Source organism: Pinus tabuliformis, chromosome X, assembly GCF_031772625.1.
Source record: "Pinus tabuliformis cultivar Carrire ecotype Pingquan chromosome X, CPIR1, whole genome shotgun sequence".
Classification (NCBI taxonomy): Eukaryota; Viridiplantae; Streptophyta; class Pinopsida; order Pinales; family Pinaceae; genus Pinus; species Pinus tabuliformis.
The window spans coordinates 578,305,329-578,377,417 of NC_142308.1; the positions used below are offsets into that span (position 1 = coordinate 578,305,329).

General features: G+C 37.8%; 2 pseudogenes; both read right to left on the reverse strand.

The window, feature by feature from the left end:
* Nucleotides 1–7,230: 7,230 nt before the first annotated feature.
* LOC149141331 (uncharacterized) lies at nucleotides 7,231–9,249 on the reverse strand (annotated as a pseudogene).
* Nucleotides 9,250–13,808: 4,559 nt separating this feature from the next.
* On the reverse strand, nucleotides 13,809–39,638 carry LOC149141332 (uncharacterized; annotated as a pseudogene).
* Nucleotides 39,639–72,089: the final 32,451 nt, after the last annotated feature.

The following is a 72,089-nucleotide window of genomic DNA, read 5'->3' on the forward strand; positions in this document are numbered from 1 at the left end:
GCCTAGCTTTCCCTTATCTGTTCTACCATTTCTATGTGAACTTGAGAAAGATTGCATTTATCAAATCTCAAAATAACAAAAAATTGAGAAATAAATATGTGGCACAAAAGACCATTGATATAAGATTTGACAGATATTGATGATATAGAGATTTATAAGTGTTGGAACTTTTTTTTATTTAAAAAATAAATAAAAAAGAAAAAAAATTATATCCATATCCATATCATATCATATCATCGATATTTTCACTGTATATTTTTAATAAAATCTATGAAAAATATATTTTAAAATTGAAATAATAAATTTAGTTGATCCTTCTTTTTTTTGCTAAAGCAAGTGTCGGTCCTTCTATTCAATTAAGCCAAAATTAGTTTACAATATATACAAACGTCCACCCAACGCCAAGGAATCAGGAAAAATAAAAGTCTAGCCACCTAAGGCAAAATTTCTGGCCTTATAAAGAAGACCTCCAAACCCAAGGAATACAAACCCTATTTGTATCTTGAGTTTAGAGGAAAAAGAAAACCTGCAGAATCTTTCACACCCCAGCCCCTCAAAAAGCCCCTAGAATCTGAGCCGTCCATCTCTGCACACAAACCAATGACTGAGGAGTAGATCGTCCAGCAAGATGAACAGTGTTTAACGTTCCCACCCCATCCAACAGCATGAATAGTCTTAACCGTTGATTCGCGCTGCTAAATCCAATAGATGAGATTGATTTCTCATCAAACCAGCTAACCGGACGATAATATGTGATGGAGGGCGGTATACGAAACCATCTCACTGCGACGTGTTGGAAGCTGAACGGAATTGTTGCAAAATAGAAAAAACCATTTTCCGCTTGAGAGCGGTGCGATCAGCCGAAAACCGCCAAGGAAGCGGTATTCCTTCCCGGTACCCAAAATCTGTATAATTCAGTGGCCGGAAAGTCTAGAATCATCTCTCGCATTCGTTTTTTCTTTGCCTAAACCTGGAACCAAGTAAAGATGAGAGTCTCCCCACTGATTGACCATCTGATGAACTATGATATCCGTTTCACTAACCCCAGGGTTTTCAACAGCCAACAGTGGTCTTCCCCCCACCCAAAAACAGTTTGCCAGATACTTTAGACGCATACAGAGGATAATCATTTTGAGCTTGCCTCCATTGCTTTGTTCTAAACACGACCCTGTCTTTTCCCACTTGCTTGAAACAAAGAGCTCTCAATATGCTCTAGCGCAGCTCCTGCCATTCAATCGAAACCCTGTCTTCTATACAACTGACACCTTGGTTGGCAAGAAGATCTGCCAGTTTATTGGCCTTTCTACGAACATGGTTGAAACTGACGGTGCATAGACCTTGGAGATGACCCTAAATTCTTTGGAAAACTCAGATTAGTTTCCAGTGTTTGGAGACTTTCTCCGATGCTGTTCCACTACTAATTCTTTTCACCGAGTTGATGATTAACTCAGAGTCCACTTCTATTATTACATTCGAGCAGTTGTCTTGACTCATCAATTCTAAGCATTGCTCCAAAGCCATTAGTTCAGCCATGTTATTGGTGGCTCTTCCTAAGTGACAGTGGAAGATGAAGATAATGCATCCCTCTTCATCCCTTAAGACTCCTCCATACCCAGCAGTTCCCGGGTTTCCTTTTGAAGCCCCATCAATGTTGTATTTCAAATATCCTTCTGGGGGAGGATGCCAGAAATCCTTCTCCATGTCCTTAGAGATAACCTTCCTGTCTAGGTCTTGAAGAGTGAGTCCCTGCATACCCCGCTGCCTGAGAATTTTTAAATCTGTTTCTGAGGGAGGATTTTTAGGGTAGTTACGAACAGTGGTTCCCACTATATCCTTCAGTTCTTTCAGGATTAGCTAAAACAGTTGTTGTGGAGGATTCTTTTCATCCTTAAATATTCTTTTGTTCCTCTCTTTCCAAACGTTACATATGATGAAGCTTGGTGTTAGGGCCCAGGCTGAGCTAAGAATATCATGATCCGAAAAATTTCTTCTCCAATTATTGAGGGTATTAATGATACTCCCTCTGTCACTATCGGTTTGTTGAAAGATAGTGGCAAATATGTCCCATAACTAGGAGGTGAAAATGCAGCTATTGAGTAAATGCTCCATTGTTTCCTCTTGAGCTTCACAGAACTGGCACCTTGAAAGCCCCAGAACACCCCTCTTCCTGATATTATCCCAAGTCAAGATTTTCTTTTAATGCACCAACCACATGAAGAGTTTGATTTTCATCCACCCTTGGTGCCTCCATAGATTCTGCCATATTTTGTCCGGAACCTAGGGGTCCAGTGCTAGGAGAATACCTTTTGCTTCCTTAAGATTGAAAGTGCCCTCTTTATTATTGCCCCATCTTAGTTGGTCTTTCCCCCCTGATACTAAGATGTTCCTTTGTTCCACCATTTTCATGAGTTCCTCTGCTTTTGTTTTCAGGGGATTGTTATTTCTACAATCAATGTTTCTCTAGATTCTCCATTTTTCTTTATGATGAGTATGATCCCAGAAGTCCTTTACCTTAATTAATTCTTGGGTATCTATCTCCTGCTTAAGGTCAAAGAAGTCCTCTTTTAATAGAATTGGTTCTTGTTGCCACTTGTCTTCCCAGAAAAGAGCTAGATCTCCTTCTCTGATTTCCCAGAAACTATTTTCTTGAACTAGACTTCTATTCTCCCAAGCTTTGTTCCAGATGTATGAACCCTTTATATTTCCTGACATTCTTATGAGATCACTAGTTTGCCAAGAGCTAGCATATTTTTATTTCCATATATTTGCCCATTGGGCCTTTGGATTTTGAACCCATTGCCACCAAAGTTTGGCCCCTACAACATTGTTGAGAATTTCCTGATCATCTAAGCCTAGCCCTCCGTGGTTCTTGGGTTTACAAATTTTTCCCGAAGACACTAAGGCCCATTTTTTCCTTGTCTCCTCCTTACCCCAAAGAAAGTTTCTTTGAATATTTCTGAATTGCTGTAAGACTCCTTTTGGAGCTGGGAGGGCTGATAGCATAAATATAGGGATTACTTGCAGAACTGCTTTTGTAAGCACTAACCTGCCAGCAAGATTTAAAGATTTGTTGGTCCATTTTCTGACCTTATCTTGCAACTTATTGATCAATGGTTCCCAAATTCTCTTGAGCATTGGTTTAGCAATTAGAGGGACTCCCAAATATTTTGAGGGAAGAAAATCCCTTTGAAAGCCTAGAATTCTGGAGATATTTTTCTGAATAGCAATATTGGTATTGAAGAAAAAGATTTTTGATTTGGGCAGATTAACTTCCATACCTAAAGCCAAGGCAAAGAGATTCAGGATTTTCTTGTAGGATGAAGCTTCTTTGACTGTAGGGATTCCCTATAACATGGTGTCATCTACAAATTGTTGGTGAGTTAGGGCCTGACCATTATCAGTTAGTTGTAGGCCCTTGATTTTCCCTGTTACTTTAGCATGCTTGATAGACTGTCCCAGTCATTCCATCATGAGGATGAAAAGAAAGGGAGAGAGCAGGTCTCCCTGTCTGAGGCCTCTTGAAGGATTAAAAATCGCAGAGGGAGAGCCATTTACTAGTATTGAAAAGCTGGGAGAAGTCACCAGTGCCATTACCCATCTATCCCAGTTGTGATCAAATCCAAAAGCTATAAGAATTCTTTTGATATAGAACCAGTTCACCTTATCATAAGCTTTGGCTATATCCAATTGCATAATCATGCCTGCTTGCTTCTTGCTAGATAAAGAGTGAACCACCTCTTGAGCTTGAATGATGTTGTCTAGAATTTGTCTGCTTTCCACATACTCGGATTGTTCCCCTAAAACCAGAACAGGGAGTAGAGGTTTGAATCTATTGGCCACTACCTTGGATATTATCTTGTAGACCACATTGCATAAAGCTATGGGTCTATACTTCTCCGGTGTTTGAGCAGTATCCTGTTTAGGTATCAGGGTGATGAAGGAGGTATTGAGCGCTCTCAGGATGGTTCTGTTTAGCCTGGAATCCTCCACAACATGCAAAATATCTTGTTTAACAATATTCTAGCAAGCTTTAACAAAATCTACGTTGAAACCATGCGGGCCTCGCACTTTTCCATTCTGCATATCTTTGAGGACTTCACTGATCTCCTCTTCCAATACTGGCCTGTTAAGTTTGAAATTATACTCTCTGCATACCAGCTTCAATATATTACTAGTTACCTCCCTGATGAAATGCTCTCTATCTGAATTGTTCTCCTAAGTTATACCTTGGAAGTGTTGAACTAACACCGCTTCTATGGCTTCATGGGAGTTCTGAAGCTCCCCCTCCTCATTCTTTATCGAAGAGATTCTGTTGTGAGTTCTATTAGTAATGATGGATTTGTGAAAAAAAATTGTGTTACGCTCTCCTTCTTTTAGCCATTGTACTCTAGACTTTTGTCTCTAAAAAATTTCCTCTTGTTTACATATCCCATTCTTGATGATGCTTATCAACTTGATCACTTTTGACTTTATCAAAGCCTTTCGTGCTTAGAGCTTGGTTGAGAACCTGCATTTTGTTTTCAACGGATTTTTTTTCCTCAAAAATATTGCCAAAATCCTTCTTGTTCCAATCTTTGAGCCGAAGCTTGATGTGCTTTAGTATTTTATGAAGTAGGAACATGCTTGTCCCCTGAATCTGCAAATATTCTGACCACCATTTTTCAATATTGCTTATGAAATCTAGGTGGGACAACCAGATGTTTTCAAATCTGAAAGTTCTGTTCCTGGGAATACCAATGCCCTTAATCTCCAATTGAATTGGCCAGTGATTTGAGCCTCCAAATGGAAGAACATTCGCTACTACTTCCTTATCTATTAGCATAAGATCCTCAGAGCTAATAAATAGATCTAAATTGGAGGCTACGTGAGACTCTCCTCCTCTTTTAGTATTCCAGGTGAAGAGGCCCTTATTCATATCTATATCAACTAGTTTCATATTATCTATAAAGGTTTGAAACTCTAAAGAGTCTTTATTAGGAGCTTTGGTTCCCCCTTTTTTCTCCGAAAGTGATTTGATCATGTTGAAGTCCCCTCCCATGATCCAGGGAATTCCTGTGTGTTTATCCCTGAGGTCCACAAGAGAATCTAGAAACCTGAGTTTATAATCTATTCTTTGAGGGCCATACACATTCGTGACTAGATTGGTATCCCTTTCTCCTACAGGTTGAATAACTACTGATAAATAATTTCTTGATGCCTTCGCATTTGTTATGGAAATTTTCCGGGGATTCCAAAGGGTGAGGATGCCCCCCGCTGTGTTCTTTGCTTTGACTTCTAAAAACTCAAATCTACTGAGCCATTTGCTATGAATTTGTCTTAATTTCTGAATGGAACATTTTGCTTCTTGGATGAAGATAATAGCCCTCATCGCTTGTCTCATTCGATTTGTTATCTCAAAATCAGGCCCTGGAAGGCTGCAGACCAGGAAGACTTCAAGTAACTGTTTCAGACCTACTTTAGGCTGAGGCTTAGCCTCCTCAACCTGAGAGGGCTCTCTCTAAATGGGTTAATGATTTTGTTTAAGATAAGATGGCTAACTCTTTGTGAAATAACTGTGACAAATATGGATGCTGGAAATACATTAAACAGGTATCCATTGGGCCTATGGAGTCAACAGTACCTCAATAAACTAGGATCTTGACTTTACATAGAAGTCAAGGCATTCTGCATTTGAATATTCAGAACATAACTCATATGAAACCACAGCTTATAAATGCATACAGGAAATCAGAGCACAATCAGTGAATTCTGAGTGATTATACATTTATACAACTGTAAAAAGAAATTAGGAAAGGAAAAGATTACACATTCTGAACATAGAAATCCTTCATGAATCCTGAGAAGTAAAGCCCGAATTCTATTACTGAAACTCTGTCTTTACATAAGTCAAATACAATGCTCTGTCATAAAGTTTTCCAACCCTGATTACATTGCTCTTTCAGCTATATATAGAGCTCTTATTTTAACTGACTGAGATTCCTCCTCAAACCTGAGGGGAACTCGAAGCCTATTTCTAATGACACCTATCAACCATTTAACTAACTAATAAATACAACAAAGTGCTAACTAGAGTTTTCTTAGAGATCTAAATCAACTATGACTCTAACTCCATTTTACATGCATGATGGCTTTAATTACAATGATCCTCGTTCTTTGACATCTGGTTCTCTTTCAGTTTGGCTGAGATGGATGTTTAATGCCCCATGTTGACCTTGGATGCTTGGATGCTGAATCTACTTAACTGTCCATAAATATTAGGAAACTATCCTTGCTTCTCGGCTTCAGTTTTCCCCAAAATATCCGAATGCACAGAAACATGTCCTTCAGCCTTTTGATTATACAAAACATATCAGAATGCCACGTCCTTGATCTGCTGTCCACCTTTGCCATGTGTGAAGATAAAAACCTCCTCCAAGCTGTCATTTTTGTGACAGTGGCAACAATTTTCTCCAATTCAGAAGGAAACAATACAGACCACAGTTCTCTAGTTTTGAAGCAATAATCCTTAAACACCATATCTGGCATGTCCTGATTGTTGATACCATAACCTTGGATTGATCCTTTTTCTATATCAACAAAATATAAGTAGATATTTGACATCTGTTTAAGAAACATAATCAGTGCTTCATTGGTTCTAGGAAACAAGTGTGCCCTTGCATTGTTATCAACAAAAAGATGTAGCCGTTGCTCAGTTGAATCTGTCATCAGAGGAATCACTTGAGATATGGGATAGGAAAGCCTATAAGATTCAAGTTCTTTGCCACTGTGAGAATCTACAAATGAAAGAATCCCTGTCTCATCATGTCCTAGACCACATTTCCCTATTATCAGAACAGCTGGACTCTCATCTAAAGCATGCTGGTGAGGGATCCGCCAAGGAAGGACCTTCAACACAGAAGGAGCTTGGCATTCTTCTGTTTTCCGGAAAACAGGGAGCAACTGTGACCATACAATGCGACCATCTCCAGAGTGAAGAGCCAAAAGTTTTCCTGCCTTTGTTAATACTATAAACAATTTTCGAAATCCATTATGATCCCTGGTCATTTTTGTTTTCCCTGCAACTGTAATTGAGCAAGTTGAATTTACTACATAACCTCCTGATTTTGAGCCTGCATCCGCTATGTCAATTGCTGCAAGAAGTAATTGCTTTTGCGGAAAAGCACATTTTGGCACCAGATCCAAAGCATACACCAGTTCCATAGAAACTTCAGCGGAGCCATTAGATTGAAATCACACCACTCCTGAAGGAAGCCTCAGCACAAGTTGCCCTCCTACAACACTTTGAACATAGTAGTAGCATAAGTCTGCCAAAATAAAAGTCTGAACAATCTCTGACAAAAGTACCATGGACGGCCACAAGCCATGGCCCAATGTAAAACAAGTAGCCACGGCTATTCAAAACCTAGAGTACCCAATGTGCACAGCTGAAAAACCTTGCAATACCCAATGCAAACACATAATGGGCTGTGAATGGTTCAACTATCTTTGTATTTTGCATCACGCGAAGCTGGGGTAAAACTGCAACAGCTTCAAGGAAAACAAAAAAGGCTCAAAGTATCCTGTTTACAATATTATGGGATGTTGATGGATGGATAAAAAGGGCAAGTACTGCACATGGAATCACCACATAATTTATCGGAAAATTATCCAAATCTTCATCATGTGTTGCCTTCAACTTGAAATGTATCATGTAAATCACCCACAAAGTGGTGACTAATGTTGCACAATCAAGCACTGCGTGTATATCATATTCCATAACAAAACTGCAGTACATCCTCACTGCTAAGAATATAGCAGTAAGCTCTTGAGATTTACCTGCACAGTTCCGTTCCTTGAAGAGCTTGTAGATCAAGACAGAGATGCCCACAGCATGTGTTGCTTCGGCAGCAACGAAGAGATTATCATGGTTGTGAACCACGAATCTGAGAGCGACAAAAGCTGCGATGTCACTTACTACCGCTAGAAACGCCTTCACCTTTGGGGGTTTTTTCTATCTTTCTGTTTTTCAAGACAATTTGCAAATTAGAAACAAAGGAAAGTGACAAGAGCCCATTCTTCCCAGAAGTCATACTACCAGATTGATCACAAATCGAAACCAGAATCAGAAGTTTCGGTCTTAATAGGGAATTTTCAAATTTGGTTTTGGATGGAAATCTCGATTTGAATAGTACAGGCAAGAATCAAATTTGAAGGCTACAGAACACGTGTCAAGACCGACATGTAAGACCTTGCACATGTTATCCCTGTAAAATTCTTGCAGAAAATATGACAGCTGGGGTGAGATGTGTTATGGATCAGCACGAATTCCCCATTTCGTAGCGCAGTTAGTGCAAAATCGGTGTTTTCCGCTACGAAATCACCTAAACCGAGGTTTCTGTGCTATGAACTTTACATGAAACATGTTGCGCTGCGAAAACACCTAAAACTGACTTATGCGCTACGAAATCACCTAGAGAGCTTTGTAGCACATAATAACCTTTGAACAAAGTTGACACATGGAAATTGTGTAAATTATGAGACTGGTGGTGAATGAGGATGCATAGTGGACTCCTTAGACTCAGACTCTAAGGCAAACAAAACTCAAGACTAGACTAGCACTGAATTTTTTACCATCAAACTAATGTGAGCGGTTTTAAAATTAGAATTCTTAAGTGATAACAGTGGCTCCACTTGGGATAGTGTGCTCCTGTAGTACACTAAGAACTCGCAGCTCCAGTGCCTTATCCATTTATGACAAACAGAAATTTGCTTGACAAGCATCCCCTTCAAGATTCTGGGGGCTTCACTTCATCATCTGCATACCTCACATTGTCAATTTTCTGTGACGAAGACTGTCTAGTTGAACCAGGCTCAGACATTTCATGTACTCCATCTGTTATATGTAGTGACATTGTACTTGATTTGCCACCAGTTTCAAGAGCAGAATGTAAGCTTGCATCATTAGCACTGCTGTGCTGATCATCACTCCACCCAACTGGAGCAGAAATTAAATCCCCATCTTTGAACTCCTCTGCTTCATCATAAAAGCATTCCTCTTTCTCTCTACCAGTATAACTTAACTGTTTTTTATTCTACCAGTATAAATTAACTGTTTTTTTTTTTTTTTTAATTGGCACCACCAGCAGATATCACACATTTTCCAGCATTATCAAGTAGAGGTCTACTGGCACAGCCCATCATTTGCAAAAGATCAGTAATAGGATAGTCAGTATGAGCATTCTCACGCCCATCATAATACTGTGTCCCCATGACAACAACCAAATGTGCAGACAAGGACAACCCCCAACACATCGAACTGCTTGCTACACACACCTGAATTGCCCCTGCACTAAACAGCTGGGTGACCAATTATTTTTCCATTAAACTGAGACCTTCATGTAGATACCCAACATCGTGAGTCAAAATATGACTCAAGGTAGATTCTTTAACTTTTCGCAATGAAAGGTGCCAGATCTTCTTTAGTACATTGAAGAAATTGGGATCTCTCTCCACCATCTGCATTTGAATATGTGACTAGATCAAGAGCAGTAAGTCTTGCATGTTTCCGTGTTGGCACAAACACTAGAGCTGGTTTGCCTTCCTTTGTATGTTGAACTATTGATGTGTATGTTGGCTTAGTCATTGCTTGCATTCGAGCCTCAAAATTGGCTATATCAATTCCTTGAATGTGAGTCTCAATTGGTACAGGACGCACACCAGGTGGAAAATTGAAAAGCCCATGTGCTGTAGCACCAATCCACTCTCCAAGATCTTTAGCATTTGTAAGTGAAGTAGAAAGAGCAATAATGCGGATACGATTTTCAATTTGGCTTGAAATATATCTCATTCTAGATACGATTACCTCCAGGATTGGACCAGCCTCTCCACTAATTAAATGAAGTTCATCCGCAATGAAAAGGCTGACTTGTTGAACCAGTTTCCGCTGCTTCCATCTTCGAGACAAAGCATCCCATTTCTCTGGTGTGCTTATTATTATTTGACCCTTTTCAAGGAGCTTCAAATCAGTTGCAGATTCACCTGTCAGTTCAACTACTTTCAGATCCAATCCTTTTCCAAATTTCTGCTCCCAATCTCGATATCTCTCTTTGGCAAGAGCTTCTATACCTTTGTTCGTACCCCAGGAAATTTTACCGCACCTACTATATATTGCATCCACATAATTGCAGCACATTGTTCTAAGACCTTACAAATACTTTGTTTAGAAGCATCGAGCCACTCATAGAATTCTGTTTGATTATTTCCTAACAACTTATCAAAGCCTCCATGTAAGATATCCAATGGTTGTCCCTGGTTTGGTTTCGATACCAGTAGTTCCTCCAAAGCAGCACGACGATTTAACAATAGATACCTGATAATATCAGTGGCCATGTTTTTTGCATTTTGTCTTTGATCCCAAAGCAATGAAATCAAGTTCACACAAAGCCAGCAAATAAGATCAGTATCAGAATTGTTTGGGCAGAATATTAGCCTTTTGTGAGCAATCAATAACTGTAGAACTGTGCATGTATTGACTCCAGAAGAATCTGTAGTTGGAACACCAGCTGCATTTCTTTTAAGTTGAAGATGTAAGCTCATATGTGAAAGTATGTCATCCTTGCCAATGGAACTTAAGAATGAAGGTGAAAAGCAATACAATATCATACGATTTGTGTTTTTCAATAAAGCTTGTACATATACTTCTATTGATTTGCTTCCTCTTATTAGTGAGAGAATGCTTTTGCCAATTGGCATTGCTTCTTCAACACGGCCATATTTGTTGGCAAGCTGCAGCATGGACAACAAAAATTCTAATGCTTTTAATGCCCCCCCCTGGCAGGCTTGAGCTTGATGATCACCGTAGGAGAGAGAAGTCTATATCTACTAAAAAATAAATGCTCAGTCAACCTTGAGCTTATTTGCATTTTCCTACCTACCTACCTACCCTATCAATTCAAACTTCTTTCAGCTCAATCAATGTGAAATTTCCAATGCAGCCAATCATTTGTCTTATCTGATATTTGAGTTTTTTGACTGCATCGGAGTTCAGAGCCACAATGATATTGTGATGACCTCTGCCACTGAAATTGCCTCTGATCTTCATAGAAAAGCTGAAACACTGGAAAGTAACACTCTTCCATATAGTCAGCTATAGGATCCCAGAATACATGATCAGCTTGATGGTTCTCGTAACTTTCTGGTTGTACCAACTGATCCTTAATAACAGTGTATTCTTCCTCAATCACAAAAGAGAAAGGAAGCAACACCCTCTCCTTATGTTCTGACATAGGAACCTTTTGAAAAGAATGATCACAACCATGAAGACTATATGATTGAATTTGACCTTGTAGACTTTCAATGTCTTTCTCAATGTCCTCAGCAACTTCATCCAAAAATTTCATCTTATCCTCTGTCTTGCAGTCAAATGATTTTAGATACGAGGACAAGGACAAAGAAAAATTTTCATTGGTTTCTCCATTACTATGATCATTATTCCATTGTTTGAAACCTTGAATTGAAGGAGAGTTTGCCACCGTATCTGATCTATCTATCCATTCCTCCAAAAACATAAGCCAAAAGTCTTCAAATGACTTAATGGATTTGGTAGGAAAGCTTTCAATCCATTGTTTACATTTCCCTTGAAATGAATCATAGAACAACATAATGCAAACATCCTCATGCTTAACTCTAAGAAGCTCTGTAAAATCACAAAAATCTGATATGTGCTTCAAAGTTAAACTTAAATCTTCTCCATTGAATTTTGGACCATTCCTTAGAAAATATGCATCCTTGGGAAAATGATTTGGGAAACCATGAATTCCTGAAAAATTTATGCATGCATACCTTGAAATAAGAATGGTAGCATTTGGGTCCTTCATAACTCCAGTGGAATCACCATGAATCTATGAATTTCGAATTCTTCAACAATGCAGTCGCCAAGGTAGATTTGCAGCCTCAAAAAGTCTTCTGGGCTCCTGCTACCTTCAGAAGTTCAGCTTCTTGATTTCGGGAATGAATAATTTTCAGACTCCAGGCAGACGCACCAAAATGTTATCTCAAAATCAGGCCCTGGAAGGCTGCAGACCAGGAAGACTTCAAGTAACTGTTTCAGACCTACTTTAGGCTGAGGCTTAGCCTCCTCAACTTGAGAGGGCTCTCTCTAAATGGGTTCATGATTTTGTTTAAGATAAGATGGCTAACTCTTTGTGAAATAACTGTGACAAATATGGATGCTGGAAATACATTAAACAGGTATCCATTGGGCCTATGGAGTCAACAGTACCTCAATAAACTAGGATCTTGACTTTACATAGAAGTTAGGGCATTCTGCATTTGAATATTCAGAACATAACTCATATGAAACCACAGCTTATAAATGCATACAGGAAATCAGAGCACAATCAGTGAATTCTGAGTGATTATACATTTATACAACTGTAAAAAGAAATTAGGAAAAGACAAGATTACACATTCTGAACATAGAAATCCTTCATGAATCCTGAGAAGTAAAGCCCGAATTCTATTACTGAAACTCTGTCTTTACATAAGTCAAATACAATGCTCTGTCATAAAGTTTTCCAACCCTGATTACATTGCTCTTTCAGCTATATATAGAGCTCTTATTTTAACTGACTGAGATTCCTCCTCAAACCTGAGGGGAACTCGAAGCCTATTTCTAATGACACCTATCAACCATTTAACTAACTAATAAATACAACAAAGTGCTAACTAGAGTTTTCTTAGAGATCTAAATCAACTATGACTCTAACTCCATTTTACATGCATGATGGCTTTAATTACAATGATCCTCGTTCTTTGACATCTGGTTCTCTTTCAGTTTGGCTGAGATGGATGTTTAATGCCCCATGTTGACCTTGGATGCTTGGATGTTGAATCTACTTAACTATCCATAAATATTAGGAAACTATCCTTGCTTCTCGGCTTCAGTCTTCCCCAAAATATCCGAATGCACAGAAACATGTCCTTCAGCCTTTTGATTATACAAAACATATCAGAATGCCACGTCCTTGATCTGCTGTCCACCTTTGCCATGTGTAAAGATAAAATCCTCCTCCAAGCTGTCATTTTTGTGACAGTGGCAACAATTTTCTCCAATTCAGAAGGAAACAATACAGACCACAGTTCTCTAGTTTTGAAGCAATAATCTTTAAACACCATATCTGACATGTCCTGATTGTTGATACCATAACCTTGGATTGATCCTTTTTCTATATCAACAAAATATAAGTAGATATTTGACATCTGTTTAAGAAACATAGTCAGTGCTTCATTGGTTCTAGGAAACAAGTGTGCCCTTGCATTGTTATCAACAAAAAGATGTAGCCGTTGCTCAGTTGAATCTGTCATCAGAGGAATCACTTGAGATATGGGATAGGAAAGCCTATAAGATTCAAGTTCTTTGCCACTGTGAGAATCTACAAATGAAAGAATCCTTGTCTCATCATGTCCTAGACCACATTTCCCTATTATTAGAACAGCTGGACTCTCATCTAAAGCATGCTGGTGAGGGATCCGCCAAGGAAGGACCTTCAACATAGAAGGAGCTTGGAATTCTTCTGTTTTCTGGAAAACAAGGAGCAATTGTGACCATACAATGCGACCATCTCCAGAGTGAAGAGCCAAAAGTTTTCCTGCCTTTGTTAATACTATAAACAATTTTCGAAATCCATTATGATCCCTGGTCATTTTTGTTTTCCCTGCAACTGTAATTGAGCAAGTTGAATTTACTACATAACCTCCTGATTTTGAGCCTGCATCCGCTATGTCAATTGCTGCAAGAAGTAATTGCTTTTGCGGAAAAGCACATTTTGGCACCAGATCCAAAGCATACACCAGTTCCATAGAAACTTCAGCGGAGCCATTAGATTGAAATCACACCACTCCTGAAGGAAGCCGCAGCACAAGTTGCCCTCCTACAACACTTTGAACATAGTAGTAGCAAAAGTCTGCCAAAATAAAAGTCTGAACAATCTCTGACAAAAGTACCATGGACGGCCACAAGCCATGGCCCAATGTAAAACAAGTAGCCACGGCTATTCAAAACCTAGAGTACCCAATGTGCACAGCTGAAAAACCTTGCAATACCCAATGCAAACACATAATGGGCTGTGAATGGTTCAACTATCTTTGTATTTTGCATCACGCGAAGCTGGGGTAAAACTGCAACAACTTCAAGGAAAACACAAAAGGCCCAAAGTATCCTGTTTACAATATTATGGGATGTTGATGGATGGATAAAAAGGGCAAGTACTGCACATGGAATCACCACATAATTTATCAGAAAATTATCCAAATCTTCATCATGTGTTGCCTTCAACTTGAAATGTATCATGTAAATCACCCACAAAGTGGTGACTAATGTTGCACAATCAAGCACTGCGTGTATATCATATTCCATAACAAAACTGCAGTACATCCTCACTGCTAAGAATATAGCAGTAAGCTCTTGAGATTTACCTGCACAGTTCCGTTCCTTGAAGAGCTTGTAGATCAAGACAGAGATGCCCACAGCATGTGTTGCTTCGGCAGCAACGAAGAGATTATCATGGTTGTGAACCATGAATCTGAGAGCGACAAGAGCTGTGATGTCACTTACTACCGCTAGAAACGCCTTCACCTTTGGGGGTTTTTTCTATCTTTCTGTTTTTCAAGACAATTTGCAAATTAGAAACAAAGGAAGGTGACAAGAGCCCATTCTTCCCAGAAGTCATACTGCCAGATTGATCACAAATCGAAACCAGAATCAGAAGTTTCAGTCTTAATAGAGAATTTTCAAATTTGGTTTTGGATGGAAATCTCGATTTGAATAGTACAGGCAAGAATCAAATTTGAAGGCTACAGAACACGTGTCAAGACCGACATGTAAGACCTTGCACATGTTATCCCCGTAAAATTCTTGCAGAAAATATGACAGCTGGGGTGAGATGTGTTATGGATCAGCACAAATTCCCCATTTCGTAGCGCAGTTAGTGCAAAATCGGTGTTTTCCGCTACGAAATCACCTAAACCGAGGTTTCTGCGCTATGAACTTTACATGAAACATGTTGCGCTGCGAAAACACCTAAAACTGACTTATGCGCTACGAAATCACCTAGAGAGCTTTGTAGCACATAATAACCTTTGAACAAAGTTGACACATGGAAATTGTGTAAATTATGAGACTGGTGGTGAATGAGGATGCATAGTGGACTCCTTAGACTCAGACTCTAAGGCAAACAAAACTCAAGACTAGACTAGCACTGAATTTTTTAACATCAAACTAATGTGAGCGGTTTTAAAATTAGAATTCTTAAGTGATAACACGATTACTAAGCAATCTTTGCTTTCTTTTACTTCCTAGACCCCTAATATTCCAAGATGTGAACTTCATAATTAAAGATTTGTAAAGGAGTAGCTGGCTAGGTCTTTCATCTTACCTGAATCTATCATTAGCTTTCCACACTCCATCAAGAGTTCATTCTGCTTTTTCCTACCTCTTTTCTTCCTTGGGTTTCTGGTAGCTAATGCAGGAGTTGTTTTCATCGTTTTCACACCTCTATTGTCCTGCTTGTCAATGTTTTTCCCCTTCTCCACACCTTTGGCCTGAGTTTTCCATAAGAACAACTGTTGTATTATGTTGATCTCTTCTTGAGGTAACGAATCTACCCCTCAAATGGTTCCCTGAATCAAGAACCCTTCTAGATCTAGGTGTTCTTTATCAAGAATCTCTTGTAGCTCATGATCCTCTTGTTCCATTTCACTCTAGGTCATTTCCTGATCCATCTCCAGTTCTGTATCACTTATCATGGTCGCTTTCTAGAAATCAATATCCTCCATTTGTTCACCGTTTTCTTCTACCTCCTTTTCCTCATGACTTCCTCCCATTACTTGATCTTCTTTTGTGGTCTCTTCTTCTTCTTCAAGAACGTGGAATTTGTTCTGACTGACTTGTTTCCCTTCATTTTGATGTAGCTTTGTCCCTCTCTTGCCGCTTTTTCCTCTGTTAACCACTTTGTGAAAACTGTCAATATCCTTCATTGTGTTAGCTTTGCTCTTGTTTATTGCTTTACTAAGAGGGTAGTCTCTGAATAGGTGCCCATGTTCATGACATCTGCGGCATCTGAACGGAATATGCTCATAGTCTATTTTTTGCACCCATTCTTCATCAAAAACTTCCAGGATCACCTCATCCGGAAGAGCTCCTGATAAGTCCATTTCCACACAAATCCTAGCAAAGGAAGTATATTTTCCCCTTCTGATAGCTTCAGAAGATTTGAAAAAACGTCCTAATTTATTGCCTATGGCAACTAGCGATTCAGTTTGCCAATAATCAAGAGGTAGAGAGTAGAGCCTTACCTAGACTGGTACCGAAGTGAAAGTCTCCCGCTCTGGGACAAAATTCATCATCCATGGCCTTATATAAAGGCTTGTTGTTGCATAAAAGTAGGGCCCTCCTTTGAACACTCTATCTTTGTCTTCAATATTTGTAAACACCACCGTGAAGAAACCCTTTGACCCATGATGTAGGTCAATGCTCCCTTTAGGTTTCCAGTGGTACTTGATCCATGTCTGTAAGGATTTTTTAGTGAGCCATACTCCCATGAATTTACAAATGATAGCATAAGTCTGCATGTGATCTATGTGCGCCTGCAGAGCAGGATCATTTAAGACTACCCTAGGTGTGAAGTCAGCTTTGGGTTTGCAGGGTCCCTTTTGTTTTCTATCTTGGGATCCCTGTTTTTTGTCTTCTTCCTCCTTGCCTTTCGTGCTAATATTTTCCTTATTTTTTGTTCCTTCTACTCTTCTTCAACATTCCTTTTCCCTTCCACGGCAGTGTTTCTGGCATTCTCTAGAGGTTTCTTGCCTCTTCTTTCTATGGCCTCCTTATAGGAGGGAGTGGAGCTCCCTCCTTTGCGGTCCTCCATGAAGATCAACCCCTGAAACTATCTGAAACCCTAGTTGTTTGCCTTACCTCGTATCGGCCTCCGATCCCTTCAAATTTAGTTGATCCTTTAGTTGTTATATATATATATATATATATATATAATTTTAAATAAATTTTAATGTGTTGACACCTAATCCTCACGATTGGGTGAATTCATGTAAATAATTAAATCAGGAATGTGGATAGTCATCAGAAGATGAACTGAACTGTCACATCCTTTTGTATATAACAATAACATGCCTGATGGAATAATATGAATCAGTTTTTTGCCAAAATGGAGTTACTCCTGGCCTGACATGGTATCAGAGCCAGCTCCTTGTTTTAGCTATTATGCTCCTGTAACTCCTCTGTCCTGTCCTGAGTTACCTTCCAGCGCTGCTCTGCCTCTGCCATATTCTCCACTGTCCTGACATAACCTGCCTCTGCCATATTCTTTTCCAGCGCTGCCTCATAACGCATCTGTCCATACTGTCCAGACAGAAGCGTTGTACGTTAAAATTTTTTGTGAATAGCGTTGTCATTCTGACATGGTATTTGCGTTGTCTTTGTGAATAGCCTGATATGGTATTTGCGCTGTCTTTGTGAATGACCTGACGGTATTGGATGAAACACTGTGATTGAACGTTGTTCATTCCTTACGCCCCTGCCTGTCTTTGAGATCTTTCTTGCATGGAAACTAATCTTACCAGTAGCCACATTTCCTGTTTTGCATTTTTTTGAAATGAGGGCGACGTTTGGTTGGGGTACATTCACTGATTCTTCTTCTTCAATGGAATGAATGGTTTTCCCTCTGCTTGTAGACAGTCGTGCCCTCTTCGTATTCATCCTGCATAGGCTCTCTCTTTGTGCAAAAAAAAATACGAGCGACGAAGGTCGACTAGGGTTTGAGTGTGTCTTTGAAATGCCAGACTGGACGCCGATTCAGTGAAATGCCCAGCGTATTTACTGCTTCCTCAAACATTTCGTTTCATTGAGCGCCCTGCAAACTTCAATTTTCACCCTGCCTGGACGCACATCAGAGATAATGTCTGCTCGGCTTGCTCTTTATGTTTGATGTTACTGATTCCAAACTAATTCCAAGGAACGCGAGTGTGGATCGAGTTTTTGGATCCAAGCGACGGCAGGGAGTTGCGGTCTATGGGTCCATATTCGCTAGCCCGGTGGTTAGTACTGGTGACAGCCTCAGCTACGCTGCGAGTTCAAATGGTCTGGCCTGAAATACGATGGTTTGGCCTGACATACGGTGGTCTGGTTTGACATACGGTGGTCTGGCCTGCAGAACCGAGACGAGTACTGTTGACAAGTATTGAAATTTAAATTACGACAGTATATGCTTGTGGATAATATTGAAATTTCGATAACATTTATTTGTATATAATGTTTGGTGAAGATCTTTGGCGCAGCGAAATTCTATTCACAGTATATGAATAGCGTTTGGATGGTCTTAATGCACTTTGTATATAATGTCTGGTGAAGATCTTTAGCGCAGCGGAATTCTGTTCATGCCTTCCAATGATCAATAGTATATCAATAGTGTTTGGATACACTTTGTATATAGTGTTTGTTGTGGTTGCTGGGATATATATATACCACGCTGTTAGGCTACCATAGTGGTGTTTTTTTATAAAGTTGTTCTCAAAAGTGACTAACATAGTTGAGGCCAGAATACATTTTGATATCAGAATCAATTTTCTTTTAGCAGCAGAAGTTTTTTTTTTCTCCACAAAAGCACATTTTTGCCAGCAAAAGTATTTTTACAGCTCTCGGATTTTTTACAGAATGCATTCAATCATATCCATGGTAGGAATAGTTCTCACTGGCAAGGAGAACTATCCTGAATGGTCCCGGATGATAAAACACACCCTCATCTTCAATGAGTTGTGGAAAGGGGTGTGTGTCGGAGAAGGAGACAAAGACCCAGTACAGCCTACCTCAGACAAAGAGCTCGTCATTTGGGAAAACAAGAACAACAAAGCTTATGCATTAATTGCAGCATTTGTAAATGAAGAGGTGAGTCGCCATATTTCGTCATATTCAACTGCCTTTGAAGCCTTACAAAGCCTGAAAGAACTCTATGACTCACATTCTGCACTTGAAGTTGTTCAACTCATGATTAAACTCTTCACTCTTGAACTGAAAAATAATTATTCTCTTGCTCTTGCATCTGAAGTAAATTCTATAATGCATGATATCAATTCCACTAAGGTTGAGCTGGGTACCCCTCTTATTGCTTTTCTCAAGGCACTCTATCCTACTAACTCCAATTATCTTGAGTCTTTGCAAGCAAATGGAAATCTCAAAGATATAACCTTTGACTCTCTTGTGAAAAAGTTTGCTGAAAGAGAGAAAGCTTTTGGAAAGAAGACAGCCCCTGAATCTTCTGAAGAGACTGTGTGCCTTGCTCATAAAGAAAAGCATCCTGCTCAAGATTCTACAAGAGGAAGAGGTGGACAAAGAGGAAGAGGAATATATTTCAGAGGGGGGGGGGGAAGACATTCTCAAGGAGAGAAGGCAGATTTACACTACATTCGCTACAAAAGAAATGGATCACATGATGCCTCTACATGCAAGCTACCATGGGACAAAATTGAGCAGAAAAGAAACCAACAGAAAGGTAAAACTGATGATACAGACAAAGGTAAAGCACCTGAATCTGCTCACTATATTGAGGCACAATGTAACATTGGAGTAAATGAAGATTTGTTTAATGCTTCACTTGCTTCATGAAAAAATGATTGGTTGCTTGATTCAGGAGCAACCTGTCACATGACTCATAGAAAAGATTTTTTTGAAGATTTCACTGACAATTTTGATGGAGCAGTATACTTTGCAGATCAATCAAAAATCAAGCCATCAGGGCTTGGCACAATCAGGCTTAAACTACCTGGTCTTCCAGACTTTCTTCTAGATCATGTTCTATATCTCCCACAGCTCAAGAGAAACTTGTTTTCCTTGGTCCACATCTACCAGCAAGGTCACTCCATTCATATGTTTGATGGAAAGCTTGAGGTAACAAAAGAATCTGACCACTCACTTGTCATGAGGGGAATAGAAGAAGAAAGGCTTCTCAAACTGCAAGGAACCTTTGCTCATACACAACATTTCTCATATATTTCTCATCATGAAGAAGGTACACTTCCATCAAGTTTATTATGGCATGCTAGATTTGGACATTTAAACTATGACAGTCTCCGCTTATTGAAGAAAAATGGTGTTGTTGGTTTGCCTACAATTCCTAGGAAACTTAAGCAATGTGATGCTTGCATTCTAGGAAATCATATCAAACAATCTTTTCATGATTCACATTCAAGAGCACATAGGAAGCTTGAACTCATTCATTCATATTTATGTGGTCCAATGCCTGTTCTTTCTGCAAATGGAAATAAATATATCATGACATTTATTGATGACTACACCAGAATGTGTTGGGTTTATTTATTGAAGAACAAATCTGATGCTTTTCAAACATTCAAGAATTTTCATAAATGGATTGAAAATGATGCACAATCTCATATTGGGTCTATTCGCACTGATAATGGAAAAGAATATACATCAAATGAATTTGAAAACTATCTTCGCCAACATGGGATCAAACATCAAACAACTGTGCCTTATAATCCCCAACAGAATGGTGTAGCTGAAAAAATGAATAGAACAATCTTGAATATGGTATGATCCATTATTTTCTTCAAAAATGTAAAGATAATGTTTTGGGTTGATGATGTTCTATGTGCTGCATATATAAAGAATAGATGTCCATCTAATGCTATAAGAAACAAGACTCCTTATGAATTGTGGTATGGACATGTTCCTTCGGTAAAACATCTCAGGGTCTTTGGTTCCACCTGTTATGCTTTGATACCAAAGGTACATAGAAACAAACTTGGTGCTAGAAGTCGTAAGTGTATCTTCCTGGGGTATTCAAACACCTCCAAAGCATACCGCCTCTATGATGAAGTAAATAAAAAGTTTGTTGTATCGAGAGATGTAATTTTTCTTGAATCATCCAAATCTGACAATGTTGTTGAGCGGCAACTTGATCGCTTGGATAGATTCGCTAAAACAAAATTATTTCAAGAATTTGATAATCAAATTCCACATCTTGAAGGGGGGATTCCTATTCTAGATCAACATGTGGAATCTTCTTCTGAAGAACACTCTCCCCCGAATGAAACTCCAACAACGAATGATGCTTTAAGTGATGTAATTGATAGAATTGGGAGACTCAATCTTGATTCAGTCCCAACTCAATCAACAGAGCAGCCTGGACCATCTCAGAAAGGTCCCCCAAAGTGGCTGACAAAGACACTTGAAAGTGTTCATCCGGATGAAATTGGAAAAACGGGAACCAGAAATTCAAACCGACAAAATGGAGGTGATGTAGATGACTCTAATTCACCTGTTGCTATGGATGTTTCTTATGATTGTGAATTGAACTTGTCTACATATTTTGAACCAACTTCCTTCAAAGAAGCTGCTTCTCATGATGAATGGAAAGAAGCGATGCAAAAGGAGTATGATGCCCTCATAAAGAACAACACTTGGAAGCTGGTTGACGCTCCATTTGGAACCAAACCAATTTATTCAATGTCACAATGTGACATTGAATAAATTGCAATGTAATGTATCATTGTGATAATGTCGCACTTCTTGTGGCATCGCAATGATGCTAGTCACATTGCGACGAATAGATTTCTGTACCATTTCAACGTCACAATATCAAACCCCAATACTAAACCAAACATTATAAATCCTATTATTATAAAACCCAACAATATAAATCCTAATATTGATATTATAATCCCTAGGATTAATATTATACATCCTATTATAAATATTATAAACTATAGGATTAATGTTATAAATATTAAGATTAGTATTATAAACCCTTACATTAATAATATAAACTATATGATTATAAAACCCAATATTAAACCCTATTAAACCCAATATTATAAACCAGAATAAACCCTAAACCTTAAGATTGTAAACCCTAATTAATATTAAACCTAAGGTATTATTAATATTATAAACCCAAAAGATTATAAATATTATAAGCCCAAGGGATTATAAACCCTATAATTATGCTAGTTATAGCTGATGTATGTGGGGTCGATTGATTGGCCATGTTTGATGACGTTAAATGAAGGTTGATGAAGTGGATCAACATCTATCAATCACATTAGTAAATGTCATTAACTATGGTTAACCATAATTACTTATGGCTAGTCATATTATATTGTTAATAATATTATGTTTTTAATATTATTTGCATAAATATTTTTATTTATTTTAACATAGTCAGTTGCTATTCATATTCAAAAAAAGATTGGGAGACTGAGCTCCTGAGATACAAGACTTTAAGGCCTGTAGGCGAAGCTAAGAGATGATTAGAAGGACAAAATTCTCCTTTGCTTCTGTCATTTCTGACTTGTGGAAAACAAGAGCAAGTGAAAATTCTAACAAACTGAGACAATAGTAAGCAATATCTGCAATACATCTCAATCTATGTTAATATGGCTGATCTGGCGTGTTGTTGATTCGTCTGGCTTGCTGTCAACTTCATCATTCCTGAGACTTGAAGAACTGGTGCTGAGCCCATTTCGTTTCTCCATCATGTATTTCAGGATGTCAATTGATTCTTGAGCGTGGTTGCATCTGTTAGCAATATCATTAAACTGTTCTTGGAGTGAGGAGACTCTGTGAAGGAAGAGGTTGAGGTCTGCTTCGTATTTCTCACTGGTCATTTTGGCATGGAAATCGATTTTAGTGTCCAAGATTCTTTGATGCACGCAGATTTGCTCCAATTCCACCTAAAGGTCTGCGCAGTGTAGGCAGTCTTCGCTTTTTGCCATTTCTTGGAGGCTAAGTGATGTCTTGTTATTCTGATTGGAGTGAGAGGGGCTAGTTGTATGTAAATTAATTTGCCTTGCCGCTGAGAACAGAGATGGACAGAATCCGAGAATGCCCTGAAGGTCAGAACAGGAGAGGGAGCAGCCCTTCGAGGTCGAGGGAAGGAAGCGTGAAGAGCTTACGCCACAGAGGAGGGGGGAGGATGGAGCGAAGGGCAGAGAGCAAAGGGGAATGAAAGCAAGGGTGGAATGGGAAGCAACAATAAGCTGGGGAGAAAGCGGAGATCCTAGCCAAGCAGGGGATCATGGAACAAACGTAGAGAGACGCAGAGGGAACCAAAGTGACTGTGCGCTGGAATGAGGGAGGGAAATCGAATTGAAAGAAAGAGGACCACTGGAGAGGAGGGGCGGAATCATGAGGGAGAGGAAGGAGTCACGGGAGAGAGGGGTTTGACACAAGTGAGATAACACGGGATGGGCGATGGGACAGAAGGGAGGTAAGGAGATCACGGTTAGAGATTTGGCAGAGGGGGAATGATGCTGAGTCCTGTCAGAGTATCCCTTGAGTATGTTGCAAATATTTGGATCAAATGTGCTGCCACAAATCATGTAGAGGAATTTGGTCAAGGGAGGTGATGTTGGGACTCTAAATTGTTGCAGAAAAGATTGCCTTTGGATGTGTAGCACGCTTTGCTAGCACAATTTTCGGCTTCTTTGTTGAGAGAGCGGAGCACATGGTAAAATTTAAGTTCCATGTTTTGACGGTTTAGTGCTTGACACATGTTTATTGTTTGCTGAAGGAAGATATTAGATGCCTTTCGATTGCTAACCATGAGACTGATGATAATGGCTGAGTCTCCAAATATCATTGCTTTACTAATTCCAAATTTTTGAAGTTGATTTAGTCCTTGATAGAGGACAAGAGCTTCTGCCCTATTGTTGGATAAGGGACCTATTCCCCACTCAAAAGTGGCTATGATGCAACCACTGGAATTATAAATAACTCCACCTGCACTTGTTGTTCCAGGATAGGATTTAGAGGCTCCATCGAAGAAGATGTAGTGGGAATCATTGTTTCGGAGCCATCCTGAGAAATCTTCTTCTTTTATTCTTATTTTCCAACTGTGTTTGGGGATGCTGGACTGGATGGTGGCATTTTTTTCTATATGATTGCTCCTATTATTATCTATCAAACAGCCGATGAAATCTCTTTCTTTGACACAGAGGCCGGCAACATCAATTTTCTTCATGTTTTTAGCAGAGATGGTTTCTAACGTTAAACTCTTTGCTGAGCTGTAGAGTTACGTTGTGATGGTTTCCTTGTCTTTGAAGATCTTGCGGTTCCTTGCCAGCCAAATTTTCCACAGAAGGGCATAAGGGAGAGAGCATCCCAAATCCGTTTAGCTATATTGTTCTTCTTATGCTGCCAAGGGTAACTCTTCTTCCATAGACTTAGAACCTTGCCAATGGAATTCTGGGGGTTCCATGGGGGATGGTCATTAGGGGAAATTCCGCTCCAGCAAGAAATTGCAAAGGGACATGTGATAAAAAAATGTTGGATGGTTTCTTCTGCTGCTTGACATTTTGGGCATCGAGAAGGCCCAACTATACCCCTCTTTTGCAAATTATCAGTGGAGAGGATTTTCCCTTTCAAAAGGGTCCAGATGAAGAATTTGATTTTGGGGATGGCCTCGGACTTCCAAACAATTTTCTAGTGCATCCAAGTAGGAGCAGGATAGTCTCTATTGCACAAATATTGGTGGCCAGCTTGAATTGTATAACTAGATCCTGTGGGATCCCATCGAAAACTGTCAATGCCATTTTTTATTATTGGGGAAATGTTGTGGAGATGAGTCTGGAGATTGTCAAAGCTCTCCTTGAGATATTTGGGTATGGGAGAGAAATTCCATCCCTTCCAAATCTGCGAGTTAATGTCCCATTGCAAGATTTGGTCCAAAAAATGTATTCCTTTATTGTGTAGAAAGAGAAGGATTTGATCCGTACCTGGTTGACTGCTGATAGGCTGGTTCCCCATAATCTTGTTTGCTCCAATTTTAATGTTGTTGCCACCCTTGGGGACTTTGGAGGTGTTTTGGGCCAAAAAGAGGATATCTTTTTCGCATAGTTTCCAAACTTTTGAACTGTTTCTAGCGGGTGTTTTGCAGTCCAAAAGCTGTTGTCTTGGGATGCTAAGGTATTTGGCTTCTGGCACTCTTTTCCACCATGCCAGTTGTTCACCAATTAGTCTCCACACAATCTTACCTCCAAAAGCCAAGTTTGAGAGTTTAGGGGATCTAATTCCGAGTCCTCCACAGTCCTGACCTTGGATTACCTGCTTATAGCTAACAATATTGAACTTCTTTTTTTCATTTTTCCCCCCTTGCTAGAGAAAATGGCGGAGTATGGTTTCCATTTTGTTATGGAAGGTGACTGGGGCGTGCATTAGAGTAAATTGGTAAAGCGAGAGATATGAGAGTCTTGATTTGAGTAGGGTAAGGCGACCTACCGGATTAAGCCATGTAGATCCCCACTACTGCACTTTCCTCTTCATTTTATCAATAATTGTATCCCAAATTTCAGCTTTTAAGGGTCCAATGTGTTTAGTCAATTTAGTGTTTCTAAATTGATGTCATTAATTGTCAACCCGGGGCTCGTAAGCTGATGAAGTGAAGGTGTACTATATGTACTTAAGCAACCTCTTAGATCTTTTTGTCGTTTGGGGGTGTTGTTTGTGGTCAATTTATCTTCCTAAGATGAAATGGAGTTTTTATAAACAGATGAGTGAGTGTGTGTGTAAGGTGATTTCTAGATGAGTGAGTGTGTGTTACAGGTGATTTCTAACTACCTTCTAAACTGCAAAGAAAAAGCTTGAAAGAAATAAATAACTTGAAATGAACTGAAAGCAAAGAACCACTTTCTAATGGCACTAGACACCATTCATGCTGCTGCAAATAAAAGGTAAGAAAATCACTTTAAAAACCAATGATAATGTTTATCTCTTCCTAACTCTCTGCTTCTAACATATGGTACTATGTAAAACACGATTAGGAAGTAGTTAGAGATGAGTTTTAAAAAGTGATCAAAAATGAGAAAAATCTACTTTAAAGACTAGTTATAATGTTCAGCTCTTCCTAACTCTCTGCTTCCAACATATGGTACTATGTAAAGCACGATTAGAAAGTAGTTAAAGATTAGTCTAAAAAGTACTCAAAGCCAGCTGTAATTTTTTAGTATTCTGATCTCTAAAAGATGAACAATTTATGATAAAGAGACCATCAATATGTTAGCAGACAACTTTGAGAAACTAAACTAGAAATCAGCTATGAAAATAAAGTAAAGGCAGCAACTTTGAATCTGTCAACTGAAAATACCATCAGATATAAAGCAAATACACAAAGACAAAAACAATCCCGGGTTAAAAACCTGCAAAAGAACAATACTGATCAGTTTAAAATAAAGGCTGGAAATGAAATGACATGAAATCAAATGGTATGCTATTATACATGATAAAAGAAATAAAGATTGCTGAAAGCATGAAAATGAAACCAAACACTATGTACACGGGCTGTCATAGATGGGGGCCCTCCATCCACGCAACCAACTTAGAAGATCAGCTACGAAAAGGTGAACAGAACAGTCTTCTTTTATAAAAACAACATGTCAAAAATACAGTGAAAAGTGTTGTAGGAACAGCCTTCTTAAAACAGAGTTTTTATACAAAATCAGCGCAGCAATTACAATAATCCAAAAGCTAATCTACAAGCGTTGGCACACGCTTATTTATAAGCACAGAGGCAACTACTCTCTGCGTGAACTAAGCAACTACAGCTTAACCTATTAACTACGCAGCAACACGCAGTCATAGCTAATTAACTTGTGCAGCAAACACGTAGGTAACCCCGTGCACTTTTGAGGGAAACGGTCATCATGGGAGACAAATCTATGCTTGGATCCTATCTTTAGCTGTCCTCGTGGCATGGAAGAGGTGCCAGCTATAGTTCCGTGTCCCAACTGCTCACGGCTCCTGTGCCACCATTCAGAACTTGACCGTTTGACCGAGGGAATACCTGTGTTGACCAAGGGCATTCGTGACTGGTTTGGCTCAACCAATAGCATACAATCCATGTGTACATCCAACCCAACATGCCCATGTGGCTCGTTCCTTGAGAGGACACGTGGAGCATATCAAACAACAAAAAGGCTGCGGAATCTCTGAACAGCTGCGGAATTGCTGAACAGCTGCGGAAACTCTGTTTATATGTCAAAAATCTAAACCAACAGTAAAACATAAGCAAAGTTAACTAATTATGCTTAGAGACATCAAATGTAATGATCTGGGCGGAAAATAGAGCAAAAGAGAGGGATAAGTGAAGAAAAGCTGTAGGTAATGATGGATAATCAAGTGTAAGTTAGAGGCTCTACACAATGCTCACAGGCATTCCCAGGTAATTGAAGTATTCCCAATTTAGCTTGCAAGGAATCCCAAAAATATTAGCTATATTATGGAGAGTTTGGGCTGATGCATGCCAACCATAGATGCAACTTTTTAAATGGTTGATCATGCCTCCTGAATAGCTCATATATTTGTCCAGAAGAGCTTTGAAACGTCGGGATATTGTGACAGACGCCCCTCCTATTAACAGAGTGTCATCAGCGAATTGGGAATGATTTATGTTTTTAACTCCATTCTCGAACTTTATGCCAGTAATGAGGCCAGCTCGCCTCTTGTGATCTAGGGCCTTGCTGAAAGATTCAGCCATCAAGATAAACAGGTAAGGGGAGAGAGGGCAGCCTTGTCTCAGCCCTCTCGAAGATTGAAAGGGAGGTCCAGGCCTACCATTAACAAGGGGGGAAATCCAAGGCCCCGAGATACAGGCTTTGATGAGATCAAGAAAGGGCGCAACAAAGCCCATTTTTTGGAGAACAACAATTAGGAAGGAATGCCTTACCCTATCGAAGGCGTTGGCCAAATCCAGCTTCAGGATGAATCCTTTTTCTTTCCTGGAATGGCTGGAATGAATTGCTTCTTGAACAAGGAGAATTGAATTAGAGATTTTCCTATTGGCCAGAAACCCACCTTGGTTTTCAGAGATGATCGAAGGAAGAAGAGGTTTGAGACGAGTAGCTAAAATTTTGGTGAAGATTTTGTAAGAGGAGTTGCAAAGAGAAATAGGTTGGAAACGAGAGAAGGTTGAGGGTTGATTCTCTTTGGGGATGAGGGCTAGGTGGGTGGAGTTGGTATAGCCTCCAATTTTCCTTTTGTGCTGGATCCATTTCACCATTTTGATGAGATCTTTTTTAATAATTCCCCAATGAGCTCTATAGAAACTAATTGGAAAGCCATCCAGACCAGGAGCTTTGTCTGGTTGGAGAGCCCATATGGCTCCTCTTATTTCCTCTTCTTCTATCTCCTTGCTCAGATTGTCATTGATTTCAGCATTGATCCCACTAGGGAGGTATTGTAGCAGATCTGCATAATCTTTTTCTTCTCCAGTTTCTGTTAGGAGTTCTCTGTTATGATTTGAAGCATCTTGCTTGATAGCGCCTTGGTTGGTTTTTTTATTGCCTTCACTATCTATGATAGAGGAAATGTTGTTCCTAATTTTCTGCACTGTAGTTTGTTTAAGGAAAAAGGCTGAATTTTTCTCTCCTCCTTTCAGTCAGAGCTGTCTAAACTTGATTCTCCATTTCTGTTATTCTTCTCTATTGATGCGGTAAAGCTGGCCATAGAGTTTATCTTCGTGATCTTTATCTTCCTGCTGAAGTTCGCGCTCCTCCATTGTGCTATGGAGATTTTCTAACTTGGCTCTGGTCTCTCTTTTTTCTTTTTTCGGCTTCGTGTAGCAATTTTTTGCCCAGTGTTTTAGAGCGTATTTGACTCTTTTAATTTTTCTTTCCCAAATGTATCTCGTCGATCCTTCTCTGCATTGATGCTAAGTGCATTGGATAAGTTCTTTGGCTCCTATGTTTTCATTCCTCAACGGACTGTATTTGAAGGGGAGAGGCCCCAATGGACAGTGGGTTTCAAGGACCAGAGATGTGGGGTAGTGATCTGAAGCTGTGGAAGGATGAATGAAGGCATAGGCAACAGAGTAGGTGGAGAGGAGAGTTACATTCACCAGGATTATGTCCAGTCTTTCCATGATGTTATTTTTCCCCAGCCTGCGATTGTTCCAGGTGAATTTGTGGTTTTTAGGAACTACATCAACAAGATCGCAGTCCTGCATAATAGTCTCCAACTGGTTTCTGTAGGGGTCTGGGGAGAAACAACCTCCTCGTTTCTCATTGGAGTGCAAAATGAGATTTAAATCTCCCCCCAGAATAATGTTACTATTTTCTTCTTCAGCTATATTTTCGCTGAGAGACCCCAGCATTGCTCCTTATCTCTATAATGGTTTGGTGCATATACATTGTAAATGATTATCCTTTGGTTATTTGTAGTACTCTCCAGAGCAGTCTTTATCCAGTGTTGATTGATTGTTTCTGTTGTAATACTCCAAGTATTTTGGTTCCAAAGCGTTGCAATTCCCCTAGAGGCTCCTCTTGATTCACAAACGCAACCTTTGTACTGTTTATGTTGTGCAATGATTTTTTTCATTTCTTGTTGCCCCTGTTTTGTTTCTTGGACTAATACAACTTCTGGTTTCTCTTGATTTATTAGATCTTTTAAGGCAGTTATTTTGGAGGGGTGCCCTAGTCCCCTACTATTCCAGGAGAGGACTTTCATCATTTCAAGTGGGGATTGTGGAGAGTTTCTCGCCCTCCCTGCTCCTTATTTACTGAATCTTTGTCAATTTGTCCCAAGATGTAGGACTCTATGGGATTCTGGATGCCCATGGCTATATCCTTCTGGGAATTTTCATCTCTTTGCTATTTAGTTGATTTCCTTCCTAGCCCGTTTTTCTTTTGATTGTCTAAATTTACACCATGCTCCTTTAAGTTACTTCTGGTGATTTTGGCTAAGGGTGGATCAGGAGGGAGGGTGGAGGAGATAATCAGAGGGAGAGGAGATTCTATGGCATCGGTTTGGGCTACGGTGGGGGGGATTATCTTCTAGGGGAGTGAGGATATGGAAAGGGTTGGAGGATGGTGAAGGTGGTGGGGGGTGGGTTTGGTCCAGTGGGGTTAGAGCGGAGTTAGAGAGGGACGAGGTGGATGGGATGGGTGGAATACGAGCAGAAGGTCCAGCTTCAGAGCTTGGCTTGGGGTTGGGGGCTGCTTTCTTTTTCTTAACTGTTTCCCATTGTTCCTCTTGCGAAGTATTTTCTACATCTACTAATTTAGTATAGCGATTGGAAAAATGGCCATATTCATGACATACCTTGCACTTGAATGGAATCTGTTCGTAATCCAATTGCTGAATGTGGGTCCAATCATCCACCTTGAGCTTGATGGCCTCTGGAAGTCCTTTGCCTAGATCTACTTCTACGCAGATGCAGGCACAAGCCTGCATGTTGTCTTTTGGTTCACTGTGATCAATGTATTTTCCTACAACGTTCCCAATAGCTCGAACTGATTCATCTCCCCAGCAGTGGAGAGGAAGATGAGGAAGCCGAACCTAGATAGGTACAGTGCTCGGAATGTCCAACTCGGGATCAAAGTCTGGAGTCCATTTGTTGAGGTATAAACCTCTTGAATCCATGAAATAGGGCCCATTCTTGAATATCAAATCTTTATCTTCTTTTGTCTCAAAATGAAAGGTAAAATACCCTTTTCCACAAAATCGTATGGAGATTTTGCCTTGTGTTTTGTCAGACCAATTCCTTTCAACCCATCTTTGCACTGTTTTCAACGATGGCCAGAGTCCAGTAAATTTCTCGATGAGACCTCGTTCTGCTAGAGCAAGGGCAGCCATGCGAGGTAGAGTTGGGGGCAGATTAACTTCCTGCAAAACATCGAGCTTTTTCACGAACTTGGAGATTGTTGGGCGAGGCCTCTGAGGTGGTAAGGATCTAACCAGAGCTGAGAAGGCCTATTGAGCGTCAGCCGCCTCCGGTGGAGCCTCCGGAGGGGCCATGACTGAGAGCCGAGGGCCGAGGTGCGATCGAGGTTAACCTAGCAGTAGGGGCATGCTCGAGCAGCCTCTTTTGTGATTTTGCATAAATATTATTATTAATAATATGTATATTGATATTAATATTATTATTATTGTTAATAATCTTAATATCAAAGTTAATAGTAACATTATTCTTATATTACAAATTATATTAAATTTGGAATAGTACAATATATTAACTGTTACTAATAATGTTATTAACAACATTAATATTAATATATGTCATTATTACATTAATAATGCACTATTGTTGATGCAATAAAGTATTAATGCAACATTATTATAATTACTAATAATATTATTATTAATGCTATTAATATTAATCTTATCTTCATTTTTTAAAAAACATATTAGTAATAATTAATATTAGTATTATATAATTGTTATTAATGTTATAAAAATACTAATCTTAAAATGAATAATATTTACGTTAAAATATTATTAATAATAACATTATTAACCATTTTATTATAAATAAAATATAAATTTATTATCAACTTATCATTATCATTATCATTATTATTAATATTAAATATTATTACATTATTTATATTATAAGTAATAATATTGTGAAACATTGTAAACATATTTAACATATTTTTATATTTGATAGATTTTTGGATATTATTAATGTTATTAATATTAATAGTATGATTATTTATTTATGGAAATTACTAATAATAATTAATATTAATATAAATGTTATTTAATGTTAAAATATTATTAATAATCATGAATAATAATGTTATTAACCACTTTATAATTAATGTAATATTGTTAATCTAATAAAGTATTAATGCAACATTAATATAACTAATAATAATACTATTATTAATGTTATTAATAATAATATTAATATTAATCTCATTACTATTTTTAAAACAAAATATTAATAATAAGTAATATTAGTATTATTCCTTGATGGGGTGAGGAACGGAGAGGAGGATGTTTCCGAGTAAATGCGTTAGCGCTTATGGTAAGCACTTGGCTACAGGATGGCGTGATGACCTCACGACCCTCCCATATTACCTTAAGTACGAGAGACAGTAAATATCAGCGTGGGAAACCTCAAGTCACATTGGGTCTTGCAGAGGGTGGTGATCGCATTAACGTTATAAAGGGTGGCAGGGGTGCTCGATGGTCATTCTGTAGCGGAGAGATTTTTGGAGCCTATGTGTGGAGTGTTGGGAGAAGAGGAGGGTGTTGCAGAGGAGATTTAGGTCGGTTAAAGGGTCGACATTGTCAAAGAAGTTTCCGCCCCTGCTAGTGGGTGTGGGTAGCTATCAATTGTCTAACTGGGCTTGGAAAGAACAACTCTGCAAGGAACGTGGTGTATGTGTGTCTGACGGGGGTGGTTTGTTGTGGCTTTTGGTTTGTTTGGTGCGATTTCAGTCTAGGTTGGTTGTGAATTTGCCTTTGGTGGAGCGGGATTATTGAAGTGGGCCTCCCCAGCCAGTTCACACGGTCCTGGGCTATGGAGTGGCACCATTAGCAAGCTTGTCGTGGGTTTTGGTTTGCTGGAATTGTGAGGGGTCGCTTCAGGGGGATGTATGTTGATGGTTCGAGGTGGGAAATAGCTTTGTAAGTTGTAGGTGCCCAGCGCCAAAGGGGAGGACGTTTAAATGGAGTTGGTGGTCTTGACCCCTACGTGGATTGTTTGGGAGTTATTGTAAGGGTGGTCTTCATCTCGCTTAGGTGGTGTCAAGGTTTCAAGCATGTGGTCTGTTCCTAGCTTAGGGTAGTCCTCAACCCAGGTGCCACCTAATTCAGGCAGGTCATGCGTGGGTAAGTCCCAACCTCTACTCGAGCTAGTGTCTGGCAGTGGTGGAGGGAGTCTGGAAGGTCTAAGTGCAAAGGGTTCAAGCTGCGCGGCTTTAGGAGCTAGAGGTGGTGGTCGGTCAGGTTGTTCTGGACATGCGGGGTCAACAGCTTGAGGTGGTAGATGAGGGGGCTCAGCAGGGAGTCGGGGCTACCTTGCTCCGCCCATTCTGCAGCGAGGGGGTTTGCTTCGTCGTGGTGGTTGCAGGCATCGTGTATCGGTGCGTTAAGGTGGTCGCAGTCGACAACAAGGCTACTGAATAGAGCACTACCGAGATGTGATTCAACCAATTATGGATTGTTTGGAGAATTCAAAGCGAGTTAGACATGACGATCACGCTGAATTGATAGCAACTCTGAACAAAATGCATTATTTCCAATGTCATACCTGGGAGTGTGTTGTGGTGGTCTAGCGCGACCAGAATTTGCTATCAGAGAAGGTCAAGAAACTTCGATGGCCCATTTCGAGGAGCATGTCTGATGCTTCTTTCATCCTTTTCCACCTTTTGGTATAGCTCCAAACAACCTAGCCTCCATCACCTTTGACGAATAGCATCGATACAAGTGTTTTATATGTTCTATCTGTTTATTGAGGCCTGTGGGGTTTGAAATTGTGGCTTATGTATTTCTTTTTTTTTTGTTTCATTGTCATATGCTTTTGATGATAGTCGACAAACCTGATCGGGATAAGAATACATGTATTTTTCCTCTCATGTATTTCCTTTTGAAACTATGAATAAAAATTTGACTTACAAAAAAAGTAATATTAATATTTTATAATTGTTATTAATTTTATATAAGTATTAATATTAATATAAATGATATTTAATATTATTACTACTTTAATAAAAACCTAATTTATAATAGTAAAAAAAATTAAACTACCTAATCTAAACTTACATCGGATAATAAACCTAATAAAAAACATATTCTATAATATTAAAATTAAATAATAAAACCCTATAAAACTTACAAACCCACCTATTAAAACATTGAAAAGCCTAAAAATTATCATATAATTTTAAAATTGAAAAAAAAAAACCTTACAAACCTACCTATTAAAACATTAAAAACCTAAAAAATTATATATTCTATGTAATAAACTTTTAATGATTATATAGTTTTTATATCTTTGAATATTATATTAAGTGAAAGCATTAAAACCATTATTGTCCCCATATATATATATAACAAACAGTTATATATTATAAAACTATTATATATATAATATATATACATGTCCTAGTCTAACTAGCCGGAGGAATTGCTTGGAAAGTTATAGAAATTTCGGTCATATTTAGAGAAAATCCGGTAAGGATTTTTCTAAATGCAAGTTATAATTGTTAAACTTCAAAATTTTAGATGTGCTAGACGTTTTTATGGTGTTAAATCCATTTCCACCATCAAAAACACAATTCAAACACTCCCTCTATAAATTTTTTTGAATTTTTTTACCCAAATTCCGACCACTTTTCACTGTCCGTGCAATTACCCCTACATCAATTAAAACGTTAAAAATGTGTGATATTATATTTACATTGAAACTGAAAGCTAAAGCAAACATGCGTCAGTTGTTTTATAATATTTTTGTCATATTACATTAAAACATAAACCTAACAATTATTTAGTGTAGACACATTGTTGTGTCATATTACATTAAAACTTAACGGGCGTACAGTTATGGTCGCAAACCTCCAACAGCTATAGCTCACGGTCATGGGGCCAATTGTGAAGCGCACATTTGAATGAGCATCTCACGGTTTGAATGGTAATGCACACTTTAGGTTAAGAAGGGCATGTTTTTAGTTAATATGCAAAATGCAATTTTATGTATTCATTTTGCTTTTCTTTAAATCTTTATTATTAAAATTGACGGTAAACCTAACCCTTAAATTTAAAATGTTAAATCTAACTAAAATATTAATAGGGTTTCTAACCAACAAGTCAATTTATAATACAATTGAATGAAATGTTTGATCCTCCTGCGGATAAGAATAAATAGGAATTTTATTTATTTAAAAGGTATTCATTTTGCTTTTCTTTAAATCTTTATTATTAAAATTGACGGTAAACCTAACACTTAAATTTAAAATGTTAAATCTAACTAAAATATTAATATGGTTTCTAACCAACAAGTCAATTTATAATACAATTGAATGAAATGTTTGATCCTCCTGCGAATAAGAATAAATAGGAATGTTGTGGTCACCTAAACACCATTATTTGTACAGTATTTATAACTTGAATTTATTAAAAGCCTACAATAGATAATAGGAACTAGCATAATCATAGTTATTAATGTGATTAATATAGGCTGATAGTTTATATCAATCACATTAATAAATTATTATGTGTATTATTTTTAAATACCAATTACTTATTATGTGTATTTTTAAAATCAATTATAGAAATAATAACCATATTATTATATATTTATGATTATTATATTGATGATAATGATGGTTAACATCCACTGAGACCAAACTTTGGTCTATTGGACCTAAAGAAACGAATTATTTAGTTTGATTTAAGATTTTATTCCTATGCTCAAAAAGTTTAGAGAAGCCTCCCGAGCTCACTCTAATTTTGACAATGTAAAAGGCTAGGAAAGTCAATATTGCAACAAAGGTTTTGAAACTGAGATCTAATGTGGTTGTACATGGGGCACTCTAAGAGGAAGTGATTTTCATCCTCAATGTTCATATTCTCACAAAGATGGCATAACCTTTCCATCCATGGTGTTTTAGAAACTACCCAACGACCAGTTTTACTATGGAGCTCATGAGAGTTCTTTCTAATCTTGGCTATATTAATTTTCTTCTTTGAGCTAGTTAAAACAGAGAGATACTTTTGATCTTCTAGGGGGGGGTTGATGACCTCCTTATAATATCTTAATTTTCTTTTCGCTCCTAAGTCTTTCTCACACCACATTTTTTCTTTGAACTTAGAAGTAGCAATATTTTTAATTAATGTTATTAATGTTTTGCAATGCAACATTTTTGTCGATCTCCCAATGGTTTAACGAGGACTTGGTGTCTTTATACCAACCTCGTTTGACCCTTAGGTGGTTTTGGCTGGAATTTAAAGCTAGCTTAGGAAGTCTATGGTCTCCTATGTTATTATTATTAATATTATAATAATAATAATATATAATTATTATATTAATATAATAATAATTATATTAATTATTATTATTATTATTATAATAATAATATAATATAATTATTATTATATTATTATAATAATAATATTAGTAATATTAATTAACAATAATATTATATTATATTAATTAACCATAATAATCAATTAAAGCAAATATTATTATTTATATATATTAATATTATTTTTTATTGGAATTAAAATATTCATTCCATTTATTTTTAATTCCTTTGTGTACTATGTTATTATTTGAAAAGACATAAAAGTTACGACAAAGAAACAATCTATTTTGCTTTATCCATTTTAGGTTTCTCTGAATTTGAGAATGTTTTACATATTTTCAATATGTATATCTTGGTTATCAATATTTTCACTAAATATTTTTTAAAAAATCCAGTAAAGAATATAATTTAAAATTAGAATACTAAATTTAGTTTATGTTTGATTAGTTTTCATTAATTTTATTAAAAAAATAATTTTAAAATTATAAAATTTCTAAAATTTAAATTTTATAAAGTCTTTTCAAAATATTAAATTATTATTTTTTTTAAATCATTTTTTATATTAAAAATATCATTCAAATGGCTTCAACAAAAATAGTACCATAGAATTTAAATAAAGAAAAAAAAAACCAGATTTTTACATCCTATAATAATTGATGGTTTGTTTTTGCATATAAATGTAAAAGAAAACTAAAACGTAGGAAGGTAAGATAAAGAGACATTCTTTGCTACTTCAAAGCAAACATAGTATCATAAAATATAAATAAAGAAAAAAAAAACAAATGTTTACATTCTATAATAATTGATTGTTTGTTTTTTCATATAAATGTAAAAGAAAATTGAAACACGCCAAGGTAAGACAAAGAAAGGTAAGACAAAGAGACATTTTTGGCTCCTTCAAAGCCTAGCTTTCCCTTATCTGTTCTACCATTTCTATGTGATCTTGAGAAAGATTGCATTTATCAAATCTCAAAATAACAAAAAATTGAGAAATAAATATGTGGCACAAAAGACCATTGATATAAGATTTGACAGATATTGATGATATAGAGATTTATAAGTGTTGGAACTTTTTTTTTTTTATTTAAAAAGAAAATAAAGTAAAATAAAATTTATATCCATATCCATATCATATTATATCATATCTATATCATATCATATCATGGATATTTTCACTTTATATTTTTAATAAAATCTATGAAAAATATATTTTAAAATTGAAATAATAAATTTAGTTGATTTTTTTTGCTAAAGCAAGTGTCTGTCCTTCTATTCCATAAAGCCAAAATTAGTTTACAATATATACAAACATCCACCCGAGTCCAAGAATCAGGAAAAATAAAAATCTAACCACCTAAGACAAAATTTCTGACCTTAAAAAGAAGACATCCAAACCCAAGGAATAGGTTTGTATCTTGAGTTTAGAGGAAAAAGAAAACCCGCAGAATCTTTTGCACCCCAGCCCCTAAAAAGCCCCTAGAATCGGAGCCGCCCATCTCCGCACACAAATCGATCACTGAGGAGTAGATCGTCCAACAAGATGAATGGTGTTTAACGTTCCCACCCCATCAAACAGCATGGTGTTTAAAATCTAACTAAAATATTAATATGGTTTCTAACCAACAAGTCCCTCCCTGCGGAGTAGGGAGTGTAACTCGCAGAGTACCAAGACTAATAAAAAACATAGAATTCCAGAAGAATTTACCAATTAAACAATTGAATGAAATGTTTGATCCTCCTGCGCATAAGAACAAATAGGATATTTGGATTTGATCCTCTTCACATAAGAACAAATAGGCTATATGGGTATGTTACCCACCCGCATGTGGTTAACTCCCACCGGGAATTTAAACTTTTAAACTCCACCTAATAAAAGCAAAGTTTGTCAAAGATCATATATTTTATTAAAATAATCAAAATCGTTGTGTTTGGACGTATTGTGATTGACTCAAGCAACTTAGCTATCGACCTGTGGAACCTCATCGAATTTCTGAACCGACTAAGTTTCGATTGAGGCTGGGAATTTTGTCGATATATTATTTTGATTTTTGTCCATCAATTTTAGGCGTTGTGAACTTTAAACTATTGGTTGTCAATTTTAAACTATTCGACTATAGGTTGATGTTGATGTTGACCGAATAAAAAGATTTGAAAAAGGTACATAAGTTTGTTATTTCACTAAAACGATTTCTAAGTCAACAAAAAACAAAATTCAGCTCAATACTGCGAAAAATGGCATTGACAAAAATCTAAATCACATGAAATGGAATAGTTGGCCCGAAATCCCAATATGATCACTAGGTGCAAATACCAGTCACTGAGAATGGGTTCATATGCATCCTGATGTTGTAGGTGTATGACCTAGCGGTAGAATGAAGTATGCATCAGCCCAATGGTTTCCTTCACTGCTATTATTTAATTGATAGAGCAATTTTACCAAAGAAAATGATACTAACAACTATTTGGCTGCATGCAGCCCATATGTACGGATTTGGATGTATCATATAATTAAAAAACTATATAAATTAATAAAAACAAATAGCAATACGACAAATGTGATTACACATGTAAGCATAAGTAAGGATTTTAATATATTATATAATTAAAAATCATATAAATTAATAAAAACAAATAACATCACAACAAATGTGGTTAGGATTTTTGTATGGTACTTGTGTTAGCTCAATGGGCTGGCCAAATTTTTGGAATCCTAAGTCGGCTAAATTAGTCCTATAAAGGTCTATTTGGCAAATGTATCTGTTTCTTTATATATTTTATATAATATATTATGCTTTTTCTTCTGAAAAAAAACAAATGTGGTTAGGTATGTAGTGCTTGCATGCAACCCATATGGTCATACGACTACAAACTAGTGTGCAAGAACTGGGTCAAAATCAACTATTTATGATTTAATTTTTTAATTAATAATCATTCAAAACTTCCTTAAACTTTTCTTCGGATTCAAAATCAACTATTTATGATTTAATTTTTTAATTAATAATCATTCAAAACTTCCTTAAACTTTTCTTCGGATTATTAATCATTCTAGACTTCCTGAAACTCCTCATTCAGATTTCGATTTCAAACAAGCAGGGATGGGTTGGGAGGTAATGGCTCTGACTATGCGCTATTGGATCAAAGATTGGTTCAATTTAAACAAAAAAGAATGACACAAAGGGGTGTCTACTCAAAGTGTAACTAACATCATGAGTCGAGGTTTTTTTTTTTTGTAAGCTGCGGTGATTCTATTATCGTACAACCAATATACAAGTACAAAACTTAGGGGCCTCAGTCTGCTCCGAAGGGAGAACAGCGCTGAGGTTCCTATACTTCCAACAAACAAAAACGTTATCAAACTGGACTTCAGGGAACTAAAAAGAGAAGACTGCCCACCACGCAGGGCGGCGAGAAACACAAGACTGAAAGGGCAGCCGGAAAGGATAAAATATCCACCTCGGCTCCCAGGAGAAGAAGAGACTAAAGCAGAGCTGAACCAACAGAACTAGAAGAAGGGAGTCCGAACCAAGCCAAAGGAACTACCCACCGAGTGTGGAAACACTTGGTCGACTTTTTTTCCCTTTCTTCTTGCCGACTTTGACCCAATCAGTTGGACTTTGATGATCGAGAACAATTTGTAGACTGTTTTGGACTGGAGGCGAAAGCTCCTTGTCTGAATCCGAAGGAGATGACTCATGAGGTTGTTTCTGAGCGATGGGTGGGACTGTTGCTTCCTCGTGTCGCACAGAGGGAGGAACCTGTTCTGTCTTTTCTTCAACGACTTCCACATCTTCATCCACGTCCTCTTCATCTGAGCTAGAAAACACGTCCATTGGGGGAGGATCATGAGGTTTCCAGCTTTTATCTTTTGGCTTGGATTTGGCTTTCTTTTTTTGGAATGGCATTGAGGGACACGAACTTTGTAGGTGCCCTGTGAGATGACAATATCGGCACCGAAATGCTGTATTCTCGTAATCCAGAGGTTGAGACCAATGGAAATCCCCTATTTTGAGAATGATCTGATCAGGAAGTCCCTTGCTTATGTCTATTTCTGCGCAGATTCTGGCATATGTATAAATTCCTTTTTGCCCTCTTGAGGGATCTGTTTCTAGGAAACGACCTAGGGTATTGCCGATGGCTTCAAATACAATAAAGTTCCATAAGTGCACCGGAAGGTTAGGGAGTCTAACCCAGATCGGGAGTTTGGTGATGACTGCTGTGGAAGGATCAAACTCTGGGAACCACGGAGTAAGGAACAGACCCGCAGAATTCTAGAACCAAGGGCCTTTAGTTAAGACTCTTTGGTAATCATCACTGTCAACAAACACTACTATAAAGAAGCCTTTAGAGCAGAAATAAACCTTGCAATTGTTGGTCCAATTTGCCTGAATCCATTGGTACAGATCTGCTGTACTAGGCCAAAGACCATTGAACCTGCAGATGATGCCATTCTCTGCATACAACTGATACTGCTTGTCCAACATGGGATGTGCTAATTCAATGGAAGGAATATCCTCCGACTTGTCCACTACGAAGGGTTTGGGAGCTGAAGCATGAGTCGAGGTTAACAGCATGGATGCATCATGCGCATAGGGGTGAAAGATACAACATGGCTGTTGTGGAGCACCTAAACACCATTATTTGTACAATATTTATAATTTAAATTTATCAAAAGCCTACCATAAATAATAGGAACTAGCACAATCACAGTTACCAATGTGGTTAATATAACAATCACATTAATAAATTATTATGTGTATTTTTTTAAAGACCAATTATAAAAATAATAATCGTATTCTTATATATTTATGATTATTATATTGATGATAATGATGGTTAACGTCCACTGAGACCAAACTTTGGTCTATTGGACCTAAAGAAACGAATTATTTAGTTTGATTTAAGATTTTATTCCTATGCTCAAAAAGCTTGGAAAAGCCTCCCCAGCTCACTCTAATTTTGACAATGTAAAAGGCTAGGAAAGTCAGTATTGCAACAAAGATTTTGAAACTGAGATCTAATGTGGTTGTACGCGAGGCACTCTAAGAGGAAGTGATTTTCATTCTCAATGTTCGTATTCTCACAGAGATGGCATAACCTTTCCATCCATGGTGTTTTAGAAACTGCCCAACAACCCATTTCACTGTGGAGCTCATGAGAGTTCTTTCTAATCTTGGCTACATTAATTTTCTTCTTTGAGCTAGTTAAAACAGAGAGATACTTTTGATCTTCTAGGGTGGGGTCGATGACCTCCTTATAATATCTTAATTTTCTTTTAGCTGCTAAATCTTTCTCACACCACATTTTTTCTTTGAACTTAGAAGTAGCAATATTTTTAATTAATGTTATTAATGTTTTGCAGTGCAACATTTTCGTCGATCTCCCAATCGTTTAACGAGGCCCTGGTGTCTTTATACCAACCTCGTTTGAGCCTTAGGTGGTTTTGGTTGGAATTTAAAGCTAGCTTAGAAAATCTATGGTCTCTTATGTTATTATTATTAATATAATAATAATAATAATATATAATTACTATATTAATATAATAATAATAATAATTATTATTATTATATTTAGTAATATTAATTAACAATAATATTATATTATATTAATTAACAATAATAATTAATTAAAGCAAATATTATTATTCTTATTTATATATATTAATATTATTTTTCATTGGAATTAAAATATTCATTCCATTTATTTTTAATTCTTTTGTGTACTATGTTATTATTTGAAAAGACATAAAAGTTACTAGAAAGAAACAATCTATTTTGCTTTATCTATTTTAGGTCTCTCTGAATTTGAGAATGTTTTACATATTTTCAATATGTATATTTTGGTTATCAATATTTTCTTGGTTATCAATATTTTCACTCAATATTTTTTACAAAATTCAGTACAGAATATAACTTAAAATTGGAATACTAAATTTAGTTTATGTTTTAGTTTATGTTTGATTAATTTTAATTAATTTTATTAAAAAATAATTTTAAAATTTCTAAAATTTAAATTTTATAAAGTTTTTCAAAATATTAAATTATTTTTTATATTAAAAATATCATTCAAATAGCTTCCACAAAAATAGTACCATAAAATTTAAATAAAGAAAAAAAACGAGATGTTTACATCCTATAATAATTGATGGTTTGTTTTTGCATATAAATGTAAAAGAAAACTGAAACGCATGAAGGTAAGACAAAGAGGCATTCTTGGCTACTTCAAAGCAAACATAGTATCATAAACTTTAAATAAAGGAAAAAAAAACAAATGTTTACATTCTATAATAATTGATTGTTTGTTTTTGCATATAAATGTAAAAGAAAATTGAAACGCAGGAAGGTAAGACAAAGGACGGTAAGACAAAGAAAGGTAAGACAAAGAGATATTTTTGGCTACTTCAAAGCCTAGCTTGCCCTTATCTGTTCTACCATTTCTATGTGAACTTGAGAAATATTGCATTTATCAAATATCAAAATAACAAAAAATTGAGAAATAAATATGTGGCACAAAAGACCATTGATATAAGATTTGACAGATATTGATGATATAGAGATTTATAAGTGTTGGAACTTTTTTTTATTTAAAAAAAAATTAAAAAAGAAAAAAATTTATATCCATATCCATATCATATCATATCATCAATATTTTCACTGTATATTTTTAATAAAATCTATGAAAAATATATTTTAAAATTGAAATAATAAATTTAGTTGATCCTTTTTTTTGCTAAGCAAGTGTCAGTCCTTCTATTTCATTAAGCCAAAATTAGTTTACAATATATACAAACGTCCACCCAACGCCAAGGAATCAGGAAAAATAAAATTCTAGCCACCTAAGGCAAAATTTCTGGCCTTATAAAGAAGACCTCCAAACCCGAGGAATACAAACCCTGTTTGTATCTTGAGTTTAGAGGAAAAAGAAAACCCGCGGAATCTTTCGCACCCCAGCCCCTCAAAAAGCCCCTAGAATCTGAGCCGTCCATCTCCGAACACAAACCAATGACTGAGGAGTAGATCTTCCAGCAAGATGAACAGTGTTTAACGTTCCCACCCCATCCAATAGCATGAGCGGTCTTAACCGTTGATTCGCGCTGCTAAATCCAACAGATGAGATTGATTTCTCATCAAACTAGATAACCGGACGATAATGTGCGATGGAGGGCGGTATACGAATCCACCTCCCTACCACATGTTGGAAGCTGAATGGAATCGCTGCAAAATCGCAAAAACCATTTTCCGCTTGAGAGCGGTGCGATCAGCCGAAAACCGCCAAGGAAGCGGTATTCCTTCCTGGTACCCAAAATTCTGCATAATTCAGCTGCCGGAAAGTCTGGAATCATCTCTCGCATTCGTTTTTTCTTTGCCTAAACCTGGAACCAAGTAAAGATGAGAGTCTACACACTGATTGACCATCTGATGAACTATGATATCCGTTTCACTAACCCCAGGGTTTTCAGCAGCCAACAGTGGTCTTCCCCCCACCCAAAAACAGTTTGCCAGATACTTTAGATGCATACAGAGGATAATCATTTCGAGCTTTCCTCCATGGCTTTGTTTCTAAACACGACCCTGTCTTCTTCCACTTGCTTGAAACAAAGAGCTCTCAGTCTACTCTAGCGCAACTCCTGCCACTCAATCGAAACCCTATCTTCTATACAACTGACACCTTGGTTGGCAAGAAGATCCGCCAGTTTATTGGCCTTTCTACGAACATGGTTGAAACTGACAGTGCATAGACCTTGGAGATGACCCTGAATTCTTTGGAAAACTCAGATTAGTTTCCAGTGTTTGGAGACTTTCTCCGATGCTGTTCCACTACTAATTCTTTTCACTGAGTTGATGATTAACTCAGAGTCCGCTTCTATTATTACATTCGAGCAGTTGTCTTGACTCATCAATTCTAAGCAATGCTCCAAAGCCATTAGTTCAACCATGTTATTGGTGGCTCTTCCTAAGTGATAGTGAAAGATGAAGATAATGCATCCCTCTTCGTCCCTTAAGACTCCTCCATACCCAGCAGTTCTCGGGTTTCCTTTTGAGGCCCCATCAATGTTGTATTTCAAATATCCTTCTAGGGGAGGATGACAGAAATCATTCTCTGTGTCCTTAGAGATAACCTTCCTGTCTAGGCCTTGAAGAGTGAGTCCCTGCATACCCAGCTGCCTGAGAATTTTTAAATCTGTTTCTGAGGGAGGATTTTTAGGGTAGTTACGAACAGTGGTTCCCACTGTCTCCTTCAGCTGTTTCAGGATTAGCTCAAACAGTTGTTGTGGAGGATTCTTTTCATCCTTAAATATTCTTTTGTTCCTCTCTTTCCAAAAGTTACATATGATGAAGCTTAGTGTTAGGGCCTAGGCTGGGCTGAGAATATCATGATCCGAAAAATTTCTTCTCCAATTAATGAGGGTATTAATGATACTCCCTCTGTCCCTGTCGGTTTGTTGAAAGATAGTGGCAAATATGTCCCATAACCAGGAGGTGAAAATGCAGCTATTGAGTATATGCTCCATTGTTTCCTCTTGAGCTTCACAGAGCTGGCATCTTGAAGGCCCTAGAACACCCCTCTTCCTGATATTATCCCAAGTCAAGATTTTCTTGTGATGCACCAACCACATGAAGAGTTTGATTTTCATCCACCCTTGGTGCCTCCATAGATTCTGCCATTTTTTGTCCGAAACCTGGGGGTCCAGCGCTAGGAGAATACCTTTTGCTTCCTTAAGATTGAAGGTGCCCTCTTTATTATTGCCCCATCTTAGTTGGTCTTGCCCCCTAATACTAATATCTTCCTTTGTTCCACCATTTTCATGAGTTCCTCTGCTTTTGTTTTCAGGGGATTGTTATTTCTGCAATCAATGTTTCTCCAGATTCTCCATTTTTCTGTATGATGAGTATGATCCCAGAAGTCCTTTACCTTAATTAATTCTTGGGTATCTGTCTCCTGCTTAAGGTCAAAGAAGTCCTCTTTTAATAGAATTGGTTCTTGTTGCCACTTGTCTTCCCAGAAAAGAGCTAGATCTCCTTCTCTGATTTCCCAGAAACTATTTTCTTGAACTAGACTTCTATTCTCCCAAGCTTTGTTCCAAATGTATGAACTTCTTATGAGATCACTAGTTTGCCAAGAGCTAGCATATTTTTCTTTCCATATATTTGCCCATTGGGCCTTTGGATTTTGAACCCAATGCCACCAAAGTTTGGCCCCTAAAACATTGTTGAGAATTTCCTGATCATCCAAGCCTAGCCCTCCGTGGTTCTTGGGTTTACAAATTTTTTCCCAAGACACTAAGGCCCATTTTTTCCTTGTCTCCTCCTTATCCCAAAGAAATTTTCTTTGAATATTTCTGAATTGCTGTCAGACTCCTTTTGGAGCTAGGAGGGCTGATGGCATAAATATAGGGATTACTTGCAAAACTGCTTTTGTAAGCACTAACCTGCCAGCAAGATTTAAAGATTTTCTAGTCCATTTTCTGACCTTATCTTGCAACTTATTGATTAATGGTTCCCAAATGCTCTTGAGCATTGGTTTAGCAGTTAGAGGGACTCCCAAATATTTTGAGGGAAGAAAATCCCTTTGAAAGCCTAGAATTCTTGAGATATTTTTCTGAATAGAAATATTGGTATTGAAGAAAAAGATTTTTGATTTAGACAGATTAACTTCCATACCTAAAGCCAAGGCAAAGAGATTCAGGATTTTCTTGTAGGCTGAAGCCTCTTTGACTGTAGGGATTCCCTATAACATGGTGGCATCTACAAATTGTTGGTGAGTCAGGGCCTGACCATTATCAGTTAGTTGTAGGCCCTTGATTTTCCCTGTTACTTTAGCATTCTTGATAGACTGTCCCAGTCATTCCATCATGAGGATGAAAAGAAAGGGAGAGAGCAGGTCTCCCTGTCTGAGGCCTCTTGAAGGATTAAAAATCGCAGAGGGAGAGCCATTTACTAGTATTGAAAAGCTAGGAGAAGTCACCAGTGCCATTACCCATCTATCCCAGTTGTGATCAAATCCAAAAGCTATAAGAATTCTTTTGATATAGAACCAGTTCACCTTATCATAAGCTTTGGCTATATCCAATTGCATAATCATTCCTGCTTGCTTCTTGCTAGATAAAGAGTGAACCACCTCTTGAGCTTGAATGATGTTGTCCAGAATTTGTCTGCTTTCCACATACTCGGATTGTTCCCCTAAAACCAGAACAGGGAGTAGAGGTTTGAATCTATTGGCCACTACCTTGGATATTATCTTGTAGACCACATTGCATAAAGCTATGGGTCTATACTTCTCCGGTGTTTGAGCATTATCCTGTTTAGGTATCAGGGTGATGAAGGAGGTATTAAGCGCTCTCAGGATGGTTCTGTTTAGCCTGGAATCCTCCACAACATGCAAAATATCTTGTTTAACAATATTCTAGCAAGCTTTAACAAAATCTACGTTGAAACCATGCGGGCCTGGCACTTTTCCATTCTGCATATCTTTGAGGACTTCACTGATCTCCTCTTCCAATACTGGCCTGTTAAGTTTGAAATTATACTCTCTGGATACCAGCTTCAATATATTACTAGTTACCTCCCTGATGAAATGCTCTCTATCTGAATTGTTCTCCTGAGTTATACCTTGGAAGTGTTGAACTAACACCGCTTCTATGGCTTCATGGGAGTTCTGAAGCTCCCCCTCCTCATTCTTTATCAAAGAGATTCTGTTGTGAGCTCTATTGGCAATGGTGGATTTGTGAAAAAAAATTGTGTTACGCTCTCCTTCTTTTAGCCATTGTACTCTAGACTTTTGTCTCCAAAAAATTTCCTCTTGTTTACATAGATTTTCCCATTCTTGATGATGCTTATCAACTTGATCACTTTTGACTTTATCAAAGCCTTCCGTGATCAGAGCTTGGTTGAGAACCTGCATTTTGTTTTCAACGGATTTTTTTTCCTCAAAAATATTGCCAAAATCCTTCTTGTTCCAATCTTTGAGCCGGAGCTTGATGTGCTTTAGTCTTTTATGAAGTAGGAACATGCTTGTCCCCTGAATCTGCAAATCTTCTGACCACCATTTTTCAATATTGCTTATGAAATCTGGGTGGGACAACCAGATGTTTTCAAATCTGAAAGGTCTGTTCCTGGGAATACCAATGCCCTTAATCTCCAATTGAACTGGCCAGTGATCTGAGCCTCCAAATGGAAGAACTCTCGCTATTACTTCCTTATCTATTAGCATAAGATCCTCAGAGATAATAAATCTGTCTAACTTGGAGGCTACGTGAGACTCTCCTCCTCTTTTATTATTCCAGGTGAAGAGGCCCTTATTCATATCTATATCAACTAGTTTCATATTATCTATAAAGGTTTGAAACTCTAAAGAGTCTATATTAGGAGCTCCGGTTCCCCCTTTTTTCTCCGAAAGTGATTTGATCATGTTGAAGTCCCCTCCCATGATCTAGGGAATTCCTGTGTGTTTATCCCTGAGGTCCACAAGAGAATTTAGAAACCTGAGTTTATCATCTATTCTTTGAGGGCCATACACATTCGTGACTAGATAGGTATCCCTTTCTCCTACAGGTTGAATAACTACTGATAAATAATTCCTTGATGCCTTCGCATCTGTTATGGCAATTTTTCAGGGATTCCAAAGGGTGAGGATGCCCCCCACTGTGTTCTCTTCTTTGACTTCTAAAAACTCAAATCTACTAAGCCATTTGCTATGAATTTGTCTTAATTTCTGAATGGAACATTTTGTTTCTTGGATGAAGATAATAGCCAGCATCGCTTGTCTCATTCAATTACTAAGCAATCTTTGCTTTCTTTTACTTCCTAGACCCCTAATATTCCAAGATGTGAACTTTATAATTAAAGATTTGTAAAGGAGTAGCTGGCTAGGCCTTTCATCTTACCTGAATCTATCATTAGCTTTCCACACTCCATCAAGAGTTCATTTTGCTTTTTCCTATCTCTTTTCTTCCCTGGGTTTCTGGTAGCTAATCCAGGAGTTGTTTTCATCGTTTTCACACCTCTATTGTCCTGCTTGTCAATGTTTTCCCCCTTCTCCACACCTTTGGCCTGAGTTTTCCATAAGAACAACTGTTGTATTATGTTGATATCTTCTTGAGGTAACGGATCTACCCCTCCAATGGTTCCCTGAATCAAGAACCCTTCTAGATATAGGTGTTCTTTATCAAGAATCTCCTGTAGCTCATGATCCTCTTGTTCCATTTCACTCTAGGTCATTTCCTGATCCATCTCCAGTTCTGCATCACTTATCATGGTTGCTTTCTGGAAATCAATATCCTCCATTTGTTCACCGTTTTCTTCTACCTGTTACACAGTAATTTGTCACCATCCCTGTTACTCCTCTTGTCGTACTTTGGAGGACTCATCCCGGGAGTTATAAGAAGTGACAAAGTCTAAAAACACTTGCATTATGTTCCCCTGAGTATGTACTTCATGTTCCCTGAAGACACCTTCTACAGATTATCCCTGAAAAGTGCTCTTTTTCCATTGGCGCAGGTCCACAGTATCTTACCCGCGCCAATCATGGAGATCCTCAAAAGAGGGCGCGACCATTGGTGCTCTGTCTTAGAGCAGTAGTCGCGCCAACCAAGTTTGGTCATGCTTTTTGCCTTAACGCACGTCCGACTGTTGTTTCCTTCATTACATGGAGCTTTTTGAGGATAAAAAATCAGTCTTATGTCGAGTTCTATCCTATCTCCATCTTTAATGGCTTTTGGGGATAATGTTAATCCACAATAGGTGTCTCGGTTCATCGTATCCTCCTCCCTTCTTCATCTATATAAGCTTGTCCTTATGCATTTGACAAGCTAGTCGTTAGTCATGGAGTGCTAGATGTTGAGTTCTTGAGTTCTTAGAGGAATGCTAGTGAATTCTAGAAAGGTTATGCTGCCGGAGAGGAGATGCATTGCAAGACACATATAGTTACTCGCCTAGCCAGGAGAGGTTCAATGTCAGAACCATGGTTGTAACTTTTCCTGTTTATTATTAATTAATGAGCGACTGCTATTATAGTTCCAATCTCATTGTCTATTATGGTGATGTGTTGATTTATTTCCTTTCTGACTGAAATATAGTTGTGCCTTGGTAGATTTTATGTTGGTATCTGTCTCTTCCTTTGCATGTGCAGGTGTTCGTTTATGATCTGCTGGAGCGAGGGAGCGGGAATATCAACTCTGCTTCAATCATAGCATTGGATTCCAGGTTGGTCTTTTTAATTCACCTTTTATGCATAACTAGGAACTTGCGTAGCAACGTGGTTTGATTGTGGGGGAGAAGCTATTTGGAATTTGTCTTGCATGTTAACTTTCTTCTGCTTGCTTGAGTGAATGAGCTTCCTGGGTCAGTTTTGAGTTTATTCTTTACTGTTTGACCCATCTGAGCACTGTCAACCCGACCTGAGGTCGTATCATTTATTTTTCTAGCTGGCAAGCTTAATTGGCGCGGTTATTACTTTGACAGTCGCGCCAGTTGGCGCATGTTGCTCAAAAGCAACTCGCGCCAATCCTTTGGTAGCACAAGTTGCAGGCTGACAGTCGCGCCAGCTCTGTAAATTTTGCCTGTGTGTGGGTGGGAAGCTCTTTCAGTATCTTTTTATATCTCTTACAGCCTCTGGAAGCGTGTTGAACCTCTGCTTGACTGGTTTTAGCCTTTATCCTTCAGTTGTTTGCTTATTTCTGTTGATTTTCGTCTCAGCCCTAGAACATCTAGTGACTTTGCATTTCTAGCCTTCTATGGGAAGTTTCGGTCTCTTGATTATCCAGTCAGCTTGTTGGTTGTGTCCTGCACCTATCCAGTGATTTGTTAAAGCTTGATCTTCTATACTCTGAGTGATTCACTTCTAGCCTCTTTGGATTTCACTTGACTTCATTCGAACTTAGATTACATGGTTCATTGAAAGTCTCTGTGTTTTTCCTTGCTTGCATAGTTCATTTTGGTGTTTCAAGAGTTGGTTCTATTTCATTGAGTGAACTTGAATTGTGCATATCTCTTAAGATTTGTTTAAATGCATCATGCCATCTTAAAGGAAAGAAAAACAAAATATCTTTTGCATCATATTAGTTAGCGTTTATTGTTATTTGTTGCTATTAAAAAGAAAAAGAAGAAATTTCATTTCTTGTTATTAGCTGCATTAGGATCTTTGTTGTTTGTTGAGTGATCATTTCGTTTGTGTAAAAATCTCAACCCTCCTGTAGATAGAATTCATCGAATCAAATGATATAATTTTGGCATATAGTTTGCATTTAAGAAGTTTTTGAGATATCACATACGATAGGACCAAAAAACTGAAACATAATCGAAGATAAACTTTAAAATAAACTCAATGAACATAACAACGCATTGGAACATAATGCAAATACTCTAGAGGTCTAGGTTAGAGACGTGTTCCGGCGTCTTTAAACCTGGTAGTTTATCGTCGAGTGGTTGGGTGATTCCTCCACGGTGAAACGATAGGTGCCAATACGGACTGTGCTCCCACGTACCGTCGCGTATATATTGGGAGACCCCTATAGGAATAAAGCCTTTATCCATAGGAAGCCGTGTCAGCCACCCTACGATTCGCAATGCAGTGAACACAACATTCACGAAGATTGACCACCCGTACCCTAAAAAGTATTCTGTGGTTTTGCGAAAAGTTTGGCACACCCTCTACCTAGAATTCCAGAGCAGTCACTTTTGATCCTTTTCGGACTCCTTAAACGAAAAGGTGCCTGTGAGCGTCTTGTCATTTCGTCTCATTAAATATTCGAAGGAGACTAGAGTCATATTTTATCCTTTTCTCGACTCTTAAAAAATGAAAAGGTTAAGTTCAGTGTCTTAAAATTTATTGGCCACGATAACATCTACCCAATTAGATTTTGTTTGCGTTAGCTTGAGTAGGATTATTTCTCGTTCAATGGCAGCCTTCCCGGCACCCACCGGCCAAGGTGTTCCTCCTGATGGGAACCCTCGTCCATTTCCTTCTATTGGAAATGTCGGTGTTCAGTATATCGCAACATTGTCTTTGCCTGGGTTGACCATAGGTTTACCCGTATGGTTGTTTTCAAACTCGGTGGTCTCGAGTGTGATAACTCCTGTTCCGCCACCACCTCCTCCACCCGAACAACACCATGTTGATTCTAAGGTGGACCCCTTCCCTTCTTCGCCTATTGCTACGTCCTCATCTTCTACTTCGCCTGGTGAAACCTTGGATTTCAGTAACCAGGTGGCTAAGAAGAAGAAGAAGAAGACCAAAAAGAAGAAGTCCCCTAAGGGAAAGGTCGCATCTACCACGAAAATATCTGAAGTGGAACCACCTTCTGCTCCTCCGCGGAAGGCTAAGTCTCCTTGTCGATTATGCAAGGAGGACCATTTTCTTTCTGATTGTCCTGGTATTCCCAGGATCCTAGATATATGGTCCCGTGACCCGACTCACCCCTTGTCGTCGCAGATCGACGATACCTTACTAGTTGGTAAGAGAAAAGGGAAGGTTCGTTTCCCTTGTCGACTTTGTGAAGGTAATCATCTCCTTTGCCTTTGTCCACTTATGGAAGAAGCCTCCCGTCTTTTGGAAAGTCTGTCAGCTCCCTTACCCCAGCTACCCGCTGGATATCAACGTCTTTTTGCAACTGCAGATCATCTATCCACTAACCAAGTGATCAAGCACGATTCCTCTTTGGTCCAGCCTTCTCTTCCTGAACCTACCTGTGCTCCGCCTGTTCCAGACTAGTCCCTGGTCGGAACGAGTGTTGATTTACATTCATCATCTACGCACCACTCTATCATCAAAGATGAACCACCTGAGTCCAAACCAAACGAAAGTCCAAAGTTCCAGATTACAGTTGACCCGGTCTTTCAAAAGGTCCAGCTTACAAGTGACCCGGTTTTGCCTACAGAAGTTCCATCCTTAGATGATCTTACATCTGAATCCAAACCAGACAAAAGTCAAAAGGTCCAGCTTACAAGTGACCCGGTTTTGCCTTCAGAAGTTCCATCCTTAGATGATCTTACATCTGAATCCAAACCAGACAAAAGTCAAAAGGTCCAGCTTACAAGTGACCCGGTTTTCCCTTCAGAAGTTCCCTCCTCAGATGATGTTATCACTGCAAAGAACGAAGATCCCACCGTCCAAATTCTATTCATCAACATAGACTCTAATGATCAAGTGAGCATCCCTCTCATTCCTTCGCACCAGGAAGAAAGTCCATCAGAATCATATCTGGTTGTCTATCCAGTTCCACCTCCAAGCAACCTAGTTGTTTCCTTCAATTGGGATCAACTAGGCAATCCTCGGTTACCAGCCTCCATACCATTTCGGATTATAGTCCAAGTCTACCGCATGGTTATGGCCGGTACAATTATTGATGAGGGATCTCCTGTGAGTATCCTTTCTTCAACAGCTTGGGAAGCACTTGGTTCCCCACTGCTTCTGCCTGAGATGAGAAACCTTACAGGTTTCCATCGAGAAACCACTCGACCTTTAGGAATTCTTCCCAATGTACCTATCACATTAGAAGGGAAGACTGTTCAAATGGGCGTCATGGTAGTCCAAGGTCCGTTAGATTACAATTTACTCCTTGGACGAGACTATATTTATCGCATACGTGCAATTGTGTCCTCACTCTTCAGAGTGATGTGTTTTCCGCATGAAGGAAGGACGATCAAGGTCGTAGACCAACTTTCATTCCCCGGTTCACACTTCACATATAGTCATCTACCATTCCTAAATGGTCTTATTTCCACAGGAAATGCCCCAACATCCACTCCGTCATTCTGATGACGGCAGCTGACCCGGGCGCGTGACTGAGGCCCGGGGGGGCATGCATCCTCCTTCAAAATCGAGTCTTTCCAAGTAAACCTTCATTCCATCCACTCCGTGAATGCCATGAAGCTTGGGGGGCATGTACCTCGATTTGTATTATCATGCTGGGGGCATGCAAATTTATAGCAAGCATAGTTTTTTGTTTCAAGCTTGTGTAAACATGAAACCGAATTCAAGCAGAGTTCTCCATGGTTCAAGCTTGTGAAAAAATGAACCCATACCTGATTTACACCCCGTGATTGCCTTTTATCTGCTAAATTCTGCTAGATGAGCCTTGGTTGTTTCATTCCATCGCCACCATCTCTTTGGCCGATCATATGCTTTCACTTGGTTGTTTCTCCTTTCCTGAAGGAACCGCAGCGATGAGTGGTTTTATTAGCCAGCCTCTTAACCTTTACATGTTTCGAGTAGGTTCCACCATTACCGAAACCAGTTGCTACCTTTTATACCACTCGTTCCTTCAGGACGAGTCGCCTTTACGCTCTTTTCTGACTCGTAAAATATGAAAAGTTTGCCGAGTATTTTTCTTTTTTGACTCGTTAAAGAAAATAAAAATGGAGGTCTGCTTTCAGCTATTTTCTGACCATTTAAAGAGGAAAAGATTGCCGAGTCGCTCCTCTTGACTCGTTAAATGTTGATAAGGGGCGGTCATTTTAAGTTCTTTTTGTCGACCGTTAAAACATAAAAAGATTACCGGGTTTTTGTCGTTCCAAACTCGTTAATGGTTACGAAACGACGTGGTTTTGACCGCTTTTTTACTTTTTCAGGTCAAAATCACTAATTATGAAAAGTACTCCTCGATCATAATGATCGGGCGGTTCTTTCGGGTATTATTTTATACTTTTTCGGGCCCGAGAGACACAACTTTACGAAAAAGGACATCCCTGGAGTTTCCTTTTCTGCTGTCTTTTCAAACTCTCTAAACATGAAAAGACGCCGAGTTCTTCCTTTGTCAGACTCGTTAAAACTTAATGACATCGGATTTTGTCACAACACAAGCATATGCTATCCCCATCAAGCTTGTTAAAAATAACTGGGGTACTCGCCAGAAATGGCGGGGGGGGAAAAGAAAATTTTTGAACCATAATTATTACCGTGACGGCAGTATGTCGCTCTTGAACATGGCACTTTTCTGCTTTCGTGTCCGGGGTGGGGATATCTCATCTCATATCTTTCACTTGCTTCCATGGACTTGGGTACCTTATTTGACCTCTCATCCACTCATTGCCTCGTCATCATGACCTTTGATACATTGATGTCAAATACTGCCGATTCCATTAATGTGCCACCGATATGTTCAAGAGAAGTTGACCTCTGCAAAGAAACAACCTCCCTCTAATAGTTCGCACAATCTTGATTCACAACATTATCTCTCTGTCTCGTGTCGGTGATGTGGGAAACATTATGGCCCACCTTCGATCAAGGTCACTTCCTGTTGACTTCAACTCATTATCTAGGAAGTTGATCTAGAGACTCATTTCCGGTGCCTTGGAGCCTACATGCCTCAATGGCAGGTTCTTCGTGTTCGACGTGAGGTTTTCATCATTGGCCTCCGATCGAATGATTCTACGGGCGTTCGACTTCAGATCATTAATTCACGCACCGTAGATTGTACCTATAGTACCTTGAGGACCATTGTCATTATTGGTGGTACCTCTCGCGTCTGTTAACAGTTTCCACTATTGACTGGTAATCAGACGATGTTCATGCATGTTCGACTTCAGCTCATATATTCACATGCTTGAACTTGTACTCTTGTTCGGGTCGAGATGGAGCGCAAGACCCTGGATTGTGTCTGTTGTAATCCAGGCGTGATTCTTGATACTTGACTCATTCACTGGATGGCTGCGACCATACCTGAGTCAATTCATTGATCCTAACCAGATGGCTGCGTCCATACTATGGATCTAGATTATTTATGTACTCTCTTATGGATGGCTGCGACCATACCACGTACATCATGTAATTGAACTATCAGTCATGTCTCTTAACACAGATCCTCGGCGGCAGCAACTATATGTGTTCTTATGTGTTCTTGTAAAGCATTTCACCCCTCTCCACCTCTCGGACTTCATGCTTTAGGGGGCATCTGTTACACAGTAATTTGTCACCATCCCTGTTACTCCTCTTGTCGTACTTTGGAGGACTCATCCCGGGAGTTATAAGAAGTGACAAAGTCTAAAAACACTTGCATTATGTTCCCGTGAGTATGTACTTCATGTTCCCTGAAGACACCTTCTACAGATTATCCCTGAAAAGTGCTCTTTTTCCATTGGCGCAGGTCCATAGTATCTTACCCGCGCCAATCATGGAGATCCTCAAAAGAGGGCGCGACCATTGGCGCTCTGTCTTAGAGCAGTAGTCGCGCCAACCAAGTTTGGTCATGCTTTTTGCCTTAACGCACGTCCGACTGTTGTTTCCTTCATTACATGGAGCTTTTTGAGGATAAAAAATCAGTCTTATGTCGAGTTCTATCCTATCTCCATCTTTAATGGCTTTTGGGGATAATGTTAATCCACAATAGGTGTCCCGGTTCATCGTATCCTCCTCCCTTCTTCATCTATATAAGCTTGTCCTTATGCATTTAACAAGCTAGTCGTTAGTCATGGAGTGCTAGATGTTGAGTTCTTGAGTTCTTAGAGGAATGCTAGTGAATGCTAGAAAGGTTATGCTGCCGGAGAGGAGATGCATTGCAAGAAACATATAGTTACTCGCCCAGCCAGGAGAGGTTCAACGTCAGAACCATGGTTGTAACTTTTCCTGTTTATTATTAATTAATGAGCGACTGCTATTATAGTTCCAATCTCATTGTCTATTATGGTGATGTGTTGATTTATTTCCTTTCTGACTGAAATATAGTTGTGCCTTGGTAGATTTTATGTTGGTATCTATCTCTTCCTTTGCATGTGCAGGTGTTCGTTTATGATCTGCTGGAGCGAGGGAGCGGGAATATCAACTCTGCTTCAATCATAGCGTTGGATTCCAGGTTGGTCTTCTTAATTCACCTTTGATGCATAACTAGGAACTTACGTAGCAGCGTGGTTTGATTGTGGCTAGTTCTGTTTTAGGCTAGTGGGATCTCCTCTGTCCGCAGAGGGGATTTACCTAACCAACACTACCTCCTTTTCCTCATGACTTCCTCCCATTACTTGATCTTCTTTTGTGGTCTCTTCTTCTTCTTCAAGAACGTGGAATTTGTTCTGATTGACTTGTTGCCCTTCATTTTGATGTAGCTTTGTCCCTCTCTTGTCGATTTTTCCTTTGTTAACCACTTTGTGAAAACTGTTAATATCCTTCATTGTGTTAGCTTTGCTCTTGTTTACTGCTTTACTAAGAGGGCAGTCTCTGAATAGGTGCCCATGTTCATGACATCTGCGGCATTTGAACGGAATATGCTCATAGTCTATTGTTTGCACCCATTCTTCATCAAAAACTTCCAGGATCACCTCATTCGGAAGAGCTCCTGATAGGTCCATTTCCACACAAATCCTAGCAAAGGAAGTATATTTTCCCCTTCTGGTAGCTTCAGAAGCTTTGACAAAACGCCCTAATTTATTGCCTATGGCAGCTAGCGATTCAGTTTGCCAATAATCAAGAGGTAGAGAGTAGAGCCTTACCCAGACCGGTACCGAAGTGAAAGTCTCCCGTTCTGGGACAAAATTCATCATCCATGGCCTCATATAAAGGCCTGCTGCTGCATAAAAGTAGGGCCCTCCTTCGAACACTCTGTCTTTGTCTTCAATATTTGTAAACACCACCGTGAAGAAACAATTTGACCCAAGATGTAGGTCAATGCTCCCATTAGGTTTCCAGTGGTACTTGATCCATGTCTGTAAGGATTTTTCAGTGAGCCATACTCCCATGAATTTACAGATGATAGCATAAGTCCGCATGTGATCTCTATGTGCCTGTAGAGCAGGATCATTTAAGACTACCCTGGGTGTGATGTCAGCTTTGGGTTTGCAGGGTCCCTTTTGTTTTCTATCTTGGGATCCCTGTTTCTTGTCTTCTTCCTCCCTGTCTTTCGTGCTGATATTTTCCTTATTTTTTGTTCCTTCTATCTCTTCTTCAACATTCCTTTTCCCTTCCGCAGCAGTGTTTCTGGCATTCTCTAGAGGTTTCTTGCCTCTTCTTGCTATGGCCTCCTTATAGGATGGAGTGGAGCTCCCTCCTCTGCGGTCCTCCATGAAGATCAACCCCTGAAACTATCTGAAACCCTAGTTGTTCGCCTTACCTCGTATCGACCTCTGATCCGTTCAAATTTAGTTGATCCTTTAGTTGTTATATATATATATATATATATATATATATATAGAGAGAGAGAGAGAGAGAGAGAGAGAGAGAGAGAGAGAGAGAGAGAGATAATTTTAAAGAAATCTTAATGTTATATAATTGGTTCAAAATGTTGAATTAATTTTTATATTAAAAATATAATTGAAATAATTTAAAAAAAAATATATCATAAAATTTAAATAAAAATAAAAATAAAAAATAGAGTGTTTACATTTTCATTTTGCTTTTCATAAATTGCATAAATTGCTTTTCATTTTCAATAGGGATATTTTAAATAATTTTTTAGTAGGGATATTTTTAAATAATTTTAAGATATTGGTGTAATGAAAAAAATTGATACCTTGATTTTATTTTCAATGACTATCACTAATATGACTAATAGTTGTTAGTCATATTGATTGAAAAAATAAATAAAGGCACTGAATTTCTTTCAATTTATTTCATTATACCAACAGTGAAAACATTAAATTATGGAATTACTTTTAAAACAAGCAATTTTATGATATTTAAGAGTATATTTTTCCCTAATAATTTTAAGTTTATAAATGAAGACAAATGATGAGTAATGTCCACTAAAGTTTCTATGGACAAAGTCAAATATTGAATCATCTATTCACTTAGCATCATAAATTGAAGAATCATTTAATTTAGCAATTTCACTAATCAAATTGAAATTTATTCAAAATTTGCTACCTCTACTTTATGAACAATCTTCTCCATATAATTAATTTTCATTGTTATTCTCATATTGCATGTATGAAAATTGCTAATTTGTAATATGGAGCTAATATAATTTAAATGTATTAAAACTATTTTTATTGAAAATATTTTGGAAAGATTGAATGGGGAAAAAGAAGTTCAAATTATTTGAAATCACAAAGCTTCAATTTTGAAACACTAACCTTATACTTAAAATAAACATTTTATAAGGCTCATCTTTTTGAACTCTTTAATTTGAATTGGGAAAAAGAATTTCAAATTATTCTAAATCACAAAGCCTGAATTTTGAAACACTAACCTTATACTGAAAATAAACACTTTATAAGGTTCATCTTTTTGAACTCTTTAATTTCAATATCATGGATCCTAGAAGAAGCTCTAAGTCATTTCAAATCACATAATTTTGAAATAATGAGGGGAAACTCTCTTTGAATACTCTCATTTACAATTAACTAAAACAAATTCTAATTTTATTTTTTCATAATTTTGAAATAATGAGGGGAAACTCTCTTTGAATACTCTCGTTTACAATTAACTAAAACAAATTCTAATTTTTTTTCATAATTTTGAAATAATGAGGGGAAACTCTCTTTGAATACTCTCGTTTACAATTAACTAAAACAAATTCTAATTTTGTTTTTTCATATTGAAGATGAATCAAACTTTATAGTTGAAAACACAAAACAATAATGAGTGGAACCTCTCTTTGAATGCTCTTTTTTACAATTAATTAAAACAAATTCTAATGTTGTCATTTTATATTGGAAATCAATTAAACTTCATAGTTCAAAACATCTAACAAAAAATTCAATATGTTGAATATGAAAGAAGAAAATCAAAATATTGAATTTATTTGTATATTTTAAATAAGAAAGTTTTTTATATCATCTAAAAATTAAAAGTAAAAATATAAACCAATTAAACTACTGAAATAATAATATCAAATCATTTTATGAGCATTTTCTATATCAATCTTGTAATTCGAACATTATAAAAGTATAGTTTACATTTGAAACAAATCTATCATATTTTATAAATAGCAAAATCAATATCAATGGTTTGTTCATCTCTACATAGATTTTGATTTTTTTAAATATTAAATCATCATTTTTATTCTCCACACAACCCCTATGGTATGTCTACATATAATCGAGACGAAGATTACATGTATTAACTATTCAATTTTTAGATAATTTGTACAAACTTTACATCACTCTGGTAAGCCTTGAGAACTGAGATATCAAATAAGTAAAAAAACATGGTCATTTGATGTTCCGGTGAGGTTTGAGAACCCACATATCAAATAAGTAAAAAACATGGTCATTTGGTGTTGGGAAACTTGTATGAATTTAATTGGTCAAAAATCCACTTTAATGTAGGAAGCTTTGAATGCATTTCTATTAAAAAAACCAAAACTCAAAAAAAAAAAATTCTTGACGAAGATTACATGTATCAACTATTCAATCTAGATAATTTGTATAAACTTTACATGACTTATACAAACTTTACATCACTCCCGTGAGCCTTGAGAACTCAGAGATCAAATAAGCAAAAAACATAGTCATTTGGTCTTGGGAAAACTTATATGAATTTAATTGGTCTTGGTCTTGGAAAAACTTGTATAAATTTAATTGGTCAAAAATCCATTTTAATGTAGGAAGCTTTGAATGCATTGAATGCTCTTTTATTAGAAAAAACCCAAAACTCCACAAAATAAAATCTTGAAGAAGATTACATGTATCAACTATTCAATTTTTAGATAATTTGTACAAACTTTACATGACTTGTACAAACTTTACATCACTCCCGTGAGTCTTGAGGTAAAAACATGGTCATTTGGTGGTGGGAAAACTTGTATGAATTTAATTGGTCAAAAATCCACTTTAATGTAGGAAGCTTTGAGTGCGTTGAATGCTTCTCTATTAAAAAAATCCAACACTAAAAAAAAAATTATTATCAAATGAACATGTAAATGAAGAAGAAGCCTTTGTTCAATAGTTGTTGTTCTACATATCTTAATCATTGATGTTCACTAATTTATTCAATGATTTGATGCAAATTGAAGAGTCGCATGCTTAGATCCAAATTAAAGAGATGATCTTGCATAAATATTCTAAATTTTTAACCTGACTCAATCGACCATTCAACACATTGCAATTTATTACTAAATAACTATAGAATTTTTATGGCACTGTAGCTACATTTTGAGAAATCTAGCCCTAACGTTAACCTAAATCTGTAATAGTGTATAATTTATTAAAAAAAATATAAATTCCTCAAAAATTTATATTTAATTTATTTATAAAAAACATTCTCAAATAAACTTAAAAAAATAAGGTCAAAATTTATATTCAATTCATTTATAAAAAACATTCTCAAATAAACCTCAAAAAAAAAATAAAGTCAAATTAGCAATGACCACCACATTTACTTCTGCAAAAGCTAAAGCAAGGCTTACGATTCTAGTTTGACATTACCCGTTTAAAACTAATAATATCACTGCCATCAAGGCTATTACTTGCACGCCTTTCCTTTCAGTGATAATTCTACAGGCATCTGAAAAAGCCACTTTTTTGGAAAGAGAACGAACAAATAGGCTAAAGCAAGGCTTACGGTTCTAGTTTGACATTACCAGTTTAGAACTAATAATATCGTTGCCATCAACGCTACTACTTCGCGCATTTCAGTGATAATTTTGCAAGCATCTGAAAAAAGCCGCTATTTGGAAAGAGAATGAAGTAATAGACTCTTTGGATATGCTTCCATGAGAAGGGGAGCTAGTGTCACTATTAAAATTTACTCACATGAACCAGAACCCGATGCAGAACCCGTCGATTGAAGATGGCATACAGAACCATATGTTTCAGTGGTTGCACAACCAAACGAGCGAGGGATGCCTACCATGGAGCTGTTACCAGCGGGTGTGCGCATGAATCTCCTCCGATAGCATCTTCAATCACAAGTACACAGCAAAAGAAAGTTCAAAGAAGGGCCATGCTTGAAAAACCAATAGCATCTTCAATCATCTTCATGTACCTGGCCAATACATGCAGATAGCCATGTGGTCTGCATGCATGGCAACATGTAGTGTGGCATGTGGTGTAGCTGATAGGGGATATATATTACTAAGTAATAGAAACTAAACCACTCAAACATTTAATGCTAATCAAGTAATGTTAGCATTACTCTGGGTTTGAAAATACAAATCAAGCAAATCATTTTCCCAAAGAAATTAGCTAAACAATATAGCCTATTCGCCTCTGAAATAAATCAAATAAGATGATCAAAATTTTTATTGCTCGTGAAAATCAATCATATTACATAATAAAAAAAGTCATAACTATAGTTTAATTTTAACATTGAATAATTTCAGGATTAACAATTCAATTACTATAGTCCCATACAGCAGGCGGCAAGGCTTAATGAAAAGGTAAAGGATTTGAATATAATAAAATTTATTGAAAAAAATAATATAAATAATAAATTATATGTAATATTATTTATATAATATATGAGTTTAGAGTGTTTTAAAAATGTTTTTCTTTGGTTTGTTTTTTAGAGGTAATAGTTTAAGATTTAAAGTATTTAGTAAGCTTAAAAGCATGCTTTTTTATAAATTATTAGGAGGTAATTCTAGGTGACGTGGTTTATCTTGAATAACAATAACGAGTCAGTCTACATTTATAGATAATAGCCAATAATAAGGCGACGAAAAATAATAAAATGATAAGAAAAACATAAAAGATTTGAATATCATAATAAAATTTATTGAAAAAAATAATATAAATAATAAATTATATGTAATAATTATTTATATAATATATATGGGTTTAGAGTATGTTCTAAATTTTTTTTGTTTAGCTTGTCTCTTTTAGATGTACATCCTCCCGCATCTTCTCCCAAAAGAATCCTCTCTCCAACAATGCCAAAGAACGACGCATCCCTGGGTGGCCAGCCCATGGCGAGTCGTGGCACTCCTTCAAAAGGTGCCTCCTAAGCCCAGATGACTTTGGAACATAGAGTCGGTTTCCAAAGAACAAGAACCCGTCCCGTAGAAAGAACTTTCGTGTCTTCCCCTCCTTTATCTGCTTCACTATATTCTGTGCCAAAGTATCGGTTTCAACACTTTCCTTGATCTTATTCTGCATCTCTTCTGACATCTGAACTCGACTCCTACTCCTAGCTGCCCGATCTTCTCCCTCCAATGCTGCAAGTTGTCCCTTCCTGCTAAGGGCATCTGCTACCGCATTGTGCCTTCCTGGTCTATACTCGATAGTCATGTCGAATTCTGCCAAGAAGTCCTGCCAACAAGCTTGCTTCGCAGAAAGCTTCGGTTGTGATGGAAAATAACTTGCTGCAACGTTGTCAGTCTTGACAACAAACGGCTTCCCAATCAGGTAATGCCTCCACAGATGAAGACAGTGAATGATCGCAGTCATCTCCTTCTCATGAAACGGATACCTTCGTTCTCTATCCTGCAACTTTCGACTCTCGTACGCCACCGGATGCCCATCCTGCATAAGAACCCCTCTTATGGCAAAATCTGAAGCATCTGTGTGTACCTCAAACGGTCTCTTGAAGTCAGGCAACTTCAGTATCGGTGCTGTAACCATCCTCTTCTTCAAGTCATCAAATGCCTCTTGACATTTATTCGTCCAACTCCACCTCTTGTCTTTCTTCAATAAGTCTGTCAGTGCCGATGTCACCTTGGAGTACCCCTCTACAAACTTCCGTTGGTAGTTGGTCATGCCCAAGAACACCCTCATCTTATGGACATTCTTCGGTTCAACCCAGTCCTCAATCGTCTTCACTCTGCTCGGCTCCATCCGTATGTACCCTTGACCAACAATATGCCCAAGGAACGGAATCTCAATCTGAGCGAACACACACTTAGACTTCTTCAAGAACAACTGATTTGCCCTCAATGCCTCGAACACCATTTCCAAGTGCTTCTTATGATCCTCCATGTTGTCACTGAACACCACTATATCGTCCAAGTACACTACTACGAACGAATCCAAGTATGGTCATAGAACATCGTTCATCAAAGTGAAAAATGTAGCAGGAGCATTGCACAACCCGAATGGCATAACAAGGAACTCAAAGCTACCATACCTTGTTACTATCGCGGTCTTCTTTTCGTCTCCTTCAGCTATCCGTACCTGATAATACCCATGCCTCAAGTCCATCTTGGAAAACACTCGGGCTTTTGCAAGCTTGTCAAAGCAATCAGCAGCCAATGGCAAAGGATACATGTTCCTTACCGTCTGCTTGTTCAATGCACGATAATCACAGCACATCCGTAACTCATTCGAATCCTTCTTCCGCTGGAACAATACCGGAGCTCCATAAGGGGACCTTGAAGGTCTAATGAAACCTGCATCAGCTAACTCCTTTAACTGTCATTTCAACTCCTCCAACTCAGGCCCTGACAACCGATAAGGTGCTTTAGCCGGGGGTTGCTTTCCTGGCTCAAGCTCAATGCTATGGTCCACTGCACGCCTTGGTGGAAGTTTCTTTGGTAGCTCATCAGGCATCAAATCTGCATATTTGGTCAGCACTTCGGAAATCTCGGCTGGAACAGGCATCCCCACTCCATCACCTTCGACATCCTTGAACATCACTGCATATGTCTCCATATCTGACTCCTTCATAGCCTTCTCCAAACTCAGTGCCGAAACATGCTGCACCTTGACTTCCCTCCTTTGCCTATGAGTGGGCAAAGTCCAAGTTTGTGACTGTCCAACTAGCACCACCTCATCACAGAAGGGGACAACAATAGCCTTGTTGCCCTTCAAGAAATCCTATCCGAGTATCATATCAAAGTCATTCATCTCCATCACTGTGAAGTCCAACTGACCCTTCCAGTATTTTATCTGCACAGGTACTTCGTGTACCAAACCCGCCACTTTAGCTCTAGAGTTCACTGCCTTGACTTCCACATTCGATGGGAAGATTATCAGTCCAACCTCTTTTGCCAACCGTGTTGTCATGAAGTTATGAGTGGCCCCTGTGTCCACTAGAGCTTGAATGGTCTTGCCATGAACCATCAAGTCCACGAAACCCAGACTGTTCATCCATGATTTCTCCATAACTTTTCCTTGTTCATCAAGCTTCTTCAACCCTGAATCAACTTCACCTGTCATAAGCAACGGCTTCACCACCTGTGAACCTGCTCTGATACCAACTTCACTTCGGTGAAGTTGTGTAGCAGCTTCAATACCCGGATCAGCTGCTCTGATACCAACTGTCACGCCCCCAATTCTTTTTTCGTTTAATTGGCCGGGTGCGGCACCGCCTAAGTTAATAACTTTATCCATCGTTAATTAACTTTACGAACTACGCCTTCAACAATTCATAATAACATGAATTTAACATTATTAATGTGCGGAATCCATCAATAATACAAGAACGATAATAATAACCCAATAATATAAGAGAAGTAATCTTTTTATTATATAAGAGAAAGATTACAATGACCGGGAGCCGCGCTCCACCAACGTTCATAAACAAGGCGGGCGCCCGCCCGTGCAAGAGCGCACGACGGTCTTGCCTCAACCTTCAACCAAATACAATACAACACACAAATGTTTGCCCAACGGGCGGGCGCACCCATGCATGACCCGCGCCCGTTCACAACCCAACCGTGTATCAAGACCGGTGGGCGGGCGCCTTACTACGCCCTCCACCCGCACTACAACCGCGTTGCACGAAGTCCGTGTCGCCTTGCCCGACTCGGCGGGCGCATCCCCAACACCTCTTCCAAATCTGCGCTAAGTCCAACTTCGCATCTCCTCAAGAGCGATGAGTGAATGCGATTGTGTTGATGCCAAAATGAGCGCACAACGCTATGGTTTATACGCTCCAAACATGAGCGTCGACCTACACCCGGCCGACCTCCCAATCGTGTAGCCAGCGCCCCAAACGATCACCAAAATGCCCCTTTCATGCATCGGCCTGCCTTCGTTTGCTTCGCCCAGCTCGCCATATAAAGATGGTTCACCATTCGCTCCTATAATATATACATGCGCCTTGGTTCACCATCGCACTTTCTTCTGCCTTAGTTTATTTTCGTGATGGGAGGGGCGCATGCTCGTGCACGAACCTGCAAGGCGTTACAATAAGGATCTAACTAGAGCTAAGAAAGCCTGTTGAGCATCAGCTACCTTCGGTGGAGCCTCCGGAGGGGCCATGACTGAGAGCCGAGGGCCGAGGCGAGATCGAGGTTAACCTAGTAGCAGGGGCACGCTCAAGCAGCCGCTTTTGTGATTTTGCATAAATATTATTATTAATAATATGTATATTGATATTAATATTATTATTATTGTTAATAATCTCAATATCAATGTTAATAGTAACATTATTCTTATATTACATATTATATTAAATTTGGAATAGTACAACATATTAACTGTTACTAATAATGTTATTAACAACATTAATATTAATATATATCATTATTACATTAATAATGCACTATTGTTGATGTAATATTGTTGATGCAATAAAGTATTAATGCAACATTATTATAATTACTAATAATATTATTATTAATGCTATTAATATTAATCTTATCTGTATTTTTTAAGAAACATATTAGTAATAATTAATATTAGTATTATATAATTGTTATTAATGTTGTAAAAATACTAATCTTAAAATGAATAATATTTACGTTAAAATATTATTAATAATAACATTATTAACCATTTTATTATAAATAAAATATAAATTTATTATCAATTTATCATTATCATTATTATTAATATTAAATATTATTACATTGTTTTTATTATAAGTAATAATATTGTGAAACATTGTAAACATATTTTTATATTTGATAGATTTTTGGATATTATTAATGTTATTAATATTAATAGTATGATTATTTATTTATGGAAATTACTAATAATAATTAATGTTAATATAAATGTTATTTAATGTTAAAATATTATTAATAATCATGAATAGTAATGTTATTAACCACTTTATAATTAATGTAGTATTGTTAATCTAATAAAGTATTAATGCAACATTAATATAACTAATAATAATACTATTATTAATGTTATTAATAATAATATTAATATTAATCTCATTACTATTTTTAAAACAAAATATTAATAATAAGTAATATTAGTATTATTCCTCGATGGGGTGAGGAACGGAGAGGAGAATGTTTCCGAGTGAATCCGTCGGTGCTTATGGTAAGCACTTGGCTACAGGATGGCGTGATGACCTCACGGCCCTCCCATATTACCTTAAGTACGAGAGATAGTAAATATCAGCGTGGGAAACCTCAAGTCACATTGGGTCTTGCAGAGGGTGGTGATCGCATTAACGTTATAAAGGGTGGCAGGGGTGCTCGATGGTCATTCTGCAGCGGAGAGATTTTTGGAGCCTTTGTGTGGAGTGTTGGGAGAAGAGGAGGGTGTTGCAGAGGATATTTAGGTCGGTTGAAGGGTCGACATTGTCATAGAAGGTTCCACCCCTTCTAGTGGGTGTGGGTGGCTATCAATTGTCGAACTGGGCTTGGAAAGAACAACTCTGCAAGGAACGTGGTGTATGTGTGTCTGATGGGGGTGGTCTTTTGTGGCTTTTGGTTTGTTTGGTGCGATTTCAGTCTAGGTTGGTTGTGAATTTTCCTTTGGTGGAGCGGGATTATTGAAGTGGGCCTCCCCAGCGAGTTCACAGGGTCCTGGGCTATGGGGTGGTGCCATTGGCGATCTTGTCGTGGGTTTTGGTTTGCTGGAATTGTGAGGGGTCACTTCAGGGGGGATGTATGTTGATGGTTCGAGGTGGGAAATAGCCTTGTAAGTTGTAGGTTCCTAGCGCCAAAGGGGAGGACGTTTAAACGGAGTTGGTGTTCTTGACCCCTGTGTGGATTGTTTGGGAGTTATTGTAAGGGTGGTCTTCATCTCACTTAGGTGGTGTCAAGGTTTCAAGCATGTGGTCAGTTCCTCGCTTAGGGTAGTCCTCAACCCAGGTGCCACCTAATTCAGGCAGGTCATGTGTGGCTAAGTCCCAACCTCTACTTGAGCTAGTGTCTGGCAGTGGTGGAGGGAGTCTGGAAGGTCTAAGTGCAGAGGGTTCAAGCTGCGTGGCTTTAGGAGCCAGAGGTGGTGGTCGGTCAGGGTGTTCTGGACATGCGGGGTTAGCAGCTTGAGGTGGTAGATGAGGGGGCTCAGCAGGGAGTCGGGGCTACCTTGCTCCGCCCATTCTGCAGCGAGGGGGTTCGGTTTGTCGTGGTGGTTGCAGGCATCGTGTATCGGTGCGTTAAGGTGGTCGTAGTCGACAACAAGGCTATTGCATAGAGCACTACCGAGATGTGATTCAATCAATTATGGATCGTTTGGAGAATTCAGAGCGGGTTAGACATGACGATCACGCTGAATTGATAGCAACTCTGAACAAAATGCATTATTTCCAATGTCATACCTGGGAGCGTGTTGTGGTGGTCTAGCGCGACCAGAATTTGCTACCAGAGAAGGTCAAGAAACTTCGATGGCCCATTTCGAGGAGCATGTCCAATGCTTCTTTCATCCTTTTACACCTTTTTGTACAACTCCAAACAACCCAGCCTCCATCACCTTTGACGAATAGCATCGATACAAGTGTTTTATTTGTTCTATCTGTTTATTGAGGCCTATGGGGTTTGAAATTGTGGCTTATGTATTTCTTTTTTTTTGTTTCATTGTCATATGCTTTTGACGATAGTCGACAAACTTGATCGGGGTAAGAATACCCGTATTTTTCCTCTCATGTATTTCTTTTTGAAACTATAATAAAAATTTGACTTACAAAAAAAGTAATATTAATATTTTATAATTGTTATTAATTTTATATAAGTATTAATATTAATATGAATGATATTTAATATTATTACTACTTTAATAAAAACCTAATTTATAATAATAGTAAAAAAAATTAAACCTAATACCTAATCTAAACTTACATTGGATAATAAACCTAATAAAAAAACATATTCTATAATATTAAAATTAAATAATAAAACCCTATAAAACTTAAAACCCACCTATTAAAACATTGAAAAACCTAAAAATTATCATGAAATTAAAATATTCCATATAATAAACTTTTAATGATTATGATGTACCCACATTTGATAATAAACCTAATAAAAAAAAACATATTCTATAATTTTAAAATTGAATAAAGAAACCTTACAAACCTACCTATTAAAACATTAAAAACCTAAAAAATTATCATGAAATTAAAATATTCTATGTTATAAACTTTTAATGATTATATAGTTTATATATATTTGAATATTATATTAGGTTAAAGCTTTAAAACCATTATTATCCTAATATCTATCTATATATATAATAGTTATATATTATAAAATCATTATATATATAATATATATACATGCTGTAGTCTAATTAGCTTGAGGAATTGTCTGGAATGTTATAGAAATTTTGGTTATATTTAGAGAAAATCCTCGGCAAGGATTTTTCTAAATCCAAGTTATAGTTGTTAAAGTTCAAAATTTTAGATGTCCTAGACATTTTTGATGGTGTTGAATCCATTTCCACCATCAAAGACACGATTCAAACACAGTGTCTACAGGATTTTTTGAAATTTTTTTACCCAAATTGCAACCACTTTTAACCGTGCGGGCAATTCCTCCGCCTCGATAGACTTCTATATACATTGTCGTATTATATTAAAACGAAACGTTAAAAAGGTTTGATATTATATTTACATTGAAACTTAAAGCTAAAACAAACCTGCGTCAGTTGTTTTATAATATTTAGTGTCATATTACATTAAAACATAAACCTAACAATTATTTAGGGTATACACATTGTTGTGTCATATTACATTAAAACTTAACGGGCGTACAGTTATGATGGTCGCAAACCTCCAACAGCTATAGCTCACGGTCATGGGGCCAATTGTGAAGCGCACATTTGAATGAGCATCTCACGGTTTGAATGGTAATGCACACTTTAGGTTAAGAAGGGCATGTTTTTAGTTAATATGCAAAATGCAATTTTATGTATTCATTTTGCTTTTCTTTAAATCTTTATTATTAAAATTGACTGTAAACCTAACACTTAAATTTAAAATGTAAAATCTAACTAAAATATTAATATGGTTTCTAACCAACAAGTCATATGGTTTCTAACCAACAAGTCCCTCCCTGCGGAGTAGGGAGTGTAACTTGCAGAGTACCAAGACTAATAAAAAACATAGAATTCCAGAAGAATTTACCAATTAAACAAATTTAGATAAAGCAACTATCGTATACCCGCTGTCATGAATAAAAAGAATTGAAAAAGGTACATAAGTTTGTTATTTCATTAAAACGATTTTTAGGTCAACAAAAAACAAAATTTAGCTCAAAATTATCCCTAATACTGCGAAAAATGGCATTGACAAAAATCTAAATCACATGAAATGGAATAGTTGGCCTGAAATCCCAATAATATGATCACTAGGTGCAAATACCAGTCACTAGAATGGGTTCTTATGCATCCGGATGTTGTAGGTGTATGACCTAGCGCTAGAATGAAGTATGCATCAGCCCAATGGTTTCCTTCACTGTTATTATTTAATTGATAGAGCAATTTTACCCAACAAAATGATACTAACAACTATTTGGCTGCATGCAGCCCATATGTGAGGATTTGGATGTATCATATAATTAAAAAATTATATAAATTAATAAAAACAAATAACAACACAACAAATGTGATTACACATGTAAGCATAAGTAAGGATTTTGATATATTATATAATTAAAAATCATATAAATTAATCAAAACAAATAACAACACAACAAATGTGGTTAGGTATGTGGTGTTTGAATGCAACCCATGTGGTCGTATGATTATGAAACTAGTGTGTAAGGACTGGGTCAAAATCAACTATTTATGATTTAATTTTTTAATTAATAATCATTCAAAACTTTCTTTTTTTCAGAGAGAAAAATTTTCATAGAATTATGTTGAGACAATATAAAGAGTACATAAGATATGACAAGGATCAGAACACCTTGCAAGCATATAAATCAAAATCTTGCAACCATAGGATATCCCAGAGGGGATCAACACTACATCATACCAAAATCAGTGCAAAAAGGTCTTATCAAAAGCAAGATCAACAACTACCTTATACATATATAGCAAAAGGAGACTCTCTGAAATACAGGTAAACAGATGGATGAAAAGAAAAAAGGATCATATTCCCGGGATGAAAAAGTCCTGGATGAGACAGGAACGATCACCAACAGAAACCATCATAGACCAAGAACCGGCACCATAGACAGACCCTTCTTCGACAGACGGTCAGCTTGATCATTTTGGGAGCGAGGGATGTGGTGAATTGAGCGTTGTTTCATATTTGTCCAGAAATACATGATCCTATTTAACCACCCAGACAAATGAGGACAACTGATGTGGCAAGCTCCCCTTACATGGTCAATCATTGATTTTGAATCACCGAAAATTGAAAAGCTTTGAATGTCAAAAAATACACAGAAGACAAGCAGTGCTGCAAGAGCCCTCGCCTCGGCCAAGCTATTTGAGCCAATCCCACCATTCCAGGATAGAAAGTATTGCAGCTTCTCGTCCATAATAATGTGGACCCCACATCCACAAATATTATTCTGCTCGGCCCCATCAAAAAAAGCATAGGGAGCAGCAATGGAAGTATCATCAACCTCTTTTTTGCAATCCTTTTTCATCTTGGCCTTTTTCACAGGCATCATATCATGAAAGGCCACTATGCGATGCAGGGATGACTTTAGAGGCTCTTTGGAGTCTTGGAAGATCTTGGCATTCCTCCATTTCCATAAGCACCACAAGGCAATAATAAACAGAGATCGCCAAGAGTGCTTTTGCTCGCTCCACCATTGAAAAGCAACCTGAACTGAAACAAAGACAACGTGAGGAAAACCATAAAACAGAGATAGTTCATACCAGATCTGAAGAGAGGAGTTGCATTGGAAGAACATATGGAGATTAGATTCCTCCGCAGCTTCGCACATAGAACATCTGCTCGGGCCATGCCAGCTTCTCTTCCTCAAATTTTCCCAAGACAGATTCCTGTTGTTGAATACCAGCCACGAGAACAGAATCATTTTGAGAGGGGATCCTGATTTCCATAAGCACGGGGGATATAAAGAACTGAGGCTTGGAGCCTTTGAAGAGATCATATCTGCATAGATGTCTTTAACATGAGCAGGCGACTTTGCATTTGGAACGATCCATATAAGATGGTCGTCAGTCCCAGAGCGATGGATACCCAAAATACATAAGGCTTCTTTTACTGATTTCCACACCGAAAGCAGCGGGCCTGGTAGATGAAGATCGAGGCCATCTTTCCATAAAGGGATGGGACCGCACCAGGATGAAATTAATTTATCCCATGTAAAGCAACCATTCCTGTGAAGAAAAAATAATAGGTTTTCAGGGAAAAACACACATTCCCGGCCACCCACAATGGAGTCGATACCGATTAAGATTCGGGAGCTAGAGAAGAGATTCCATCTCAAGTTCTCCAAGAAGTATTGCTGAACTTTTCTGAGACTGAGCCAGATAGCAGAACCTTGTCTGACTCCGATAGATCCCCTTCTGTACCAAAATTCCAGATCTTTATCTTGCAGATATTTCTTTCTGATAGTAAGACTCCACAGACCATCACCAAAAATGCCTCTCCACAGCGATTTGCATAAGAGCGCTCTTCCAAAAGATTTCATATCAAGCAAGCCCCAACCACCTAGCTTCTTAGGCACAAAGATTTTGTCCAGCTTCGACAAATGGATTTTGCTCTGATTGGATTTTTCGCCCCATAAAAAATTTGCTGACAGTTTGTTCATTTTATTAATGATGCTTGCTGGAAGGAAGAAGATATGAGCCCAATAAACCGCTAATTGCGCTAAGACTGCCTGAGTAAGAACAAATCTGCCTGCCAGAGAAAGAGTCTTAAATTCCCAGCCTGAGATCTTTTTATAGAATCTTTCCAACAACCTCCTTAAAATTTTCTTTGGATTATTAATCATTCTAGACTTCCTGAAACTCCTCATTCAGATTTCGATTTCAAACAGGCAGGGATGGGTTGGGAGGTAATAGCTCTTACCATGCGCTATTGGATCAAAGATTGGCTCAATTTAAACAAACAAGAATGACACAAAGGGGTGTCCACTTAAAGTGTAACTAACATCATGAGTCGAGGTTAACAACATGGATGCATCATGCGCATAGGGGTGAAAGATACAACATGGCTGTTGTGGAGCACCTAAACACCATTATTTGTACAATATTTATAACTTAAATTTATCAAAAGCCTACAATAGACAATAGGAAATAGCACAATCACAGTTACCAATGTGGTTGATATAGGCTGATAGTTTATATCAACCACATTAATAAATTATTATGTGTATTATTTTTAAATACCAATTATTTATTATGTGTATTTTTTTAAAGACCAATTATAGA